Source organism: Chenopodium quinoa, unplaced genomic scaffold, assembly GCF_001683475.1.
Source record: "Chenopodium quinoa cultivar QQ74 unplaced genomic scaffold, ASM168347v1, whole genome shotgun sequence".
Lineage (NCBI taxonomy): Eukaryota > Viridiplantae > Streptophyta > Magnoliopsida > Caryophyllales > Amaranthaceae > Chenopodium > Chenopodium quinoa.
The window spans coordinates 195,577-267,665 of record NW_018743799.1 but is presented as its reverse complement, the minus strand read 5'-3'; the positions used below and the strand labels follow the sequence as shown (position 1 = coordinate 267,665).

At 35.8% G+C, this 72,089-nt stretch overlaps 3 protein-coding genes, 1 long non-coding RNA gene and 1 pseudogene across 4 annotated transcripts; 4 read left to right on the top strand and 1 right to left on the bottom strand.

The window, feature by feature from the left end:
- Positions 1-13,455: 13,455 nt before the first annotated feature.
- On the top strand, positions 13,456-14,800 carry LOC110685282 (annotated as a pseudogene).
- Positions 14,801-28,544: 13,744 nt separating this feature from the next.
- Positions 28,545-29,840, top strand: LOC110685292. The gene is made up of 2 exons (XR_002503980.1): positions 28,545-29,113; positions 29,581-29,840. It is a non-coding gene; the product is annotated as an uncharacterized LOC110685292 (long non-coding RNA).
- Positions 29,841-34,592: 4,752 nt separating this feature from the next.
- Positions 34,593-35,264, bottom strand: LOC110685288 (protein FAR1-RELATED SEQUENCE 2-like). Its single transcript, XM_021861778.1, has one exon. It carries the CDS (start codon positions 35,262-35,264, stop codon positions 34,593-34,595), a length of 672 nt encoding a protein of 223 aa, XP_021717470.1.
- Positions 35,265-39,285: 4,021 nt separating this feature from the next.
- On the top strand, positions 39,286-51,857 carry LOC110685291 (ankyrin-3-like). The gene is made up of 2 exons (XM_021861779.1): positions 39,286-40,127; positions 51,101-51,857. The coding sequence occupies exons 1-2, from the start codon at positions 39,518-39,520 to the stop codon at positions 51,823-51,825; spliced, it is 1,335 nt and encodes a 444-aa protein (XP_021717471.1). The 5' UTR covers positions 39,286-39,517; the 3' UTR covers positions 51,826-51,857.
- A 2,168-nt stretch (positions 51,858-54,025) lies between these two features.
- LOC110685281 (protein ACCELERATED CELL DEATH 6-like) lies at positions 54,026-56,603 on the top strand. Its single transcript, XM_021861773.1, has 3 exons — positions 54,026-54,545; positions 55,464-56,039; positions 56,127-56,603. The coding sequence occupies exons 1-3, from the start codon at positions 54,507-54,509 to the stop codon at positions 56,223-56,225; spliced, it is 714 nt and encodes a 237-aa protein (XP_021717465.1). The 5' UTR covers positions 54,026-54,506; the 3' UTR covers positions 56,226-56,603.
- Positions 56,604-72,089: the final 15,486 nt, after the last annotated feature.

The window sequence follows — 72,089 nt, the reverse complement described above, 5'->3', positions numbered from 1 at the left end:
GTTGGAAGTGTGATGTATGCCATGGTATGTTCAAGACCGGATATAGCTCATGCGGTGAGCATGGTGAGCCGGTATATCAAGACCGGGAAAGGTCCATTGGGAAGCCGTGAAGTGGTTGTTGAGGTACTTGAAAGGAACCTCAAACATTTGCCTTGAATTTGGAAGGGATGCAAACGGACTTGTTGGCTATTGTGATTCGGATTATGGAGGAGACTTGGATGATCGGAAATCTACATCCGGTTATGTTTTTACTTTGGGTGGTACGACCGTGAATTGGCAATATTCGCTACAAGATGTTGTAGCTCTTTCAAATACGGAAGCCGAGTTCATGGCCATTACCGAGGCATTCAAGGAAGCAAAGTGGCTTAAGGGTCTAGTAGGTGAGTTTAGTTCATATTCAAGCTTGGTGTCCGTTTTTGGTGATAGCCAAAGTGCAATTCACTTAGCCAAGAACCAAAACACATTTTATAAACGAACCAAGCACATTGATGTTAAGTACAACTTCGTTCGAGATGTGATTGCAAAGAAAGAGTTACTCTTGAAGAAGATTGGTACCGAGGAGAATCCCACGGACATGTTGACAAAATCTTTGCCTACAACTAAGTTCACTTTGTGCGTAGACTTAGTTGGTCTCTCTTTATGTTCGATGTAAGCCCTTAAAGGGCTTGTTTGGGGATGGAGCTTCATTGTTGATGATTTCTAGTGAAGAGGAAGTGTGGAGGATTGCGAGTCAAGGTGGAGAATTGTTATATGTGCCTCGAATGCTCATGTTGATATATGCTTTAGTATTATGGTGTTTGGAGCTTTAAGAAAAGAAGCATGGAAAGGGCTGACTTAAAATGAGCATATCTCAAGATCTAGAAGTTGTACTTAACATCAATGCTCATGTTGATATGATTCAAGTTGGAGATGATAGCTCTTCTCAAGAGCTTTCCAACGACTGGTCATAAGCTTGATTTGGTTATGAATCGAGGGAGTTATGACTGTTTAAAGAAGTGATGTCCGCGCAGGGGGAGTTCGACCGAACCATTTAATAGGTTCGGTCGAACCTTTTGGCAGAACTGATGCTCTTTTGATTTATAGAGTAGGTTCGGTCGAACCTATGGAGGTGTGACCGAACCACACTAAGTTCGACCGAACTCTGGGTTGGTTCGGTCGAACCTTTGAGCCCCTGTTCCAGCGCTGCGATTTCTTCTTATTTTGCTCGGGATGTAATCTTAACCGTTGATTCATCTTGCACTATATATACTCTTGTTTTTCATTGTAGAGAGTATGAGAGAGAAACATAAGTGAGACTTAGACCTTAAATTAGCTCACCATAAACACCATCTTTCTCCATTGTAATTCTTCCTCCATTGAAGAGTAATACAAGCTCCAATCTCCCCAAAAGTGGATGTAGCTCTTTTTGATTGAACCACTATAAATCTTGTGTGTTTTATTTTGTTCATTTTTAATTGCTTTCTCATTTAGCTTTGCATTGTTCCTCAATCAAATTCAAAGTCCAAAAAAGGTCCTATTTCATAACATGGATTAATTTGATAACTTAGAGTGAGTACATAAGCATTCACAAGTACTATTCCTTTTACTTTAAACTATATTGGATGAATATGAAATAAAAAATGAAGGCGTACCTCTGTAAACAATCGAGCTCGATCTGTGGGGTCTTTATTTGCTGTTGGGAGTAGCTTGGCAAGTACATTATGCAGAACGGTCCTATTTGCTGAAATTCCAATGACAGAGCACATAACAAAGATGATTATGGTTGCCCATAAGGATTTATGCGATATCATAGAGTATATACCGGTCAAAAAGCCAACATCGTGCCATAAAGGGCTTGCATGAGGATAAATACACTGCGATCAACTAATAGATATGACATGTCACGGTTTGAAACCATAGGCCATATTTGGCAAAACAGGACTAACATTGACGTGCACATGGCATACGCATCCGCTAGCAAAAACACTAAAAATGCTGGATTATTTGCTAGAACTGCACTGCCAGTCTCATTATTAAGACCACCAGGGAGCGTAAATCCAGCTGCAAATATGATTGTTGCTAATAGAGCTGCGACAACAGACAATGTGTTTCGCATTTGATCCAGATTTGTTCGGGGATGAATATATGTTGTTCTCAAAAATGGATTCACTTTGATTGTATTGCACATCCTTTCCTAAAACAATAAGGAATTAATAATGAGCTCTATTAATATAAGAAAAATTTGTCTGGAACGAACATATAAATGTTTACTATTTTGTCTGAAAGGACCTTATTTGTTTAATGTGGTCTAAAAGGACCTTGTAAGTTGATTTTGTTGTTTGAGGGAAGCTTGAGGTCGGAATCCGGTAATAATTGACTATTTTCTCCAACTTGACCTTTCACGTGACCATAAAAAAATGACCCTCAGCTACTACGTACAAAAAGCTCATTTTTTTGTAAAAAAGACTAGTAGAAACATACCTAATCTTTATCTTCTTTGACAAGTTTATCAAGCAAAGCCATAGAATTTCTACCACGATAATCCTCAATGTTTCGCTCTACATCATCATCAAGGAGTAGTACCTTAGCTAGTAGCATATCCTTCCTCAGTATTGCTCGATGCAAAGGCATTGCACCTTCATGATCAGTAGTATTCTTAAGTTCAGATATGGAAGGCTTCTTCAACAAGTTCATGTAGTCATCATAAGTTTGCAATTTAATGTGGTGCAGTGCCGCAGTGGAGTGTCATTTTGTTCGCGACAAATCTTCAAAAAGGTCATCTTGACAACGATCAATGAAGGCAAGTACAGCCCATGTCTCTTCTTTCTCACATGCTTTTACCCAATCGAAGTGCTCTTTTTTTTATATTAGATGGTTTCTTAAGCAAGTTTACAAGCCATGGGATGTTCGCTTCATTAGCTTCATCAAGGGCGGTTCTTCCCTTGTTGTCAGACACATTGGTCATCCACCAAAAATTTTTTTAGCAACTTTCTTCCAATTTTATCTATGTTCATGCAAAATCAAAACATTATTCATGAAAAAATTATCAAAAATAATATAAATATGATTTTCCGATCCTTAAGGTCAAATACCCCTAAATTATTAAAATTAGGAATCAGTTATTTAATTCAAACAAATCTTACCTGGGACATGCTTTAAGAGATGAAGCACTGTGGTTCCGTCATTGCTACGCAACATTCTAAAGAAATCATGTTGAGCTCTCAAAATTTCCTCAACAACAGTTCCACATCTTGTAAGTACACCATCATAGAGCGGGTTGTGGCCTTCATTGCTAAGAATCATACATAACTTTGAATCGAGGTTTGTGAGATGCATCGGAAGTTGTTCATTTTTATGACTTAAAGCTACGTGCAAAGGCGTATGTCCAACAAAATTCTTTATCCTCCAAGGAGGACTGTCATCAGTTGACATCCCTGAATATTTCATTTCTTGTTGGTAGTCTTTTATAAGTGCCATCGCGATGTCTCTGTTTTCAATTGTTACTGTAACATGTAACGGAGTATCACCCTGACTTCCTTCAGCGTTGTAGATTAAATCCCTGTAGAATTTGGACCTTGTAGCTGGAAAATCCTCAAAAAGCAATTCAAATGGCCAAATTTTGTTCAGTTGTACCCATTGGTGAAGCACGTTGTATTTCTTTTCATCTACTTTGTCCATTAAATCTGGATGCTTCTCTAGGAGCAATTTTAACACTTTTTCTGCATTTATAAAATATTGCGATTGTAAGATTAATGACAAACTACAAAAATTGTCTAATTAAACGAGCATCCCATGATGAGAAAGAGAATGTTGAAAAAACTTGAATATATTTGAGTATACAAGATTATATAGTACTATCCTTTTTTTTTTTATTAGTTGATCCACTTTCCTTTTACTTCTAAATTTTATTATTTGCTCTATTTTTTTATTTTTTTTTGAAAACATTAACAACAATTTTTACTATTGTTCTATCCACCGACCACTAGTGGTCCCCTCATATTGTATTTTAAATATTTTTCACATTCTCTCTCCTTCCCATTTATACTCACTTTTGATTATTAAGAATTTATTATTCTTCAACCAAATCCAGCCAATTCCATCATATTTTACACAAATTCTCCAAATAAAAAAGTGGATTTATGTTAATTTATTGCAAAACGGGTTAAAATTATCTTTAAAGTATTTAAACTTACCATTTATACTATAAAAGTTATTAATTTTCTAATAATAAATTTTATCTTACAAATATATAATGTATTAGATTAATCATATTAGTGTTTATATTATGTAATCATAAATCCATAAGAAATAACACATTAAAATAAAATTCAAATCAACGAATAATTAAAAATAACATTAGAAAAAAGTTGTATGGTTTTAAGTGCTAAGATAGCAAGCATTTTTACACAACAACAATACTTCTAGAGAGCAATTAAAGGTAAGACACTACTATTGGTAGTCAATGCAGAAACTCACTACAAGCTTCCTATGCAATAACATCTTCCTCTGTATGCACCGCTGTAGAGAGAACAGGGTCAGCCTCTGTTTGAGACTGTTGATGCATTTGCCCATCATTTTTCTTCAAACCTTGACCCCAACCACAATCACCTTTTGGAATAATAGCGGGTATTGGAGAGGGTCATAACAGCCATAATTATGGTATATACGATGCGATTTGTCTGACCTTCCTCTTACAGTGATGTATGGTCCATTTGACTCACTTGATGAAGTATCATCTGGCCAGATTGCAGCCACTTCATCTGTTGTGGGAGCATTATAAGCACGCTGGTCAAGCACAGTGTTTTTGTTTATAATAATTTGTGTCTCTTCATGAATGTCAATTTCTTTCAATGAGCATATGGATTTTGCTGAGTTACTTCCATAAGGATTGCTATTATATCAGCCCTGATTTCTGGGAAACTCTCTGTCCTAGCACTCTACTCAAAATGGCCATCATAAAAATACAGTTGTAAATAGCGAGGGCCTATATCTTTAGGAATTAAATCAGGCAAGTAATGATAAATCTGGCCATGTAATTTAAAGACATAAATCCCTTTATGTTTTTTTTGCTTTATAGTCACCACCAAATGAGCAAAATGCAAATAAGTTATTATACAAGCGAATATATCTTCTAAAGTGCAAGGCATATTCGTCATTAGATGTTAAAAGTCTATATAGTGCAGGGGGGTACTCATTAGTGGCTAATGTTATAGCCCCATTTCCACATCATAAGTGAAGTGTTTCATGCTGAAATTTTTTTGCATTGCAATGTGCACAGAAGCGAGGTGGTTTCAGTTTCAGAGGTGCTGTTGGTAATTTAAGGCCAACTGCAGCAGAAGGGGGTTCTGTTTCCCGGCAATTGAATGTTAGTCTAATTCACTTATGAATGCTACTGTATAGCTAAATCATAAAGACAGAAATATAGTGAAACTTACTGGGCTTCCTAACCGTAGGTAATTTGACTGTCTGTTTTTTCAAAACCACAACTGCTGCCTCTGCAATATGCAAAGTGCATGTCAAAATATTGTGCGATTAAATATAAATGAATGACAAAAATTGCCTAGAATGTAAACGGAGATTCTCACTTTTAGTTTGAGTTTTCCTTTTCTTCCCTGTTTGTAGTGTTACAGGTGTATCATAGCAAGGCCCAGGCACTACATGTGAAGATGACTTTTGAGCTGTAACAAACATTTTCATTGATAAGGCATACAATAGCAATGCAACTTATATAACGATAGCAATTCTCGCAGGCAACAACGGAAATAGCAATAATTGAATTACCATTTTAAAAGACTTTGTTACTTGGCATCTAACTTGCCATTAGTAAAGGGATATAATTTTTGATCTTGAGTCCTTTAAAATGCACATAATGCAAATAAACGTATTTAAAGCTACCAGAGCTGTGATTAAAAAACACTAACCTTTTTTTTTGAATGCGAGGTTTCTTTGGTTTTGAATTTCTGGCCTCACCTTGTGCACTCGTTTCGCCAATTTCCCTAAAAGTTGTGAAACAAAGTGCAACACAACAACCTTAGTGACACTATATAAAGACAGATACTAAACTGTCCCAGAAGCAAGAAAGAAAATAGGAAAACCTTATTGAAACAGGAGATTGAGACATAGCTGCAATTGTTCGTTGTCGCTTGCTAACCCGTGAGTTGTTGCTAGTTTTTTCATGCACCATGCATTCATCAGACTCTGCGGCCGAAATATCTAAGCAACGAAAGCCAGTATTAGAAGCATATATAACTTGCCAAGGCATGTAGTGCTAACATTAAATCTGCAAAGCACAATTCAATCTCTCTGTTGTATCAGCAAACCCTGTCAAGCTTAAGCACAAGAATAGCTGAAAACATCTTGGGTTTCTTTGAACTGACTCATAATCCATGCCCTTTTACTGAATTTTCCCTTTCAATTTGCTTGATTCTTCAATTCTATTTGTGATTTTCAAAAGCTTTGTAAATCAATAATTCACTTATCAAAGTATATACTCTATTTGCAGACCAGCTTATATATACAGCTAAACTTTTTAGAGAGGCGTTCCTTATTTTCTGAGTTATTTGCAAGCAGGCTAATCCACCATATTCAATCCTACCCTCAAATTTTATTTCAATCGATCGCATTGTAACCCTATTTTTTTGCTCTTGCTGTGACTTTGTAGCAAGCACATAGTTTATAGATGACCATGCTTACCATGCATTGTAGTATCTGGGTTTTCAGCACTGACATAGTTAGAATTTCCTTCGTTATTAGCAATTCTTGAGCTACTATGTAAGTAATCTGGCCCTGCATTTCTGTTTGTGCTCGGCTCACTTATTTCTCTGTCTAATGCAAGGAATCGCCAAACATTAAACATCAACAGTACAATATCAGTAAAAAAAAACATCATGCACCTTTAACAACAATAGACCAATACCTGATGGAAGGCGGTGTTTCAGCTATAGACTGAATTTCCTGTAAACATTTACTAACCCTGGTCTTTGGGAAAGTTTTTTTTAGAGAGAAGGCAGCGATCTGTAACACACATATACAAATCTTGTGAAGAAAACAATAGTGCTGAGAGCTATATTGAATACTATGTATTAGGAGTTTTGTATTTACTCATCATATATAGGCTTAAGACCTAAACCAGCAAATAAGGTTTACAGTGGCTGCTATAGATATCTAAATGTGGCTTGTTAGCTGGCAAGCACGATCAACCAGTAGCAACTCAAGGAAATAATCAGAAAAGCCAATGTGTAGTTGAGGATTATCACACCTGGAAAATACAAATATGTTACCAAAGTAAAGGGTTCTACCTTAAACCATTGCTCAACTAAAACAACGAAGCAGCAGTAGGTAATTAGCATAATGTGTATGGAAGCATGCATGATTAAAGTCAAATGTGACATTATTTGTGCAGCATCATACATAAACACATAACCATAAGCAGGCATAGAAAAAGATGACACAGAAATTAAGTATCAAAGTAAAGGGTTCTGCCTTAAACCATTTCTCATCTAAAATAATGAAGCAGCAGCTAGTAATTAGCATAATGTGTATGAAAGCATGCATGATCAGGGTCACATGTGACATTATTTGTGCAGCATCATACATAAACACATAACCGGGAAAAGGCATAGAAAAAAATGACACAGAAATTAAATTTCATTGATTAAGTGAAACAGACAAAATACATTAGATGCTGGAGAACCAGTCTAGGCTATTGTTCCCAGAATAACTGCTAAGCTAATACAAATCAGTTGAAATCTAAGCATTACAAAATGTTGCATTGCCACTATTTAACATCCTGGCAAACAAAGGGAACATAGCACCAAAAATAACAAAACAAAGCCCCCTCCCAAATACAAAGCACTGCAAACTAAGCATGTCTTCCACCATACCTAAACACCTAAAACAAACCTAGTACTATGGCACTGCAAAACAGCAAACCCACCCCCCCCCCCCATGCAAAGCACCACGGTCAATCAATCAAGCTTCCTACGTTTAAAGAAGGCATCAAGTTCAGCTGGAGCTGGTGATGGCTGCGAACCATAGCAAGCACCAAAAGATGACCTGGCTCTTGGCTTGTGAGGCGGTGGCGGAGGAAGAGCAGGAGACGGTATCTTATGCACAGCTGACTTAGGTGTGACACATCCATCCTCACCCAAAAAAGGAGCTAAATGCAAAGCACCTTGAATCCCAAGCACACGCTCTTTAGCTGCTAAATAGCTTTCCCGAGCCAAAGAGCACTTAATTCCAGCATATACTCCATTTCCATAAATCAGATCAATGATATCAAGATTGAAAGCAGTGCGCAGTAACTCAACAGCCTTCTTAGCTGCATCTTGCTTGGTAGCCCTAGAACAGGCATGGACAGTGCTGAAAGTGCACTCCATTCCAGTAGCAATTGAGGGGCATAAATTGTAACCCATGACAAGAACTTCCCTGGTTTAACTTGGAAAGTCTCAACTTCTGAAACACGTGCTTTAGTCTCCAAAGCAAGAACGCGCAAAACATCTGTGTAGTCAATACAGACATATTTCTTGCGCTTCTTGTGATTAGGAACAGATGGCCACTTCACTGGCACTTCACTTCCAGCTCTTTCCACAGATTCAAGTTCAATGCGTTTCATCTGATACAGAAATTCACAACGCTCAAGCTTGCAGATTTCCTTAGAAGTCAAGTCTTCAACCTGAACACTGTATTCTATCCGCAAGGAACGCACAGCATCTTCTGCAGCCTTTTCACGTGATTCTCCAACCGTTTCAGCTGCACCACCCTCATAAACAGATTCCACGCCTGGTATAGTCTCCAAATCAACTTTCACAGAGTTCTTGCGGACATCTACTAAATAATATGCTGGTGGTGGAAGCTTTAGGTACTCAACAACTTGCTTGAGCAGGGAAGAAAAAGATTTAGATATTTTCCGAGTTTGAGGCCCAGCAACCTGTTTGCATGATGATGGGTAAGAAAGAAATCTATGCAAACAACCCTAAGTCAAGGCCATTTAAGAACTCATTGAATACCCTTAAGAAATCCCTATGTAAGTTCTAATAGAAGTTACAGAGAACAACATAGGACAATCTATACACAATACACTGAAATCAGAAGATAGTAACTATGCCATCCCAACACATGTAATTACTTTTCAATACACTACACTCACTTCATCTCAACAAACAAAGCAAGCACCTTTTATATATTATAAACACATGATCAATTGCTGCTAATTTAAAACACACAACAGCACCTCAAACAAATCATATCGATCAACTTATAAAGCACATAACAAGCAAGATAATCACTCACAACATACATAACCATGGTTTTCAATAATGCTAATAGCTAAGTGTAACGGAAACCAAGAACAGTGAATAAACCTAAATGTGGGCATAAATCACAAAAAAGCTAATCACTTACAGGACCAGCTGTATCTCCACCCACTGCAAGATCATAACTCTGCAACAAAACCCAAAAGCATTTCAATACTTCTACCATAAACCAAGCTTTAAATGTAAAATTATTAAAACATGAATACTAAGCCAGATTGAACAATAAATCATCAGCTGCACTACTGTAATCAAAACATATGATAAGGAAGCATCATGTGCAGAGAAAAAGTCTACCAATTTATTTATAAGTGCAGGTCAGTGAATCCAAGGCCAACACAAAAAAGATGTACATACTCATGAGAACATAAACCAAGGTACCCATGGCAAGTGAAGCAACAAATGTTCTGTTTCATCCATCAGGCATGTCAAAAAATTCTTCAAGTCTACATTCATCAACCTCACAAGTGGAATGGAAGAGTGTTGCTGTGTCCATAATCTGTGGGAATGTTTGTCATAAATGTTCCATTTCCAAAGTCAGTAAAATGAAAGGATTGTGATCCATAATTGCAAGGATGCTAACTAACAGCAACCATATTTAGATCTAAATGAAACATTACCTCTAATGTAATCCCCATGAAGTTGAGCTCTGTAAATATAGATAGATGATGAAGAAAAACAAGTAAAGCCCATATATTATGCTATGTAAAAAAAAAAAAAAAAAAAAAAAAAAAAAAAAAAAAAAAAAAAAAAAAAAAAAAAAACCAATATAAAGATATGCCTATGCTATATATAAATCACAAGTAAACAATGAAATACTAAAAATAAAAAATAAAAAAAAGAAGGTCAGCAAGGTAAACCATATTATAAGCAATATATTATAAGCTAATAATAGCATCATAAACAAATGAACCCCCTTAAATAACATCAATCACTCATAATTGCATGAACACATACCTTGCTTCATCCAACTTAATTTAAAATAATGGTAGCATTAACAAATAGCAAAGCGCAGGACTAACAATAACAAATTCTCAATCCAACAAAATCAAGAAAGCGGTCAAATAGCCCAACAATGAACCTATAAATTGGCAATTAACTTATAATAAGTCAACATTAATAACGAAATAGCTCAGCAAAACTAATCTGTAACAATAACCCAACAATAAATTGGCAATTAAATCGTATAAAAGTTTGCAATTAATTAAACAACTGCCAATCAACAAAATCAAGATAAATTGGCAATTAACTTAAAATAGATCAACATTAATAACGCAAAAGCTCAGCAAACACAAATCTGTACCAATAACCCAACAATAATTTGGCAATTAGATCGTATAAAAGGCTGCAATTAATTAAACGAAATGCCAATCAACAACAAATTAACTGCACAAATTACACCAGCTAATTAGCAGCGACAACAACAAATACAATGGCGCAGCAACAGTTTGATCAAATTTATACAATAATAACGAAACAGCTAACAATAATTTAGCAATGCCTTAATATAAATCAAATCTTATAAAAGTTTGCAATTATCCTATACAATTTTGCAACTAATTCAGCTAGAGCAGATTAGTGTCCCACCACGTGCCAAAATACATGCAAACATTTAGTCAGAACTAATTTCTCCTCCACCACGTAGCAGGCACATGCAAAAACTTTGGAGGGCAATATAGTCACGCCACTGTAGATAAGGATTTTCCAGCACAAAATACAGGGGCAATTTCGCCCGTGCACTGTTCATAAGGAAATCCCTCATTTCAGCAGCAATTCTTATTTGTGTTCCCCAGATTTTATAGGGTAGGGATATAAACTAAATATTTTGCTTATAATTACGGATCTACGTCCTTGCTGAACAAGGAAGTCTATCCTTACTCAGTATTGTGTCTCTAAACTTATCTTTTTAATCTTATTGTCTACTTATTGCTTACTTATTGGTTATTTTTATTTATTGCCTTGTTATTGTTCTTGGTTGCTATATTCAATATTTACAGATTGATTGTTATTAACCCTCAAATCCTAGCAAATTCTTAGATGTCCTAACTGAGATTTGCCTAAAGAAACGAGACGACATGCGGAACATTAGGGTCTTAATTTCAACAAATTCGAATTAATTTTCTGAGTCAAATTGTTGCACTTGTGATTTCTGAGTGATTGAATTTGGAATTTTCAATTAAGTTGATGAATTCAAAGAACAAATTATTGATGAATTGCGACGATTAAAGGAACAAGGGGGGGGGGGGGAATTGTGCATGGTTTAAGGAAGAGACTGGAATTTGAAAAAGAAATTGAGTTTGTAAAAGTGAAGTGATAAAGGAGAGTGATAATGGGTGGAAATATTTAAGGGTAGTTGTAATGAAAGATTCATGATGGTAATTTAGAGAGAGATAGAAAAAGAGAAAGAGAAAGAAAGAGTAGTGTGTGTTTTCACAGAGTTGTGAAGTACTGCCATGGCGGACTGGATTTTGCAGCGAGACGCCATGAAAATGGTAATGGTGGAAGTTTTGTATTCCGTACAGTAGGAGAGAGTGTGTTTAATTGGAGGGAAAAGAGGGTGGATTTAGGAAAAGGGGTGTCATTTGAAAATTAGAAATCACGTGATACACACATGTGGAAAAACCGGTGGTCAACGCAGGAAAAACAATAGTCAACGTCGGAAATGCCCACTTGGCTATCTTGAACAAAATAATTTTTAAAACCGGTTTCTCCTGGCAAAAAAATTTGTAAAAGGTTTTTGTGAACAAAAAGGTCACTTTAAAGGTTTTACTGAACAAATTTTCCTTTTTAATTAAATATTTGGAACGGTGGTGTTAGACTCTTGCTAAGGGTGTGTTCTATTTACCTGATTTTCACTGATGTGAACTTATCTTAACTTATCTGAACTAACCTGAACTTATCTTAACTTACTAGACCTTATTAAAACTTGGTTTAGTTGTAATTTGTATTTGGGTAACCCTTACCAGAACTTATTAAACCTGATCTGAACTTTTTCGAATTAAACTGAACTTATCTGAGCTTATTACACCTAAAATAAAGTGAAAATAAGATGAACAGAACAGACCCTAGGTGAAACAACTATATGAAAAATCTGTTGGGGATTGATTTGGTAAATAAATTTTGAATTTGCTTGAATAATTCCGATTAAATTTCCTCAAATTTCCTGTTCATTTTATGTATTATCTAGTAATTGTTCTTTATATTGCTTAAATTAATCTGGTTATATTTTGGGTTTGCTTGAATTAATTCTTGATTTAGATATATTATGTTGTGTAGTTGTTGTATTGTGGTTGTATCATTGTTGAATTTTCTACTGTATGCTGGTTATATTTCATCATCACTGTTTTCTTTTTCTTTACGTTGTATCGATGTTGTGTTGTTCTTACATTGATGCTTAGCTTATATATACATCTTAATTAAGTTTAATATAATGTTGTTTTGCACTTCTACTTAAGTCCACGGGTTGTTGAAGGACTTGTTTGTGCTCAAAATTGGCTATGTTCTTCTTCAATTCCTAATATTGAAGAATATTTAGAGGAAGTTGAGGAGCTTGAAGAAGGTAATATAAAACAACATTTAGCATATGTTATCTGTTTCATTAATAATCTTGTTTATTTTTGTATTGCTAGACTGGAAGATTATGATGCTGAGATGATCGAGATTGATTGATGATGCCTTAGCTTGGAGTACTTGCTGAATTGCTGGAGTTGCTACTTTGTTCACTATGTTGTTGCTGGGATATATGTATGTTGTATGTACAATGTTGCGGTAGTGTCGCTTTTTATTCATTTTAAGACACTTAAATTTTTGTTTGTAATTTGTATTTTACTGGTTGGACAATTTATTATTATTATTATTATATTAGTATTATTATTATTATTATTATTTTACAAAAATTCAGTTTGGTTTGGATTTAATTTTAACAAAATTCAGTGTGGTTTAGATTCAATTTTCAAACCGAAATTAAAACAGATTGAGTTAGACTAGACTGAATGTAGATTCAATTTCAATTCAATTTCAAAAATCCAAAACCGAATTAATTCTATTTTGGATTCGATTATGTAAAATTCTAACCGCAAACGAACTTTCACCCTTAAACAACAAGCATTGTGAAAGACACGTATTATTATATTAACTAAAAAAATGGATGAAGTATATGGTTGAGTACTTGCGTGTGAATTTGACAAAGAAAGAGTCATAGTATAAATTATTATAACCTACTTGGGAATGTTCTTAGAGCTATCTAGTTATCCTACAAAAATGAGAAATTGGTATCATGGTATTTTTTTTATAGCATAGTTGGGGATGTTCTAACAGCTATCTATTCATCCAAACATATTATTGAATTTTTGGGTGAGAAAGAGTCCTCAAATTTTTTCTATTAATATGGTATTCTTACCCTTCCCAAAAAGCATCAACCATTAACCTTCATCATTTGCTAAAAAAAAAAAAAAAAAGAAATACGGAGTATTTCATTATGGCCTCATCCTCTACAGGAAACTCAATGCTCTTCACAGCATACATTGGAGCAATGTACAAAAACATAAAATTTTCAGACGTACCAATCAACAAAAATGTGCAATTCAACTTCCTTCTTTCATTCGCTATCGATTACACAGAATCCCCTTCTTATCCAACCCCCACCAATGGCAAATTTAACATCTTTTGGGATCATTACAAACTCACTCCTTCTGAAGTTTCCTCTATCAAAAAACAAGCACCCAAATGTTAGGGTAGGCGTAAGCATAGGTGGTGCTACTGTTTCGAACCACCCAGTTAACTTCATGCCCAGTTCAATAGATTCATGGGTCTCAAACGCTGTTTTTTCATTGAAGGATATCATCAATAAGTATCATCTTGATGGTATTGACATCAATTATGAGCACTTTGAAGGAGGAAGTGACACTCAGACATTTGTTGAGTGCATCGGACGGTTGATAAAGAATCTCAAGGAGAATAATATAGTGAAATTTGTGTCAATAGCTCCATTTGATGATGACGAAGTCCAAAAACGCTACCAGGCTCTGTGGACGAAATATGGGAAGTATATAGACTACGTTAATTTTCAGTTTTATTCATATGAGCAAATCACGAGTAAATCCGAATTCATCACTTATTTTAAGAATGAAAGGGAAAATTACAAAGATGGTAAGATATTGGCAAGTTATATTAGTGATGGAAGCAAAGGGCTAAAACCAGGAAAAAAAATCTTTAAAGCTTGTAAGAAGCTTATGGAAAAGAATTTACTACACGGGATCTTCATTTGGTGTGCTGATGATTCTAAGGAATTGAAGTTCGAGCATGAAGTTAAAGCTCAAGAATTGCTTGCAACACCTTGATTTTTCAATCTTTCTGTAATTATTTTGCTTTCTAGGAAAGTTGCATGATTTTACTTGCTTATTAGGGGTAAGGTTTTGCATGTAACAAAAAATATGTCGTTATATGTACTGTCTTTCAAAGTAAGTTATTATATATGTTGACCTCACATACTTGATTGTTTTGAATGAGGATTTCCCAGTTTTTTATGAATTTTGTTTCTCACATGATATTTTCGTAAATAAACCAGCAACTTTATTCAACTATGGAGCCTACAATGATGAAAAAGTTGTTGATTTATTCACAAAAATGTCCGCACAAGAAATAAATTTCGTTTCTCACCATGAGAAACAGGGTATTTTCCTTTTGAATATGTCACAAGTACTGTAACTAATTACCTACATATTTAATGAATTCAATTCCCACTCCCAGTTAATTACAATTCTACTAATTAAGAGTTGGGAGAATTGTTCAAACAACGGTTAAAATGCCTATAGGTGGGAGAAAAAGTTGCTTGGACCTAATTCACAATAATATTATTGTGGGCATGAGATTTATATGCTCGCAACTGACGTTATATTAAACATAGTGTTCGTAATTTTAACCTACTCCCTCCATGTTTTGATAAGTATTACACTTTGACCGGCACATAGTTTTAGGCAATATAATTGACTACTTAAATAAAAATATGAAATAACTGGGGTAGTTAAAGTATTAAAAAAAATGGTAAAAAAAATAATGGGGTTAATAGTTTATTGTTAAGTAATAAATGTGAGAAAAGAAATTATAAAAAAATAGTAGTAGGGTTTAGAAGGGACCATGAGTAGAGAGAGACTATATTTAAATGTAGCTTTATGCCAAATAAAAGAAAGTGCAACACTTATTAAAACACATAGGGATTAGGGAGTAGTAAAACATTGTAATTTTGGTGGTGGGTAGATTTTATATAGGGTAAGGGTTAGGTGGGAGTTGGCTAGTTGTTTCGGGTATATCTAGTTTCGGTGGGGGTTTTGTTGGGTGGGGATGAGGGTCGTGGTGGATGTGAATCTAGTTTGGGTTGGGGTTCTGGTGGTTGGTGAAGTGGGTTACGGGTTTTGGTGGGTGTTGAGGTGGGTTAGTGCTGATAGGGGTTAGTGTGTTTACGGGTTAGGTTTTGGTGGTCGGGTTGTGGGTGGTGTTGGGCGTGTGATGGGGTGATGGTACGGGTTAGGTGGGCTAGTAATGGTGGTGTGGGGCTAAAAAATTTAAGAATTTTTCGATGTAAATTTCGTCAGAATTTTTTGACGGATTTGTATTCCGTCGGAAATTTAAGGGCCGACATATCTCTTCCGATGCATGATTTCCATCGAAAATTCCTTCAGAGAATTGTTTTTGACGAAAGTTCCGTCGGAAAAGGTCGTTCTTCCTTCAAATGCCCTTCCGACGACAGTTTTTGAAGGAATTCCATTCTGTTGAAAACACGTTTTCCGACAGAAAACAAAGTGTTTTTGACATAAATAATCCGTCGAAAACACCTGTTTTCTAATAGTTAATTCAGGGTTATGTAATTAGCGATAGATCGAAAATTCATCTAAGGAAATTCAAAAATATAATTGTCAAAAACCTAGATTTCAATCCACTTTTAATTAAAGCCTTAATTAAAATTAATCAATTGAATTCAATACAAGACGCTCTAATACCGTTGTTGGATTTTACTCTAATTTAATTACGAGTGTAGAAACAAGCCCTATGTCCGGAGCCATGTATGATTCAAAAGGTTAAAGTGATCAACATTAGCTAGGACGGGTTTGGGAAAGCCTAAAAATGCATTTTAGTTAACAGCCTAAACCCGACCTAGCCTGAAAAGCTCGCTTTAGCCCGACAAGCCCGCTACTTTTTAGAGGGATTGAGCACGACGTATCATGTTAAGGCCTACTCCGGCCCAATTTTTTGATCACCTCTAGGTTAAACACATCTAATATACTCTAATCCTTTGAAGAGTGCTTATTTAATGAACAGGGCCAAGAACAATAAGGGCATGTGCAATTTATAGAAAGTCCACCTACACAATCAAACCCGCCTTGAGTGTACTAGATTAGAATACCATACCAAATGCTTTAAGGTAGAGTGTTTATTTGGATATAGGTTCTTACTTTAGAGGAGTAGTCATGAATAATTTTTCAATTTATTGTATGATCATTTAATAAGTTATTGTGTATTTATAATAAATAATAAACCTCCTTAAAGAATAAACCTAGTAGATAAAATATTAGTTAATTAATTAATTATGAAGTTTATATATTGATAAACCAACGAGCAAGCATTACGTGGACCCCACACGTACACACACTTGCACGCGTGGAACCTCACGCAAATGGATGGTCGGCCAATGCCTTTAAAGCTCGACCTTCCTTGTACGGCAAGGCATGGCCAAGAAGCCTTGCGTGCCAAGGCAGGCAAGGCAGCATGCCTTGCGTACTAGCCTCACACAGCAACTCGCATGCACAGGCCTTGGCATGTTGTTGCAACATTTGTTGAGCCTCTCTAATAGCGCTGTTGCTGCTTGCGTGCGTGCCCTCGGCAAGGCAGCAAGCCATGGCCCTATGTTGAGGCTATTGTTTGCGAGAGCTAGAGAGGCCTAGCCCTAGGCCTTGCGCCCGACCTAAGGTTTCCTAGCCTTAGCTTGGTTGGGCCTTGCGTCCACCCTTGTGGTGACCAAGGCTTTGTGCGAGGCCCTTTAGCTTAGCTCGCCGCTTGATCTGATCCATTCCTTCGTCTAATTATCCTTCGTATCGACTAGGGGCCTGTTCACATTTACTTAATTTCAGTTCAGTTCATTTCAGCTCCAATCAGTTCAGTCAGTTCAGTTCAGTTCAGCTCTTAATTTCCCTCTCTCATAAAATATTCATTTCAACTTAGTTCAGTTCAGTTCAGTTCAGCTCCAATCAGTTCAGTTCAGCTCCAATCAGTTCAGTTCAGTTCAGCTCAATTTAGTAAATGTGAACAGGCCCTAGATGTTTCATGCTTCGATTTAACGTAACTAAGCCCAAACACCAACATATTGATTAAAAGAATATTTATAGGTGTATATGGACCTTTTAGCCCAATCCATCTTACGGTTTGATTTTGTATTTAGCTTGTGTCCTTATAATAGGATCAGTCATGAGAAAATTGTGAGACTATGAGGTCGTTTGGTTCATTAGGAAAGTGCTAATTCCCATGAAATTTCAAGTTATGGGAAATTAATTTCATCATTAAAATCATGGGAATTCAACAAATTCGTTTGATTAAGCTTAGACCTGGCAATCCTGACCCAGACCTGTTGACCCGAACCGAATGACCCGACCCATGACCCAAAATTGACCCAAAAACATTGACCCGAAAATGACCCGAAACCTGAAATTGACCCGACCCGACCCATACCCAACCCAAAAATGGAGTTGACCCGATCTTGACCCGACACCCGAATTGACCCGACCTGAAATTGACCCAAAGTGTTTGACCCGAATAGACCCGATACCCGAAATTGACCCGAATAGACCCAATATTGATCCGATACTCGAAATGCCTCAAACTAAAATTACCTTATAATTGAACAAAAAATGTCTTGTGCCAAAAAATAACTAAAATTGTTCATTTTTAACCGTAACTAAGCTCATAAACTGAAATATATTCTATATAAAATTATTTATTTGAGCTTGACCCATAAATGAAACAACCCGAACATGACCCGACCAGATTTGACCTGACCCGAATATACTTGACCCAAAATTGACCCGACCCGGACTCGACCCGATACCTGACCTGAAGTTGACCCGAAATGATCGACCCGACCTGACCCATACCCGACCCGAATGTTAGTTGACCCGAAAGTGACCCGACCTAGATCCGACCTGAATGACCCATTTTCCAGGTCTAGGTAAGCTAATGGAATAAGTAAATTCCCATGGAATTTCAACTTACCAAGGGGGGGTGTTAAGGTAAGTGAATTCCCATTTTTTGTGGGAAGTTAAATTCCCATGAATTTTCATTGCCCCCATTTTTATTTTTTTGTGTCAACCAAACAAGAGCTTGAAAATGAAATTCATGAGAATTTGCCAATTTGGAATTTCCACAAAATATTTAGCCAATCAAACAAGGCCTAATAATATTATTCTCGCTTATTGAATAGAAAGCGGCTTGCAGCTACACATTTTAATCACTTGACTTCATTGGATAATTATCATCTTTTTTAATCTGAACCATGTATTAGTTTTAATACACTTATTTGAAGGACACTACTCTTTTAACCTTAGCTAAGGGATATTTATTACAGGATGTTGAAAATTACCTTTGACTTATGGATCGGTTAATCTATTTGTTTTTGACAAGACTGAACCTCGACTATTTGGTTCATATTTTCTCTTGGTTTAAGAAAAATGGAAGATAGGTACATTAGGGAACAACTTTTCGAGTTGTTAGATATTTGTAGATAATTCGTAGTCAAGGAATTTTTTTGCGGTGTGACATTGCTTTACAGCTAGTAGGATGGTGTGATTTCGATGCTCGCTCATTAGACGATCTTTGTGTAGTTGGTTGGTTCATCTTGGTTTTTCTCCCGTGTCGAGAAAGACCAAGAAGCAACATACGGTCTCCCAGTCTTCTACAAAAGGAATATCTTGTGAGTTAAAATAGTTAAAGTAACTTTCTAGATACTAGGAAATTCAATATCATAAAGGGTTGTATTTGTATTGTAATAGTCAATCTGCGTTATATATTGTTCAATATCTTGTGTTTACAATAGAACGAATTAAAATTGGAAAGATTGTCATTTTGTGAAAGATGCAATCACGGATGGGGTCATCACTCCTTTGTATGTGTCTACGTTTGAATTTAATTTCTTCTTTGCAAGTTGGGCATGTGAGATCAGTATGATCCAACTTGAAGCGATATTGGAGATATTCTTGTGATATAAATTGGAGATATTGTGATAAGCTATGTTTAGCTAGATTGGATATACTTTTGGAATGAAGTTATGATTTCTCTAGAAGTTTTGTAAGGGTTTCTGTTAGGAATATAGGAAAATATATTATTGTGATATATTTTCCATATAAGAAGATAGTGTTTTATATCTATATGGAAAATATATCACAATAATATGTTTTCCTATATTCCTAACAGTTTCACATCCTAGTACTAAATAATTCATTCCTGGGTTTTTATTTAGTTATCACGTTTGACAACACACTATTTTAACAACTAATATCTCTATTTCTCAACATTATAAAATTATATAAAGTGAATACTAGTAAGCATTTTTTTTTAGAAAGTAACAACACAAATTGTCACAAATTATATTATAGCACCATAAAAAAACCACAAAAATTGACTTCACCACCATTTAACTAATTCTTAGATGGAATTTGTTAGTAGGTCACAACTGACACTTGTCATTAGCTTAATGGTTAATAAAATAAATAAATCAAAAGAAAAATAAAAATTAAATTAAAATAAAACAAATACTTTCCCTAAACCATAACATAGCCAGCTTCATCACCGGCACTACCTGCTCCAACAGCCGAAAACCCTGTTTTAAACTCGCGAAACTAGCCCTACTCTCTTCACCCTTCCCGAAAACCACCCCAGCTTTTCCTAGCCTCACATCTTCAACACGAATTTGCACTGAGTAACCCTGCAACCACCTCCGCCATTACACACAACCAATTCCCAACCCTTCGAACCACCACAAATATTGATTCGCATCGAGTTGGTTGTGATCGTCGTTGGTATTTGTGGTGTATGAAGGCGCTAGGGTTCAAATTGGTTGAGGTTTCGGCGGTTCGGCGAAGGTGATGTTGTTAAGGTAGATGTTGATTTGCGGTGGCCGGGTAGGTGGTGATTTACAGTGGTTAGGCAGGTTGGGGTGGTTTTTGTGGTGAGGGAAGGGAGGGTTTCGCCGGTTTAGGTAGAGCAGAAGTGCCAACGGCTTGGGTTAGGCTATCGGTAGTGGGGGCAAGTGGTGCCGGTGGTGAGGTTGGGCTAGGTTAGGTTGTTTAGGTTTAAATTTTTTTCTTTTTTTTAATACCAATAGGTTAGTCGATTGTGTCTGTTGTGGCCCCCACTATTCCATCAAAGAATCCGTTAAGTAGTGGTGAAATTAAATTTTTGGGTTTTTTTTTTTGCGGTGTTCAAATCTATTTTATGACTTTTTTGTGGTGTTATTTTCTAAATAAATCCTATTAATAATATGTACATTGAGATGATTCAAACAAGATCCCACTTAACCATGTTTTATTGTAGTAATAAATCACAAAAGCTAGTCAAAATATAATTTGTGAATAGTGTAAGAGTCATATGGTGTCAACTAAAAAAATAGAGGAAGTTATATTGTATTGAGGCTGATTTATATGATTTAGAAATACAAAGAGAATTTATCGATACATATCTTAATACTTTTACACTCTTTCAATGTGCACAACACTAATTTCGCTCACATGTGGGTAGTGGGTTAACTCATGGCTCAACATTCTCCCTCAGATGTGAGTTATCTATAATACTGGTATAGATCACAACAAAACCCATGGGCTCTCATATAGTCATATCATGTTAGATATGAAAGATAAAACAAAAAAAAAAAGATAAAAAAAAGAAAAAAAATTAAACGTTGAATATTGTTCCCTTGATAAAATGAGATACATCCATAACATTATTAAATGGGTGTCATACAGTGTGACCACATTAATTTATGAGTAATTTCATTTTTTCATAAGACTAACCACATGTTATTCGTAAAAGTAACTCAAATTCATTATACGAGTAAAATCTAGTTATTTAATTTAGAAATAAGTACTCTCATTTGTTCAATCGAGTAACCTCTATTCCTTTGTTTTAAAAAGGAAAGAATAATCTCACTTATTTAAGAGAGTGACACCCCTTTGTCTGATTTAAGTAAGCTACATATGTTAAGGTAACCCCATTTGCTCATCACCGTGACCCCTATTTCTTAATTAATTGCCTTTAATGTGAGTATGCGTAGTAACCATACCATGTGAGTATGTAACTAGCCACATATAAGAGTTTTTTTTTTTTTTTTTTTTTTTTTTTTTTTTTTTTTTTTTTTTTTGATTCAGAAGAGGAGCAAGCCAAAGATAAGAAAAAACAAACAAGCAAAAAACAACAAGAAACTACTCGGAGGAATAAATCGTGGCAAAGCCACGCCCCTAGCAACCTCCTCTAAAATTCTACTAAGCTCTAACGAAACATCATTAAAACCACCTAATTAAGAGCCGTGAACAACTCCGCAGTTGGCCAACCAATCCGCCGCTCGATTTCCTTCACGATAAACATGAGCCACCCTTGTTTCCAAACTAGAATCGCTTAGCAAGTTCCTGCAATGCCCTATGTCGTGCACATTTTGTCCTATACGAACCTCTAGCCAATGTAAGGCTTGTACACATGCTAAATTATCCATTTCCACCTCTAGCTTTGTAATTTGCAGGTTCTTAGCCAACTCCAAGCCTCTGGTTTGTGCTAGTGCCTTTGCTTGAAAGGCAAAACAATACCCAAAGTTTCTAGCAAAAGGCGAAACACATCTACCATTGTAGTCCCTGATAATTGCTCCTCCACCAGCAGGTCCTGGGCAACCTTTTGCCGCACCATCACAATTCAAAGAATACCAACCATAATCTGAAGCATGCCAAGATATGTTTGGTTCCACTTTGCGCCTCGCGGCAGTGTTGTCCTCCCCCAATTCACATCTCAAAGCCCTCCTTGCTTCTTCATATCTCACTTGAAGAAAAGCAACAAAATCAATTGGCATTTCATCCCTTCTATAACACAAAGTTATTTCTCCAACGCCATATCCACCACACTTCCGCTCCAAAGTAAATCACCCAGCTTTCATCATCAAATGCATCCGGATCCTTTAAATTCATTGCAATCCACTCCTTGATATCCCCTTGAAAAAATTTCTTGAAGATGCTTGGAGTGAGAGTTTTACGTTAAACTACTTTGGCAGCAGGGCAGTCACGCAGAATATGGAGAGTGCTCTTTTCCCGTTCTCCACAAATATAGCATTTAGGATGATCAGTGAGGTTGCTCTTGAAGCGATTAAGGTTACCCATGATTTGATCATGGCAAGCTAGCCATAAGAACGCTCTACTTCTTAGTTGTACCAGCGCTTTCCACACCAAGTCCCAACACTCTTTACCCAACACTTAAGTGTCATGCTTCATTATTCGTACAACAGAATGAATAGTGAACTTCCCTTTGGTTCCATCTTGCCAATAAACAAGGTCTCCCACATTAGGACATTACTAAAATTAAGGTTTTTGCGACCGCCTCTAACGGTCGCAGAAAATAGCAAAAACGGTCGCAATTCATAATTGCAACCGTCAACGGTTGCAAAGGGGTGGTTGTTATTTACTTGGTCGCAAAAACAAATTATTACGACTGTGTGACGGTCGCAGATTTATTGCGACCTTTTTTGTTATTTTCAACGACCGCACGGGAAACGGTTGCAAATGTTAATAATTGCGACTGGTAAAAGAAGTGGTCGCAATTTTGGAAATTAGCGACCGCTTTTGGCCATCACTAAAAGTTAAAAAAAAAACAAAAAATAAGAAACTACGCACCCACCCCTGGTCTTTACAGCCACGCCCCCCCCCCCCCACCACTTCTCACACCCAAGCCAACTGCGCCCACTGCCCCTTCCCAGCCAACCACCTTGACCCACCACACTTCACACCTTAAAACACCACCCAATCACCACGAAAACCCCACCCAGCCACCACGAAAACCCCAGCGCTGACTAAAAAATTAGAAGAAATTATTACGCAAAAATTAGATCCAAAAAACATGTTTCACAAAAAAAACCACATAATTCACAGTAATTAGACCCTAAAAAACTCACAAAGTTCACAGAAATTCTAAGAAAATAAACGAGAACTCATAATCAAACAAAAAAATCTATAAAATTCGAACTAAAAATGAATAAATTCGAACAAAATCAACGAAAACTCAAAATAAAACCAAAATTAAATAAACTCGAACAAAATTATACAGATTCGACCATGAAAACAAAAATCGATAAAAAAAAAATCAAACAAAACTAAAATTCGAAAATTAAATGAAAAAAACCACAAAAATCGAAAATAAACAAAAAGAAACAATATTTTTAGAAAACTCAACATACGTTTCCTAATATATCTTTCTCTTTGGGTTTGTATGGTTAAATTCGACTATGAAAACTCCAGATCAGGAATATTAATGGTTGAACTTGACCATAAACACCAAATTTCGTGTACTTGCTTGAGGAGACAATGGGCTTGCTTGAACGAGCAACGATTTTCCGGCGGCTTCTAATTCTTCAATTTCGAAGTGCTTTTACTTTGTCTGAGTTTTTGGAAATGAAAGTTTGATAATTAGAAGATAAGGAATGAGAGGTGTAGGGAATAATTTCAAGCCTTAAAATCCCACTAGCTTGAACCCCACTGTGATCATACACTAAAGTACGGTGGCGTCCAAAAAGGAAGAAGATAGAGCAAAAGAGTCGCCAACAAGTTTTTAAGGAACTTGTAAACCATCACGAGGTGAAGGTTACACCCCTTAACGATCCAAGAGATCGTCAACTCCATAAGGTCATGAACCAAATAAGGGTCCGGGGATGAAAGTACAAATCCAACCTAAAAGAGATTGAACCTGCCCTAATAATAGGCCTCTACTTTATTCTGATCATATTCATGTGCGCTTTCTGACTAACATACAATCAATAGATTAACCCTAAACCTGTTTAATCTATGTTGGTTGAATTTAATGCACAAACAAACTATTATTGGCGATCACTTGAATTATAATCACAATTAACCCTAACAAGATTATTAATTATCTTATTAAGCGTGATTACAAGTACCAATTCCCTTTAAACATGCATAAAAGGCGTGATCAAGCAATAACAATAAATATAATCAAGCAACATAATAAATAATCAACATCATGAATAATAATTATAAATAAAATAATCATCATCAAAATAATAATAATAATAATAATAATAATAATAATAATAATAACAATCATCATAAATTATAACAATTATAATCATAATCATGTTCATGTTAATATTAAAGCATAATAAAAATAGCAAGATCCTAGGCATGATACTAACAAGATTAATAACAAACCCTAGCATGTCACTAAGCAATAAAAATCAAATATTTAACCTTAACATGATACTAGCAATCATAAATATTAGGAAAAGCATAGGAAGCATCACAACAATCATATTTAATATTAAAATTACCCTAGACATGATACTAGGAATATCATAATAACAACTTAACATAAACATGATGTCTACATCATAATATCAATTAAAACCATTAAAGTACTTACTTTGATGCCTCGTACCTCTTTCTAATAACAAAATACACACGTTAGTAACTTCAAGGAAAAATAATAATCAAAGCAATTAAATTAAATAATTGAAAGAGAGATTTGGGACCAAACCCTCAGAAATTAAAACCTTTCACGTCTAGGGCGAAGGCAACTTCGAATATGGCTAGGTGTTTCTAGATCTTGTGAATGCAGAATTTTGTATGAAAAAGCAAGAAATAATTGAATGAAAGAATGCCAAAGAAAACTTGTGAATGAGGAGAATTGGTGAATGATAGATGTAGATGATGAATGATGATGATTGGTGTATTGAAATAAGAATTGATGAAATCTGGTTATCGAAAACGGAGTTTTAATACGTTATTTATAGAGAAAATCAGCCAAAAAGATAAAATTAACAAAACAGAGTCTGAAGATCGCAAAACAGGATTGGCGTCAACCCTGGCTAGCTGGCGCTAGGCACCAGTGGCTAGCGCCAGGCGCCAATGGCTAGCGCTTGGCGCCAAGCCTGGTTCCAGGCGCCAAGGCCTGGGGTTGGACGCCAAACTGGATTTCAACGCGTTTTCGAAAATCTGATAAATTCGTGTACTGGAAGATAAAATAATATAATTTCTTCGAAAATACTATTTAAAGTTGATTAAAACTCTGAAAAGTCAACAAAGTCAACTTATCAATGATAATTGAATTAGGAATGAAAAGAACCTTCTAGAAGATTCTAGAAGACCAAAACCATTCCTAATTGCATTAGGAATGATAAATCATATTAGGCCCTCCCCTAGATCATTGGGCCGTACATAAAGCTCAAACCGGGCCCAGTTTAGTAAATTGGCCATAACTTCCTCAATATTCATCGGAATTGGGCTTATAATATATCGTTGGAAAGGTCTTTGCAAGCCCCATCCAACTACACCACTATTGGACCCATGTCATGGACCAACCAAACTGGATTGGCTGTTTTCTTAAAATAAAGTTTTCCAAAACAGGGAGAAGAGAAAAGAAATAAAACTTTCCGCAACACTAGACCTTTCCACACTTTCGTTTCATTTGATTATGATTCGACGTGAAAGGTACTCATCATCGGGTTTGGTTTTGGGGAGACACAAATGGGTGTCTACAAGAGGAGATAAAGAAAGATAGAGGAGAATCAAGGTGGAAGTAAAGAGAGGAGGGGCGTGAGAACGAAGAGAAGGAAGGAGAGGAGTTAAGGAAAGATGGAGGAAGAGTGGCGTGAGAAGAGGGGGAGAGAGAGAGAGAGAGAGAAAAAAGAGAGTAAGAGAAGAGAGAGAGAGGAAAAGAAGAGATAGCGGCTGAGTGAGGAAAAGTTAGGGTTAGGGTGAGTTGTGAACATCTTTCTTACCCGAATTTAATTATAAAAACAATTACGACCGCCAAACATGGTCGCAAATTACGAATCTGCGACCGCTTTTGACAGTCGAACTATTTTATTTATTTTTGAATTATTTTTCAAATTTTTTTTAAAAAATTATTCAAATACCCTTTGCGATGGGTTAATTGGTAAAAATAGTCGTAAAATTGTGACCGCTTTTAAATCGGTCGCAAAATTGCGATTGCAAAAAAAAAATGGTGGCAAATTTCATAATTTGCGACCGTTTTTGAGACGGTCATAGAAAAACGGTCGCAATTTAACCGAATTTTAGTAGTGGGATCAACCCGAAGCTCATGATTTTGAATCAATTTCAAAGTTTCAGAATTGAGAAAAGGCGAGAAAGTGCTCCATCTTCACCCAACTCCTTTCTCCCACATTTCAGCCACCAACGCACCAAGAATAACTTTTGGAATAGTGGCCACTGCTAGCTCGCTTAATGTTTTGTTTGAGCACCATTTGTGATCCCAAAACAATGTGCTTTCACCATTGCCTATAGTTGTACGAACACCCTCCCCGATGACCTTGTCATTCTCCGTAATTCCATTCCAAACATTCGAAGCCCCTGCCTTGTGTTCAAATATCTCCACATCACAACGACCTTTGCAATACTTCGCTCAAAGGACCCTAGCCCCAAGAGCATTAGGTTCGGAAAAGGACCCTCCAACCAAGCTTTGTTAAAAAGGTCGCATTGGCTTGTTTTGCAGACGTAATGCCGATTCCACCTTGACTTATTGGCGCTTGCAATTTCTCCCAAGAAAGGAGATGAACTCTACGATGCTCATCGTTCCCTCCCCAAATAAATCGCCTTGTCTTCTTATCTATTTCTTCGCAAGTAGCCTTGGGAATATTTGCCGTTTGCATAGAATAATTAGCCATTGTTGATATCGTGGACTTAGCTAATGTAATTCTTCCAGCCAAAGATAGGTATTTCACCTTCCACCCCGCAAGTCTACGGTCGATTTTCTCGCACAAGTGACTATAAGTCTCTTTGGTAACTCTGCTAGTCAACGTTGGCATACCCAAGTACATTCCCAAGTCTTATGTTTTCTCCATTTGCAGAGCAACATTGATTTCTTCTTGCGTGGACTCACTCATATTTCTTGAGAAGTATACTCTTGATTTGGCCAAACTCACTTTTTGCCCCGAAGCTTTACAAAAGCGATCCAAGCAATCTTGAATTACTTGTGCTTGATCCACACTTGCCTCTGCGAAAAGAATTATATCATAAGCAAAGAATAAGTTTGAGAGCAAAGGACCACATATAAGAGTTTGTGTTACTAAAGGGGGGTGTTAAATACCGCCATCCAAAATGATCAAAACCGCCCTCATTTCAAGCAAAATGTCGTTATTACCCTTATTAAACCCTAATTATTTTTTTAGTTTATTTTTTACCCTTTTATTTTTTACTGCCCCATCAAACACCACAACCACCACTTTCATTCTAAACAACCACCACAATCACACACTTAGTGACCACAATCAGCCAAAGGCGGCAGTAGGCGGCGGTGATCTGGTGTTTTCATGCGGAAATTCGAAAAAAGAGGTTAGTTTCTCTGTTTGTTTTTTCTGTATTTTTTTTTTAAAAAAAAAAAATTTGATCGCTGGCAACCGGCGTGTAAAACCGATTGGCCAACTGCGGTTACCGGCGATCGAAACCGATTAACGGCAGCGGCAAACCGGTTTACCACGTCGGTTAGGTACCAGCGACCACCGTGTTGGTTGTTTTTTTTTTTTTTTTTTTTAAATTCGAATTAAGGTTACTGGCGATTGTTACCGTGTGACCGTCGCCGTTAACCGGCTTGGAAAACCGGTTGACTGTCACCGGCAAATGGCAACCATAACCGGTCAACGGCGGTGGTCACAGGTTCACAGATCATCGGTAACAATGGCCAGCCACCATTTATATTCGTTTTTTTTAAAAAAAAATTATTATTATGTATTTAATTCTAATATTGTTATGATTGTTATACGATGGTCACAGTACTTATTTTTTATTTTTTTTGTTAAAATTATTATTATTTTTTAACACAAGTTAAAATTGTGATTATTATATTACATGTATATAGATGTAATTTTGTTGTAACTTTTGGTGATATATACTACATATCATAGAGAGTGGCTCTTTCAAATTCCACTACCACAAAGTAGGGAATAAGTAACGCATAATAAAGAGTTGTCAAGATAGATAGGCGATCTCTAGCATTCTATAGAACGCCTATGTATGATAAGCGCTTTATATATTGAACCTATATAGCGCCTCCCCTGATTACGCGTTCCATATGATTTATATAAAAAATATGACTATAGATATAGATTGCCTTTCTAAGTTAGGCGCTCTATATGATTTTAGAATAATTAAAAAAAAGTAAAAAAAAAAATAGAAATCTTACCCTAAAATAAAATGACCAGCCTCATATCTCGCACGCCGCCCCCTCCTCTCCTTTCTCTCTCCTCATTCTATCTTCTCAACTCCATTCCTCTTTCTTTCTCGCTCTTTCTGTCTTCTCAACTCCATTCCTCTTTCTTTCTCCTCTCCTCTCCTCTCAAACCCCAGGAGGCCAAATTTGTTTTTTGGTTTTAAAATCAAGACCAACGCATGCTTATGTGTATCATTTCCCTCAAATTTTCAAAGTTAAATGTGATTGCATTTAATCTAGATGTGAGAATTATAGATTGAAGAAATGTGGTGGGTTTGGATCTGGGTGTGTTCAAATGAGGTGTTGCTGCTATGAAACGAATTGTGAAGTCCATAATGCGATGATACATGAAGGTAATCCCATTTGTGTTCGAATTTCAATGTTTATATTCGTTTTTTTTTGTTGTTTTAAAGTGATAAATATGATTTATTTGGTTTTTTTTATTTATTTTTGTTTTCGATCTATAGTTCATGATAAAATTCTTATTTAAAATTTTGATTTCTATTTTAAAATTTTGTTTTACTTTTCAATTATTTTAGATCTGTGGGATATTGGTTTTCATGTTATAAACTCTGATTTTTCATCTTTTATTAATTGATTTTCATGTTTTATAATTTTTTATTTTCATGATTTTATCAATAGATTTTCATGTCATAATTCTGATTTTCATCTCTTATCAATTGCTTTTCATGTCATAATTCTGATTTTCATCTCTTATCAATTGCTTTTCATGTAACAATTTCTTATTTTTATCTTTTATCAATTGATTTATATGTTATAGTTTAATTTTGATTAATTTTTTATTTTTCATCTTTTGAAGGTGTTTGGGGAGGTTATCTATTTTTGTGTGCTATTAATAGAATTGGTGCGTGGTTGAGATTGGTGTAACCAAAGCCCTGTTGGTTGGATACTTGGATGATTGCGGTGGTTTCGACTTTGGAAGGCAATTGAAGTCGATGCATTTCTTTAGTTGTTTTTTTTAAGAACAGGAAAATTTTTTATCATTCACAATAAATTAGTTATGTGAGAAACCTTGCAATGTAATTTTTTTTCTCAAGGAATTTAGTTATATATTATCATTGAAATACTTGTATTTTAATTTTGTTACAAATAAATTGTTATTTTTATGGTGTTTTAGTTGTTACGTATGAATTACTATTATTATTATTATTAAATTTTTTATTAAAAAAGTGAGGAATAGAGAGCGCCTATCTTTGATAGGCGCCCTATTTTTATATAGCTAAAGAGCGCCCATGCTACGATGACCGCTCTATTTTCCTCGTTATTTATTTACTTTTTACATAAAATATGAAGCGCCTTAGATAGGCGCTCTGTATTGTGTTAGATATAGATCGCCTCTTAGAGGCGTTTTGTAGACTTTATAGGGCACCCTCCTCAGAAGAGCGCCTGTGAGTCGATCTTTATTCCCTATTTTAAGCGTTCTATATTCCTATTTTGTGGTAGTGTTCTGATTTGAAGCTTAAAAAATGAGGTTATCATTTGAAAGGACCTCAGTTCTTCCTTCAAGAAAGTCAGACTGTGTTCAAGCTGGCATCTTGTTTTTACTTTCAATTTTTCACTGGCTACGAATGTTGTCCTCTTGAGTACTAGGAATATACTACTGCTGTAAAATGTATTATTCTGACTACATCAACCAAACGTTTTTGCTAGCATTACACTTTACTGATCTTAAAAAAAAAAACATAGTGGATTGTCATGAGAGCTTTGTTTTAAACTTTTAACACACACCGGAAGCCACTTTATATGAATAATGGAATTGCATACATGCAACATACTAAAAAGGGCCACACATTTGAACAAAACTTACACAGATTGCCAAGGAAAGAAACTCAATTTAGTGCTGGAGAAAAAAAAATTCTTTGCATATACTCCGTATGAGTTTTACAGAATCAAAGAGAACTTCCCAAGTCAATACAAAGTAGAATATTAGATAGCATGACTATAAGATTCCATCATCAATACCTGGTAAATTCAGGAATCTTATTATAGTTATTTTATAAAATAATAATTTAAATTTAATATTACGATTGTTATTGTTTTTTTTACAGTTATGATTATTATAGTTATTTTATTATCATTATTATTATTATTGATTGTAAATATTTCGTTCATTTATTTATGACGACAGCTGGGTAGGCTCAAAATGACGTTTGATCGTATTGATGGCTCGAGTAAGAGACATACCAGGACTCGTGCAGTGACTGCTTCGACTAGGAGACTGAGGTCATCAGCTCCTATAGCTAATGGAGCATGTGTTCATGATGAGGTTTAGGGACGTGAGGGTGAGGACAAGGAGGAGGAGGAGGAGGAGGAGGAGGAGGAAGAGTGGGACGAGGATAAAATTAATGATTTGGTTTACGATGATGAGAGTTTGAGGTCTGTTCGACACTAGGGAGGAAGGGGAGAGCAAGGCCAGACGTCGTCTGGAGTCACTTTGAAGAGAGGTGCTAATGGTAGATTTCAGAGTACTGGAGCTGGTACTTCCCGAACTCGTAAAATTCGTGTTGTCCGAGCGTCGAATGATACTTCATGGCTTGTTCAAGCTCAAATGCCGAGTGGTCCCAAGGATGATAGTCTCATTCCCAGTTAGGCAGGTCACATCGCCACGCAAATTTGGATGGGGCCGCAAAAAGATCGTGACGTGTTAAAGTGTCAATCTAGGACGCAATGGTGCTTAAATTTACATCAGATGCACAGTGCTATGGCCGATGATGTGCGTAGACGAGTTGATAGTACTGGTTTGAGTGGGCTAATTAACATCATGCATCATCACATTGACTAGGCCCTGATTTCGGCGTTTGTAGAGCGCTGGCAGCCAGACACAAACACTTTTCACTTCCCGTTCGGCGAGATGACTATTATGCTCCATGATGTACAGTACATACTTGGGTTACCTTTGGAGGGTGATGTTGTTGTAGAGCAAAGCGGTGTTGCGTCTTTGAAGGCTGACTTTCAGAATTTTTTAGGGATAGGAGCAGACAAACTTGTTGCCAAGCCGGCAACCATTTGGAATAACGGGGGGGGGGGGGGTGTGTCAAGTCAGGCCATATATGTGAGATGCCTAGCAGAGAGAGGTGATGCTGATATCCAGGTGCAGGGTTTCTTGTTGTTAGTTCTAGGCAACACTATTTTTGTCGATAAGAGTGGGAGTCGTATTCCTCCTTCTTGCATCTTAGAGGTGAAGAAGAAGGATGTTCAGCTTTGTCATTATTCATGGGGTTCAGCTACCCTTGCTTATTTAATTTGTATCGGCAGTTAGGCGTTGCCTCACAGATAGGTTGCAAACAGATTGCTGGGTGTTTGACGTTTTTACAGTCTTGGATTTACGAGTATTTTCCTGCATTTTGACCTATTCAAGGTTGTTTAGCCATAACATCGACTGATGCTCGAGCCGCCAGGTGGGACACATAGAATTAGGAAAGTGACTACCATCATGTAGTTTCTTTTCGTAGACGCTTTGAGCAGATGACCGATCGAGAGGTATATTTTTTTGCTAAATATTTTATAAATTTAAAATTTTGGATTTACAAATTAATAATATTTTTTTTATCTTTAATTGCTTGTAGGTTATTTGGAGGCCTTATACTTTGAGTCCAGCTCATTCGGTCCCGAGAACTACTTATCTGGGTTGGATACAGTATCGAGACATTGTTGAGCCATACCACCCTAACAGAGTTGTACGCCAGCTTGGGTTCGTTCAGGGGATCCCTCCTCCATGTTTTACACCCGATTATGCGTGCCGACCGGCATATGAGACGTGGAGTTACGCGGTTAGCTCTGCAAGTGCACCACAGTTAATATATACTTATCTGCAAGTGCGCCGACCGATTTGGTTTTTTTTTCCTTGTTTTTTTGGTTGATTAGCTTTGGAGTTGATAATTGTTAGGACATTATTATATTTGGATTTTTTTTTTATTAGATTTGGATTTAATAATTGTTGGGACATCATTATATTTGGACCTTTTTTTTTGGTTTATAGATTTAGGAGTTAATAATTATTGCGACATTATTAAATGAATAAAATTATTAAATTAAGAGTTCAGTATTAACAATGCATAAAATCTCCTATCAATCACATCATTGACTATTAGCTAGAGTGTTCCAAGTAGCGCGCCTATGTTGATATCGATCCTCCCAACCTGTAACGGTATCGTCACGTATATCGAACCAAGTAGTAGCAATAGGAGGAACTGGAAAATTATCTTCAAACTCCAATCGCACAAAATGCCACCCTAAAGACAGTATGCAAAACTCCCTATACGGACCAGTTGCTGTTGACGGAGCAGTCCAAGGTAGCACAATGATGCATGGGAACACACCACAACCATCTATACCAACACCAAAACACATAACAACGGCATTATAAAAGTTAGCAATCGGAAACAAGTCATCAAAAGCAACCATCCAATGATTTGTGCCACATCTCCCTCCAGTCCATGTGATACGGTTGATTGCAACATCTAACTGTTCAACTCTGTACACTCGAGAATAAATGTCTCGATGACGACCAACCTCATTTGCAATCGATCGTCGAGCAAATATCCATTCATGCTAGTCACCCATGAAGAAATCTGCAACACATCGAAATCCACAGTTACCATCACCAAGCGGATCACTCCACCCTCGTAGAAATGGAAGCATGAAGGCTGGAACTTTATCCAAATATGCGAATTCCTCCAAGTTCAAATCATTCCCTACAAGTGTGCACAAATTAGCCATAAAATAATAATAATAATAATAATAATAATAATAATAATAATAATAATAATAATAATAATAATAATAATAATAATAATAATAATAATAATAATAATAATAATAAGAAGAAGAAGAAGAAGAAGAAGAAGAAGAAGAAGAAGAAGAACCTGAAGCTGCATAAATTGGTGCCGCACGACCACCCCGACAACCACCCCTACGACCACCTCGACGGCCACGAGAACCCAAAATATGCTCAAATCTGCTGCGATTACGCCTAGTAGACGTAGACCATTGACCAGTCGGTGGTCGACCCCTTGTTGTCTCGTTGACCTCTGGATCAGTAAAATCAGTCTGATCTCGGTGTAGCACCTCAAATAGGACCCGGTTGATACCCCGCACAAAGCTTGGATCACTATCTAAGACCTCATCCACCAAAGACCTAAACAAGGCTGCATCCTGCTCCGACTCATCAGCAAAAACGGGAATGCCAACGCCCTCACCGATCACTAATGTCTTCCAAAATGGATGGACCTAATCCAAATACAACCCTGTCCCAGCAAGAATTGTTGTCCACATGGTGCATGCACATGGGAGACCGTGCGTCGTCAGCAACGCACACCCACACCTATCCAACACATCATCAGATAACTCTCTCATCCTCTTCAACTCATCCTGTAAAATATCAAGACCTTGAAATGACATAAAGTCGTTCAGATGAAGCAAAGGCATGATGTTGTGTTGTGACCCCATTCGCCGTCTCGAGTCCTCCAAATGGTGACGAATCTCAATTAGCATACCCTCAATGTTGTTGTGCACACGACGGAAGATAGTGTCTAATGCTCCTGTAGAACTGTCGAACCATTGTTTAAGTACGGAATGTTGGCTCTCTACTCTACATGTGTTGACATTACCGAAGTGCATCACCAAATTCGTCCAAACTCGTACAAATTTCTCCTTGTGGACCAACCATTGATCCTCGACGTATTTCACCAGTGGTGGGTTCGATGCTCCCCATGTCGCTTTCATAGTTTGCAACTCTAACTCATACTCGGCAATAGTGGTCGAACACATTACTCTTCTCCATCTATCTACCATTTCGAAATCTCTCGGCCATCAACATATCTTCCCACACAAAATGTGCGCCCTTCCCAATACATCCTTGTTAATGTGCCACCCGCATAATAAATGCGCACAATTTGGAAAGACCTCTTTCAAAGCCTTCATCAACCCCAACTCACAATCAATAACAAAAACATTCGGAGCCACCTCAAATCCAATGTACAACTGCAATTTCTCCAAAACCCACTTGTATCTTGCATAAGTTTCGCTCTTCAATATGGCATATCCGATCAAAAAGTTTTGATTTGTAGGCGTGACACCAACGAGCTTGAAGAATGGCGTGTTATATATGTTGGTCTTGTACGTAGAATCCATCCCAATGACATGTGGATACGTACGTAACATATTAGCCATCTCTGGTTGGGCCAAAAAAGCATGGGTGATGGCACGGGTATCTGGATCAACATTTATCCAAGTGACATACTTGTACTCATTCTCCAAGTGAACAAACTGGTGCGCAACATCTCGACCTTCACAAGCATCTAGACGAGCACGACTTCTCACATTGTAGATATGTCTCTTGTTAGGGTTCTCATTCGAAAACTTCTCTTTCACGGCTGCCATAATGTGACGCGGCTTTGCTGCAGCAGAAGTCATGTCAATAACAAGCGTCTTTGCAGCTGGACTAAGACCACTAACCTGTTGGTGACCCTCTCGATATACCATGAGCGGATGGTTATGCATGCCTTTCAAGCCCTTTTTAGATTTAATTATCCATCCTTCCATGTCTCGCAAACATCGAGCCGAGATTTGAAACGTACATTTACAACCCTTGCTCTTTGTGTTCTTCCGTGTGGCATTTTCACGGTCCCGATTTTCCCCTCTGGTTCTCTCCCCCCGATCACATTTCATGCATGTAATTAATTGGAAGCCCATTTCTTTGTTTCTTATACGATGAATTTGTCAAAAAGAACCCCAATGGAGTGGCAATTTTTCTAGCCCAATCAACAACTACTTGATAGGTCGGGAAAACTTCTCTAGTCTGAAAATGCGGGCTATAATCAACACCATCACCGCCGTAATCTGATAATGACGCCTGATCCACACTACTAGAAATAGGCTAAATTCTGACGGAAAAATTCTGTGGGAAACACCCTGAAATCCGTCGAAAATAGGGTTTCCAACGGAATTCCGTCGGAAGAGGTTGTCAGAAAAGATGTTGTAGGAAAAATGAACTTTTTCGACGAAAATTCCGTCGGAAACACTATTCCGACGGAATTTTCGACAGAATTATCCGCCGGAAAAATATTTTCAGGTACTGCAACAATCCGTCGTAAAATTCCGTCGGATTCAATTCCGTCGAAAATTTCCGACGGAATTCCTGTCGGAAATTGCTTTTCTGAAATTTTTAAAAAAATATGCCGCGCCACCACCGGCACGGCGTATCACCACCTCCAACCACCAAAAAACCCAACATCAGCAGTCCAGAACCACCCCACCACCCACAACCACCAGATCTACCACCCACAACCACCAGATCTACCACCCACCGACAACCACTAGATCAACCACCCACCGACAACCTCCAACCACCCAAAACACCCCTGTCAACCCCAACCACACCCACTTCCTAACCCTAACCTATCCACAACACCACCCCCACCCATACCCAGATCCATAGCACCACCACCACAACCACCCTAACCTATCCACAACACCACCACCACTTTACCCTCACCCTGACCGAACTCTAACCAAAACACCCATACCCCACCCTCACCCATACCCAGATCCACCCACCTAAACACCCAAACCCTAACCTGGACCCGACCGAACCCGACCCCACCTAAGCCCTGATCTCACAGCCACCACAAACCACTGCAAATGCTAAACGCACGCACATCAGCCACACCCACCACCACCATCGAAATCCATATTTTTTTAAAAAAAAATCGGAAACTAAAATCGAAAAATTAAAACATAAAACATACCTGAAATTGAAATATGCTTCGAATTTCAACACGGAAACGGTTTAACAAGGCCAAATTCGGCCATGAAAAGTGTAGATCTAAACTTTTCATGGCCGAATTTGGCCTAAAAACCTTTAAAGTAGTTTGTTGATGTCGTTTGTGTGTTGGTCGTTGTTGACGGTGGTGTTGATGACGGTGGTTGTGTTGTTGTTGATGCCGTGGTGTGGTGGTCGAAAGAGGGGAAAGTACGGAGAACGAGAGGAGAGAGAACAGAGAGAAGAGGAAAGACAGAGATCTAGAGAGGAGGAGAGGAGATCGAGAGAAGAAGATAAGAAGGAGAAGAGAGAGGAGAACGAGAGGAGAGAGAAGCAGAGGAACATAAAGGGAGAAGAGAGAGAGTGGAGAGGAGAAGAGAAAAGAGGCGGGTTGCTTCTCAAGTTAGTTTAGGGTTTTGTAGCGGAAATGGTTTTTTTTTTTTTTTAAAAAATTATGTTCCGACGGACTATAAATCCGTCGGAAAAGGTAATTTCCGACAGAAAATTCCGTCGGAAATTTCCGACGGAATCGATGAATTCGTCGGAAATTTCCGACGAAAACAAAATCCGTCGTAAATTTCCCTTTTTCCGACAGAATATTGGGTCCGTCGGAAGCAGCCCGTCGAAATTCAGCTATTTTCTAGTAGTGACAAATAAATAATTCTTTTCATTAATAATAACGAACAATATAACATTAATAATTATAATTATAATAATAATCTTAAATAGAATAATATTTATTTATATTATTCATACTAGTATAAAAGTTAATATAATAATATTAATTTTTTTTTTAAAAAAAAGCATCGCCACTACAGTCAACCGGAGCTGCAAACCGGTTGACTGACATGGGTTATCGGAATTTACCACTGATTGACCGTGAAGAATAACCGGATTTCAGCATCGGTTGCCCACGGTAACCTGAGTGGAAAACCGGTAGACCAACACGGCCAACCGGTGTTCAAAATCAGTAAACAACTCCGGTCAACTGCCGCATAAAACCGATTCCCGGGGAGGTTGACCGGTTTCGTGCACCGGTTGACCGATTTCAAATCAAGTTTTCGTCATCATATTAGTATACAACTAGCTAATTTATAGTTTATTCCAAATTCAGCGTAATTTATAATCATATTAGTATACAACTGTAAGGAATTATAGGTACTACGGAGCGGAAATACATGAATCATATTCATACAGTACCTAATCCCAAGATCTAATGCATTACACATAAAGAACATATAATCGTACCTTTGAAGCGTGATTCCACGTGCGATCGAGCAAGAACAATGGGAGAGAAAGAACCCCAAGCGTGATTCCTCTACTTAGTCCACGAGCATGGATTAAACCTCCACTAATGTTAGTTAGTTGTGACTGAACACTTCAATCAACCTTCAACGGAGATTTGAGCCACGAACACACCACAACACCACCCACGCACCACCACACGCGCCGCCCACAAGGGAGGGCCGTACGGACAGGGAGGAGAGAGATAGGGCCGAGTAGAGAGAGAGAGTTAGGGTTTTGGGATGCTTGGTTGCTTGTGTGACAATTTACTGTATGTCAATTGTTGTGTCATGCAACCCTAGGCATGGTTTATATTTGTAGATCATATCTAGAAATAAATCCATGTCAAGTCCAAAACCCATTAGACTCTTCTAGCTATCCAAGCCCAATTATCAACATGGTATGTCATGTACTCATGAGGCCCAATAATGGGCCTCTAACTTGTTTAACCCAATACTCTTATGCGTGACCTTGTAGGATCCATTCTATAAGGCTTTGGGCCATTAAGCTAGCCCAAAGATCAATTGTCATATCTAGCACCAAACATTGACGACCCTATAGAATGAACTTATTATCTCCATAATAGTGATCCTTGATATATCTAGTAATTGCACTTATCGAAGACATAACTCCTTCAACAACTAGCTAATTAAATAAATAATCGTACTTGTTCAAAAGCCGAGGGTTGAGATTGCGGTTGGTTTTCAGACGAATCACCGTAATTATCATCCATTTCCGATAACTTTTCCGTTCGTGGTGGTGGTCCAATCTATTAGTGGTGGTGGTCCAATGTAGGTAGTGAGCGGTAATTGTAGTCGATTAATTAAAGTTAGAAAAAAAATTTAAAATAATTGGGTAAATATTTATTAAGGGCAAGGAAGTCCCTTTACTTAAAATGATGGCGGTTTGATAAAAAACATTGGCGATATTTAGCAATCCCATTACTAAATAAGCTAATGATAAAACACCAAAGCAACATATTAGGAAACCAATAGTCCACTACTAACCCACTTACCCTCTAACTAGTAACAATCAACGTAAACAATAACAAGATTTTGACTAAGTAAAACCCACTACGTAACATTGCTTCTAATGATTAAACTAAAATCCTAAAATTAAGGTAACAATAACCATCCTCAACTAGTTGACTTATCGAGAAGATTATTGTTGCTTCCCAATAATAGTAGTATGACTGATTCTACGGCTAAAGCTAGTTGACTTATCAAAATATTCCGATTTAGTTTAAGATCAACAAGTAGTTTTAATAAATCCATTACATGGGGGCTGACATGACCCAAGTTGGCCTATAGGCCAAACACCCTATTCATATTTGTCTAATTTATTATATTACACAAATTAAAGTCGTCATTCCATAATATTATTATTATTATTATTATTATTATTATTATTATTATTATCAGGGGTGACAACAAATTTTTTTTTTAACAAGAGGGGTGACAACATTGTATTTGATAAATTTGATCTTCGCATCCAAAAACACAAAAAGTCGTACAACAATTCATTACACGATACCCACACGGCCACACGTTAATCTTCATTGTCAAAAAACGATATAAACTCGTCACACTTGTTCTTGGTGTTTATTACAATTCAGAATTTTATTACATTTTTTCTATACAAAAACATAACATCTGAAATACATCAAAAAAAAAAAAAAAACTGAAATACAATGGATCTAGAGTTGAAAGAAGCCGCATGCTCGGGAAACGTAGATTTCCTGAGAAGTGTTGTTGGCTTAAAACCAATTGATGAGTACTTCCTTACTAAACTTTCACCAATGGATGAAAATATTTTCCACCTCGCGACACGGTGTGAGCAATCGGAATTTCTTGAACTAGCTACGGAAATATTACCGGAACAGGTCCAACAAAAACTCCACTCTCAGAAAGACAAGAATGGTTGTACACCTCTTCATATGGCCGCTGGGCTGAAGCAATCGAGGCAAATCAGCCTTAAAACTGTGAAGCTCATCCTTGGGTTTTACAAATCAGGGGTGCCGGTTACTAATAAACCATGGTTAGAGCATAATCAGAATGGTTATACGCCGTTACACTTGGCTATTGAGGTCGTTAATGAAGAGAGTGCAATGGAGATATTGTCGATGGATGTGGAGTCGCTCTGCATGATGGTAGACAAGAAGGAAAACGACAGCGCACTTTTCCTTGCTGTCAAAAATGGGTGCAATAAGGTTGCTGAGAAGATATTGTTGTCCTCCTACTCTTATAGTCTTCGTGGGAAAGATGGTTCCACTCCCCTTCATTTTGCACCAAATTCTTCAGGTATGTCTGAATTTCTTGGCTTTTAGTTCTCGCTTGTTTGATTGATTGTTTGACTATCTTTCATCTTTAACTAAGGTTAATGAACATTTGACAAAGAGACAGATTGACTGTAGTAAGTTTTCATAAATTAATGATTTTCTACTAATCTTCTTAAAGCTCCAATCCATATTCGGTAAAGTGAACATTTATATATGTAAATAATACCGTGGGATTAGTAAGGAAGAAAAATTTAGTACAGACATAAGCTTAGACTGGTCCAACTTGTAGAAAAAATACTTGTTGAAATCAAGAACAAACTGTTATAACTGATCAAGATCCGACCTCCTTCTGTTGTGACGTGGTTTGGAACCAACTAACTTAGAAGCGAAATACGTCGCCACCGGTACAGATCTCCTAATGACGCACGCCCCCCAAGTTTTACACAACGACCTACGTAATCCACGTACCCGAACGCGAAGGTTGGAATTGCTCAAGAACTGTTCAGATCTCAAAAGGGTAGGTTTGTGTTTGTATGGTTTTATTTTCCAATCATGAAAATAATGTACATTGATTTTTGGGGTATGAGGGTATTTATATGAGAATAGAGAAGTAAAGAATAAGCCAAGAAATTAGGTCTTTTAGTCCACGCAAGCCCACCGCCCAAAAGCAAACCGAGTGACTGAGCAACTAAGGCAGCGAGCTTTAGCTCGCTGACGAGCGAGCTACCGCTCGCCTAGCCGCAAGCAACAGAGGCAGCAAACTAGCGCGCGAGCTATCGCTCAAGCTCTTGCTCGCCCCTGTCGCAACCAAATGGCCAGTGAGTTATAGCTCTCTTGTACCCGAGCTATAGCTCGGCCTTGCTGCGACCAACAAACAGCAGCGAGCTATAGCTCTCTCTTACCTGAGTTATAGCTCGGCCTTGCCAAAGTTCTCTGTCATTGATAGAGCTATAGCTCCTTCGTTAGATGTTTAGCTTGCATATGACGACGATAGAAGGCGTACTGATTTGCATTACAAATATACTAACTCCAACAATCACCCACTAATGCTAAACGGACTTGAGATCTGAACAGTAAATGAAAGTCTTAGTACATAAATGCTAGTATCCAAAGATTTTAACTAACACATTAGTGCATAAAGTTTTCAACATTTCCCTTGTGAGTATCCTAAGATTTTAACTCCCAGGAGCGAGGAAGGGACTTTGTAAACACATACCTTGACTTTATAGCTTAAGCAACTCCGCAAATATAATCTTGGCTACACTTGCATGGGATCTCATGAGTACTTCAGAAGGATCACGCCCAATCCTCCCTAGAAGAGCGCCACTCTTCGTACCCACGTAGGTGTTCTCAACATTCCTAGCAAATCCAAGGACTATTCATACAGACATGTGAAACTTCACATGTACCTTGCAAATCCAAGGACCATTCATGCAATGTAACTAAACATTAAGAACATTTAAGTTCAACCTCCATCATTCAACAGTGTACCATCTAGCCGCAGATCAAAGAGTTTTCGGAAAAGATGCACTCACCAGTGCACCATCTAGCCGCAGCTCAACGAGCTTTTGGGCAAGGTGCACTCATCTTTGGTGTCTCTATTGGTCCCTGCTCAAGTAGTGTCTGGGCTAATAGTTCCTGATCACTTAAGATCACTATAACTCCCTACTCTTGAGCCACTAGGCCAGGCCAGGCTAGAGGCCTTAAGAGCTACGCTCAACCTGTCTCTTGAATCTACCTTGTCAATAGCCTTCAAAAAGAGTCGTTAGATTCAATTTAATGTAAGCATAAAAACAAAAATAAACCCAGCTAACTTCACCAGGGAAATTAGACAATAACCAATAGGTTAGGATTTATTCATATCATAACATGTCAAATGTTTAATAAACACTTACACAATTCACATTCGATCAAAATAAGGTTTCAAACCCATTCCTATTGACGATTCAATTACCATTCTCTTGCATAAACCCTTTGTAAAAGGGTCAGATAGGTTTTTCTCGGTTCGGACATAGTCCAAAGAAACAACTCCATTCACAATAAATTGTCTTACTGACTTCTGTCTAACATGTATGTGCCGCTTCTTGCCATTATAGACACTATTCTTAGCAACAGAGATAGCAGCCTGTGAATCACAATGCATAGAGACCGGTGGTGTTGGCTTCCCCCAGAATGGGATATCTGCCAATAACTTTCTCAACCAGTCGGCTTCTTGAGTAGCAAGATCCAACGCTATGAACTCTGCTTCCATCGTCGACCTGAAAATACATGACTGCTTTGCAGAGTTCCACGAAATAGCACTCCCACATAGGGTAAAAATAAATCCGTTGCTGGAGTTCACTTCATAATTGGAACTCACCCAATTTGCATCACAATAACCTTCAAGAACCAATGGATGACCAACAAATTCCAACCCCCAATTCATGGTTCCTCGAAGATATATGAGCACTCGCTTCAAGGCTCCCCAATGTTCGTTACTAGGACAATGAGTGTACCTGCTTAACCTGCTCACAACAAATGCAATATCTGGACGAGTGCAATTCATTAAGAACATCAGGCTACTTATTACTTTTGCATACTCTCCTTGGGAAACAACTTCTCCCTGATTTTTCATTAAACCTATGCTACTATCATACGGAGTCCTTAAAGACACAACAACAAAGCTTTCAAACTTCTTCAATATGTTTTGCACATAATGAGACTGAGTTAGGAAATAACCTTTCTTGGTCTTCTAAACTTTGACACCAAGAATGACATCTACTTCTCCCAAATCCTTCATCTCAAACTTAGAAGAAAGCATTCTCTTGGTTTCAGTTATAGCACTCATATCATCACTAAACAACAACATGTCATCCACATATAGGAATATGATCACACAATGATTACCAAAAATTTTAGAGTAAACACATGCATCACTACCATTGACAACAAAACCAAAACCAAGAATAGTATTATGAAATTTTCATACCACTGCTTTGGTGCTTACTTCAGTTCATCTAAGGACTTCTTAATTCTACAAACCTTATTCTCCATTCCAGGAACTAGGAACCCTAGAGGTTGCTCCATATAAAGTTCCTCTTCCAAATCACCATTCAAGAAAGTTGTCTTGACATCCATCTGATGCACAAACAAATTAAATGATGAGGCTAAGGCAAATAAAGTACGAATAGTAGCAATTTTAGTCATCGGAGAATAAGTGTAGAAATAATCAATGCTATATTTCTGAGTGAACCCTCTTATCACCAATTTGGCCTTTAACCTTTCTACAGTACCGTCGGTTCTCATTTTCTTCTTGAAAATCCACTTGCACCCTATAGGTCTGCTTCCCTTTGGCAAATCAACAGGTTCCCAAGTACTATTTGGATAATGGACTCAAGTTCACTGTCAACTACTTCCTTCCAAAGGCTTGTATCTACCGATCTCATTGCTTCTTCGTACATTTTTGGATCTTCATCTACAACATGAATACATACCATGACCCCATCCAGAACATCCTCATCATCTAGCTCAGTTAGGAACGATGTAAGGAAATCAGGGCCAAATGTTGCTTATGTGCTATGTCGTTTACTTCTCCTAGGATGAGATAACTCCTCAGTCTCGGGATAACTTTTAACCCGCTCTGTAGACAAAGGAGTTGAAGAAACATTGCTGGTAACATCAATTTTCTTCAAAAGAAACACTTGTTCGAAGAATTCTGCATCACGAGATTTGATAATGACGTTGTCACCCAGACTCATAAATCATTATGACGCACTATTCTCAGCATATCTAATTAGCACCGTATCAAACGTTCTCGAACCAATTGTTGATCGTTTAAAGGAAGGATATCCCACCTTTTCTAGACACCCCCACAATTTCAAATAACTCAGATTTGGGGCATAACCCTTCCATAGCTCGTACGGAGTCTTGTCTAACTTCTTGTGAGTAACTCTATTCTGAACAAAATTTGCTGACAGTACAACTTCCCCCCACATGTTGTCTTGCAACCCGGAACTCAAGAGCATTGCATTCATCATCTCCTTTAGAGTCCTATTTTTTCTCACTACATTCCCATTCTGATGTGGCGTGTATGGAGCTGAGATCTCATGAATAATCCCCTCAACTTCACACACGCCCTTAAGGAAAGTTGAGCCGTACTCTCCTCCTCTGTCAGATCGAACCCTTTTAATTTACCGACCCAATTGATTTTCAACTTCTGCCTTATACACAAGGAACCCAAACTCAGCTTCATCCTTTGACCTCTAAAGATAAACCCTGCAGTATCTAGAGTAATCAACAACAAAAGTAGCATAAAATTGTTTACCACCTCTACTCTCCAAGTTCTTAAAGTCAGCTAAGTTAGTGTGAATTAGCTCTAGCAATGCAGTTTCCCCTTTTGTGACAGACTTGTAAGGTTTCTTCACAAACTTAAACTATGCATAGACTTCACAATTTTCTAGTCTATCTCATGACATATTTGGGAGTAAATTTAAATGCTTCATACAAACGTTTCAATTTGGTCACACCAATATGACCCAATCTAGCATGCCATAAATCAAGGACTCGACAATATAAGCAGAAGAATAACTCTTATTAATCGAAGATTCAATTACAATTTCAAGAACAAAAAGACCCCCATTGAGGTACCCTTTTCCAACATATTCCCCATTCCAGGTTAATACAATTTTATTAGCATCAAAAAGTAATTTAAATCCTACTTTTCTAAGTAAAGCACCAGAAATAAGGTTCTTGCGAAAAGAAGGAACATACAAAACATTGTGCATGGCTAGAGTCTTTCTTGAAGTCAGCTTTAGCGTCACCTTTCCTTTCCCTAGCACCTCAGAACTGCTAGAGTTCCCCATGTAAACTTGTTCGCCTTCCTTGGCTTCCTCCATACTAGAAATCAGATCCTTGTTGGCATAGAAGTGTTTGGAAGCTCTTGTGTCAACAATCCATTCAGTGTTAATTCTCTACCAAGTTGACCTCAGATACTACCGTAGCGATCACATCATGATCCTCATTCTCAACTAGATGAGCTTGATTCTTGAATTTGCCTTTCTTCCCATCGTTGGTTTTCCGATCATTCTTTCCCTTCACCTTGAATTGAGAAGCAAAGTGCCCCACTTTGTCACAGTTTCAACATGTGATGTTCTTTTTATCAATCTTGCCTCTAGGCTTGAGGTTACCCTTGTTTTTCTCAGATTTCCCCTTGCTAGCTTGATTGCCACCAGATTTCCTGTCATTGTCAAAATTAAATTCTACCAAATTAGCTTTCACAGCTAGTTCATTGCCCCAGGTGGTGAAGAGCCAATATCGAGGTGCCAAACTCCCTCGGCGCGGGCCTACCGCGCTTTGCGTCTTTTCGGCTTAGAATTAGAATCCTTAAGACGATTAGCCTCTTCAATCTTCATGTGACTCACCAATTCTTCAAGAGTTAGATCTCTTTTCTATTGCTTAAGATGATTTCGATATTCACACCAAGATTCAGGTAATTTCTCAATTAACACATTAGCCTGCAAGATCTCACACATTTTCATACCCTGAGCAAGAATTTCAGCAACATAATTTTCATACACATGGACTTGCTCCATGATAGGCTTCATATCAACCAACTTAAAATTTAACTAGTTTCCAGTCACATATTTCTTTTCCCGGCATCATCAGCCCCATATTTCTTTTCCAAAGACAACCAAATCTCCTTAGAAGATTTTACTTTAATGTACAAATCAAAGATGTTATTTTTCATGTGGTTCAGAAGATGACCCTCAACAAACTTGTTATCACGTTCAAATTTCTTGATTTCATATTCATTAGCAATAAAAGTGGAAGTAGTCTGAATATGGACATATTCTTTATTCCCATCGACAAGGGTACTAGGAATATGAATCATAGCATTGGTCTGAGTAATAGGTTTTGGGGCATCATTAAACAAGACATAGTTAAATTCTACTTGTTCAAAAGCAATCAACATTCTTTGTGACCATACCTTATAATTAATTCCGTCAAGAGACTCAACCTTAGACAGATCTAGGTATAAACGAGTTTGAGAATTACTATTCATGATAGAAACAGATCTAATAATAATTATTTCGCTTCTAAATTGTTGGAAAATACCTGTTAAAATAAAAAACAAACTGTTATAACTGATCAAGATCTGACCTCCTTCTGTTGTGCCGTGGTTTGGTACCCACTGACTTAGAAGCGAAATACACCACCACCAGTACAAATCTCCTAGTAACGCACGCCCCCTGGTTTTACACAACGACCTCCGTAATCCGTGTACCCAAACTCGAAGGTTAGAATAGCTCAAGAACTGTTCAGATCTGTAAAGGGTAGGTTTGTGTTTGTATGGTTTTATTTTCCAATCATGAAACTAACGTACATTGATTTTAGGGGTAAAAGGGTATTTATATGAGAATAGTGAAATAAAGAATAAGCCAAGAAATTAGGTCTTTAGTCCACGCAAGCCCACCGCTCAAAAGCAAACCGAGCGACCGAGCTTTTGCTCGCAGTCGAGCGAGCTATCGCTCGGCCTAGTCGCGAGAAACTAAGGCAGCGAGCTCTCGCTCGCCTAGCCGCAAGCAATAGAGACAGCAAGCTAGCGCGCAAGCTATCGCTCGATCTCTTGCTCGCCCCTGTTGCAACCAAATGGCCAGCGAGCTATAGTTCTCTCGTACCCGAGCTATATCTCGGCCTTGTTGCGACAAACAAACAGCAGCGAGCTATAGCTCTCTCTTACCCGAGCTATATCTCAGCTATAGCTCGGCCTTGTCGAAGCTCTTTATCCTTGATAGAGCTATAGCTCCTTCACTAGATATTTAGTTTGCATATGACGCCGATAGACGGCTTGAGTTCTGATTTGCTTATAAATATACTAACTCCAACACAACTAAATGAGGAAACTTTTGTTTCAGGTCAAACAGAGTCCATTCGAATTGAATGGAGCCAATTTTGGTTTTGACCGTGTTTGGTAAAAAGCTGAAAGCTGAACTAATGGTGTTAGCTTATTTTGACTAGTTGAATGTATTAAAATTTATTAGATGAATGTGTAAAAGTGTTTGATAAATAATTGATTACTTAAACTTGTTTGAGTATGTGAAATGACTAATAAGCTAATTGTTGGGGTAGGTAGTTATTTAGGTAGAATTTTAAATTAAATTGAGGAATTAGTGTCATTTCACCACAATATATTGAATAAGCAATTTGAAAAAGATTCTAAAATTGAGCTTATTGAACAAGAGTTTAATTAGTGGAATAAGCTTTCCACCCAACACCATAAATTAGCTTATTTAATGATAAATAAGCTAATTAATTCTGCATAAATAAGTTATTTACCAAAATAGCCTTTAATTTATTTTAATCCTTTTTAGCTTGTTGGGATCGGTGCAACTGAAATGACCACTTTCCTTCCAAGCTTGTTTCATGTCTACCAATTCTTGGTAAACCTTAAGGGGGTGTTTGGTATGAAAATTTATAATGTAGGAAACGTAAACAAATAAGTGTTTCCATTTGCTATTAGTTTGGTGTGATCTACAAGTAACAAATACCATTTCCAAAGGGTAACAAAATCCCCCAAATTGTTACCCTTATCCAACTAGTGGAAATAAAATGTGTTTCCCTCCTTAATCATAAACTCCTCAATTTGTTACCATTCTATTAAGATACCAAACATATATCAAAGGTAACGTGTATCATTATTTTTTTCGTTACTTATATAAATCCTTTCCATTCCGTTTATGGAATTTATACCAAACGCCCCCTAACTCTAGCTATTTCAACATTTTCATCAAATTATACTCCCAAATTTCATGATTGTTACATGTGATCTTAAAACAATTCATATATTGACCACGTTTTGTGTACAACTTGCCACACCATGTGTCCTCTTATAAATAATAAAGTAACTCTTATAACACTAACCACACCTATAGACCGAGCCAGATCTTTAAAACATATTCATAAGTTCACTTATAGAAAAATAGCAAAGAATAAGAAATATTATAAGAGGTAAAACTCCTTAGCCCGATAAACGGAACTGTTAATTGAGATATAAACGGAAACAACAATATGGAGAATAAATAAAGTACTTGAAACTAGAACTGTTAATTCGGGTATTCAAGTTGAGTTCGGATGGGGTCAAATCAAGTCTCGGGTTGAATCAGGATCATGTTATGTCGAGTCAACCTAGCCTCAAATCAGGCTCAAGTTAGGGTTGGGTCAATTTCAATTTAGGTTATGATTCCGGGTAGTTCATCTTTTTTGGGTATAGGTCGGGTTCGATTCGAGTCAAATTCAAATCGGGTTCAATTTCAGGTTCGGGTTGTGTTGTATCGAGTTTGGCTGGATAAATAGATAATATATTCGGGTTTGGGTTAGTGTTTAGTCGGGTTTTGGTTCAAGTTCAATTCTAATAAATATCGATGTGGTCAAGTTGATTAAGCATTATCAAGATTTTATTAAACTTGTATACGAGTAATAGAGCACAATAAGCTTAATAGTTTACAGATTGTACCAGTACATTAGCTGAACAAAAAGTATATAAAGTTTTAGTTGGGTCGGGTACTAGCTAGTTCGGGTTCGGAATGTTGTCGGGTCGGATTAAATCGGTTGAAGGTTACAATCTGGTTGGGTGCAAGTTCGGGCTCAAGTCATAAAGTATAAGATCAAATCGATTGTCAGTCAACATCAGGTCAGTTTCAGATCGGGTTACAGGTCAGTTTTAGGTCGAGGTACAGGTCACTAGTTTCACCCCATTTTCGGGTACAAGTTGGGTTCAGATTATTGCCGGTTAATATCGGGTTCTCGGGTCGGGTCAGTTTTTGACAACTCTACTTAAAACAAACAAATTGTAGGCTATATGTTTCGATCTCTAAACCAAAACATTCAAAAGACAACAATCCAACCAAGTCACAAATAATCTTCAACGCTTTAATTATAAATTTTGTGATCATCGGGCTTGCCATGGGGTGGCCTGGACAATCCTGGATTTCCCCTTGAAATTTACACCTGTAACACAAACCGAATGACCTCTATAACACTAATTAAGTAACACTATAATGGATGTTCACACGTTGTGGTTAGTCAAATATAAAAATTGGTAATTGTTAATAAAACAAACAAGAGAATTAATTTAATGTTTTTTTTATTTTTTTAACATAAAGTTTCATATATGGCAGGTTATACCGTATGGTTGGGGTTATCCGATTGGTCATGGGTTACCCATGTTGTATTTTGATGCATGTCAACTAGCCATACTGTAAACGCGCTATTCAAATACGAGTCCATTGTATAGTAAAAACTTAAAAAAGAAGGAATAGCCATAAGAAATAATTAGTATATTGTAATCTGCATAACTTGAGACAATCTATTTAATTATTTATATTTTGTTGGTTTGTTTTTGTTTTTGGTATTTATTATATTAAATTATTTATTTTATATACTCGTAGTTGTATTAAGCTAGATAGTTCAAAAAAGGGTAATGTTATATGTGACCCTAAGGGTTATATATAAGCATTAAATTTACTCTTGAAAATTGTATAAAATTAGGAATTTATGACAAAAACACTCGCAAATCAGTGTTATTAGTGTCTATATTTTGATGATTTCTTAACTTTTTACAATTTTCAAGAGTAAATTTAATACTTATATGTAGCCCTAAGAGATATGGATAACATTTTTCTTTCAAAAAATACATCCCATTTTAATTAAAGCATATTGACATGTAACGAGAAAGTCAAAGTCAATGAATTAATATGATTGTAAATCTGTGCATTAATTGTAAATAATTAATTTTTAACCAAAAAAAACGCATTGAGATGGATTTCAAATACAATGATTCTCGTGTAAGCCGGGTGTATGTTGATGTTATTGTATATAATTAAGTCACTTTGTTAGTAACTTTAACTATTTATATACTAATTTTAACTCTTTAAAGGATAAGTTTTAATTTTTTATTGGTTTGAATTTTATTTTAATGTGTAATTTCATATAAATTCATGATGACAACTATGAAGGTTTATATGATTAATCTAATACTTCCTCCGTTTCGTTTCTTTATACTTGCAACACTTTCCTAAAATGGAAATGTCACAAAAGTTGCAACACATCATAAAGAGGAAGGATTTTATGGTGAAAATTATACTATTACCTTTAATTTAAGCACATGCCCCTTTGATTATAATCCTAACAAAATTTCAACCCTATTTTAAGTGTATTATAACATGTGAGGTCAACTTTTCTTAAATAGCCCGATAAAGTGTTTGTTACAACTATAAAAAAAATGGAGGAAGTACATAATAAGTTTATTGTAAGATAAAATTTATTATTAGAAAAATAATAACTTTTTTAATAGCTTGGGTAACTTTAAATATTTTAAAGATAAGTTTAACACGTCTTACAATAAATTATCGTATACTCGCCATTTTGAAGAATTTGTGTTCTACACAATCACAAAGTCTTATATGTGACTAGCCACTTGGTGTGACCACTTCACAAATTATTTATAAGACAAATAATTAAGTAATACGTAGTTACGGTGATGAGCAAATTAAATAGGATTACCTTAAGGTATGCATGTTAGTTAAATGAAAAAAAAAAGGTTACTATCTTAAATAAGTGGAATTATTCTTTAATTTTTTAAAACAAAATAATAGGGGTTATACGAATGAACAAATAGGGTTACTAATACCTAAATTACTTGATTTTAATCGTATAATGAATTTGAGTTACTTGTATGGACAACATGGAATTACTCTTATATAAAAAATGAGGTTACTAATACATATAAAATGAAGATTACTCTTATAAATCAATGTGGCTGCACCATGTGGCTACATACAAGATTTAGCCATTAATTACTATACTTGACAGGATTTCATTATTTTGTACTTACATGTGCCGCATAGAGATTAAGAGATACATTAGACAAATCGTTTAATTAATACAATACTTTGAATAATACTGAAGTAGTACGTATACACAAATATTATTTAATACAATCTAATTTTTGGGATACAGAAAATGTATTAAGATTGCTACTAGAGAAACATCCTGAGCTAATAGATGCCGTGGATCACAGTAATGGTTACAATATGCTTCACCAATGGGCAGAATTGAATCAAGTTTGGCCGATTGATTTCCTTTTACGGGGAGAATTTCCGGCTGCGAGGACGAAAGTCTTCACGGATTTAATCACAATGAAGGCAACGGAGGAAAATCTGTTTGATACTCCTTTACATACGGCAGCTAGAACACATAAGAATGTCGAAATTACAAAATCAATTATAAATGGTTACAAGCTAGAACAGGAAATGAAAGCAGGAAATATGGATGAGTCAACTGATTACTTTCCACCTTGGAGAATAGGGAATATATACAAACATACGCCTTTGCTTGTTGCTATATATGAGCAACAAAACGAAGAACTTGCACTGTATTACATAAACCTCGATTCGACATTATGTCATATGTTCAGCGATAGTGCAGAGAGCCCTCTATTTGCTGCTGTTGGTGACTGTTGTGAAAACGTTGTTGAAGAAATTTTGAATAATCAGGAAGTTACTTTCAACATGTTGCGTAAAACTAAGGGAAATACTATTCTTCATAGCTTATGGAAAATGCCAGGTACTTTCTTTGTTCTTTTATATTTTTATGTTTTCACGCATCATCCACACAAATTACTTATACTAAATTTTAATAATGCGATGTCAGACTTTTTTGGTTATTCACCTAATTCACTTTGACTAATAGTATTATGTAATCATATAATAATATAATTCCGTAGTCACGTAAATAAGTATGTATGGAAATATATAATCATATTAGTTTTGCTCTACCACTACAAGATTTGAACCAACTACTTATTGTAAAAATTCATCGGTAAATATACCAAAATGCCGTTAGTATCACGTTTATTGATGGCTGATGACTATCGGTATTTGGGAACGGCCAACGAAGATCAAATTGTCGGAAAATTTGAAAATATTGATGGAATGTCCATTTAACAAGGGCACAAATGATGCCCATATCCATTGTTTCAAAGACAATCAAAGTCTAATTTTATAGCTTTTATATACTATCCCTTGCTCTTATCTTTAAGATATGGACTAAGAAGTATTTCTTTCCTTTTTTTAAGTTCTTCTTTAAAAACAATAATAAATATCATCAAAAGCTCCAAAACTTTAAAGATTAAATTTAGTCCCTAAGCCTTAAAAATAATCAAAATTTTACATTAATAATTAATTTATTACCAAAAGAAAAATTTGTCTGAAAGGGACTTATATGTTCACTATTTTGTCTGGAAGAATTTTATATGTTCAAAGTGGTTTAAAAGGACCTTATAAGTTTGTTTTGTTGTCTAGAGGTACCTTGACGTCACAATCCGATGATTGACTTTTTTTTAATCTGGCGTTGACTAGTCACGTGACTCTCACGTGACTTAAAAAACTTCCCCCTCCCAATTTTTTTCACGCTCTGCCTCCATTCTTCTTTCTCTCTCTTCTAATCCCCTAAATTTCTCTCTCCTCTGGTATTCTTTGAGGAAAAAACAAGAAAGAGTGATGATTAAGTCCAGAAATTATTGCTCTCATCCACCAAATTAAATTCGAGTTAGAGAATAGAGGAGTTTGTTGGCCCTAGTACGAATATCTTCTTCTCCTCTCATCTGTCATTTTCATTTTCTCTTTGTACTTTAATTTTTTTTTTGGTCTCCAATGGCGAAAGGGAAAAAGGGGCAAAAATAAATGTGGCAAGAAATTTATCTTTTCCACCCAAAAAATCTATAAAACTAGCTAAATCAACTAAATTGAATTTAATAATATTGTAATTGGCGAACAAAAATTAGGGTTTTTGCCATATTTTGCGAACGAAAATTGATTGGCGGCATGCGTTTATGTTGAATTACTTGTTGGTAATTGGATTCATGAATTGAAAATTTGTGTATGTTGAAAAGTTGCCTCTTTTTTTATTCTTTATTCTTGGTCTATGTGGTTTTGTTTGGTTGGAATTGCTGTAAAACAGTAAGCATTGCTAGCTCTTACCTAATGCAAAAAGGACTTAATCAAAAGATTCTCGCTTGAATTTCTTTAAAAATTTAGGGAAGACAATGGATTAGATTAAGAACCATGGTTCGTGAGTTGAGAGAAACAATTTGGGGAAAAATTCTAGGCAAATAAGGGGATCGGAATTTGAGGGGAAAAGGGAAAAATATAAGAGAGAGGGTGATTTTTTAATGTCACGTGACATGTCACGTGGAGAGTCAACATCATGTCACGTGGAGAGTCAACTTCGGAGAAAAAAAGTCAAATGCCGGAATCCGGCGTCAAGGTTCTTTTGGACAACAAAACTAACTTACCAAAATAAAATTATTGTTTAAAAAAAACACTAAATGTAGGAAAAATACAAGTTAATCTTCCAGATAAACGAATTTTTGTTAATCTGATAGCATTTTTGTAAACATGTTGAAAAAGCAAGGTCATTTATTTAGTTTTTTTGATGAGCTGTTCAATTACTGTTTGCTTTTTTTCTTTGACTGTTTGGTGAGGAAATTACACATGATACCCCTCAACTAGTACATGAAAAGACGCATATATTCCTTTATTACTACTTGAAAAGACAATTATACCCCCAAATAAACAAAATTTATATGGGGAATTGACTGGGTATCCCACCTAAATCTATTGTTTATATATCAAATAAATCTATTGTTTAAAACTTATTATTTTATCCCATCCCTACAAAAATATCATATCAAATTTAAAATTTTCCTTAATTAATTGACAAGTAACTCAAGATTGATTAAAAGGAACCACTAATTGTTTGATGTACGTTGTACACTAATATTATTGTACACAAAAGTCTCAAGCCCTTATACCTTATCACACAACTCTATCTTAAAAAGCTAATGACCAATATCTTTTTCTTTACTGTATTGAATATAGAGAATACTGGAACTAAGTTATTTGAGAGATATTGGTGGATGACCAAGATGCATGATTCCGAAGGAAAGGCTGCCGGTGAAACTGCCCTTGAAGTAGCCAGAAAAAAACACCAACAGTGGCTTATAAGTTTGATACAGAATTATCGACAATAAAAAAATTTAGAACCTTTCGATTGGTTAAAAGCGTGTGAGAATGAGGAGACGTCATGGGCTGTACTAGCCTTCATTGATAGTTGTCCAAATCTTCGAAAAAATTGCCTTGAAGAAAATGACACTCCTCTACACCACATTAAATTGCAAAATTACCAAGATTGTGTGGACTTGTTGAACTTACCATTTGTTGCGGAACTTAAAAATACACGAGATTCCAATGGCGCAACGCCTTTGCATCGAGCATTAGAGAGGAATGATATTTATCTAGCTACAGCACTACTCCGTGACGAGGGGGTAGAGAGAAACATTAAGGATCCTGAAGGCAATACTGCCATGTCTTTGCTTGCCGAACTATGCCAAGATCGCGATTGGGTATGTTCCTCCAAGCATTTTGTTATTTATTCAATGATAACTACGTATAAGGTTTTTTTATAGCATTGTACTTGAATTACTCCGATCCATCCCATAATTTTGTGTTCGTGTCTCATTTTGTACGGAAATTAACGAAAGTGCTGAAAGTGGAGGGAGTATGTAATCATGTGTGAAATACATTGGGTATAATATTATAAGAGACATGATTAATTCGTACAAATGTATTTAATGTGCTTTATTGGTTTGTGCAATTGGGCACCAACATTAAAGGGCATTAAAGGAAATTCAATGTAGTAAAAGATATAAGTTGGGGTATGAAGATAAGACAGAGGAAGTGAATGTTATTTGGTTCCCATAAATTGCACTACAATAATGTTAGACTTAAGATATTCAGTTGGTTATTTGTTAATGATGATGGTTGGTTAATAACATTTTTTTTTTTTTTTTTTTTTTTTGAATATGGACATAATTTACAATGAATAGTTTACTAGTGGGCTCCACCCAAATAGATCTTTAACCAATAAAAAAGTGGCTGATTTCTTCCGGGTTCCATCACAATTAAATAAATTACAAAACTTTAATTTGATGATATGCTGGAGAGGTAAATATTGGTGGGGTATAAGTAAAAACAGAAGAGATAATGGTAAGAAAAAATATGACCAACAGAAAGTGGGTAGAAAGGGCAAATATTTTTTTGGCCTATGAGAATGCTTTTAACACATGTAGAGGTGTCAATTCAGAAGTCAGGTCAATTTTTAAAGTTGAGTCATATTAAATTATTGTGTTCATACAAGTCGAATCTAAATTAGAAATTTTTCGAGGTAATTTCAGATCGGATCTGGTAAGGTGTGATTTTGATACCTCTAGGCACATGTGCAATATCATAGAGCTAATTACAATGAATCGTTCGACATGCAGGAATATATGTGCTATGATTTAAATATAAATCCGCACTTGAGATTATTATTTATTCATTACGACATGAAGTTGGATCCAATAAGAAGTGCACTATTTATTGTAGCAGCACTCTTGGCAACAATTACATTTGCTGCTGGATTTACACTCCCTGGTGGTGTGGATGAAGAAGATAACATGGCGAATAAGGCAACCAAGGCATCATTTATTGTGTTTTTACTAGCAGACGCATATGCTCTGTGCTCATCGATGTTGGTCTTGTTTGGTTTGATATGGTCTATGGCTTCGAACCGTGCTATGGAATATTTGTTGGTTGATCGCAGTATTTTTATACTGATAACTTCCCTGTATGGTACGACGCTGGCCTTTATGACCGGTATCTACACTGTATTACCGAATAAGTCCTTGTGGGTAGCCATAATTGTCTTCATCATCTGCTCTCTCCCTGTTATTTTTGTGATAAGGACCTTACTCGATTACGTACTTTCCAAGCTTGTCCCTGCCGCTGCAAATCATTTCCAAGCTAATCGAATCAGATATCTTGATTCCCAAGCTGATCAAGTCAGAACACTTGAAGAGGTAAGCGGAGAATCTTATCACTCTTTGCTTAAACACTCGACAATTCTCATTTACTTCTTAATAGTGTATATTCAATTTTTGTTTCAGGGAAAAACTTCTCTGTCAAGAATGTATAGTACCATCCCTCCTCAATATACAACTTCACTAGCTCAACGTAAAGGATGCAATTCCTGTAAGAAAGGATAGTCAAGCACTCAAGCCGTTTTATTAAAATGCAATACTTTCACCGAAACTTTTTACATTTGAGTGGAATTAAGTGTGTTAATTTGGTAATTTAAATACTTCCTCCGTGAAGGGTTATTTGTAAATTTTGGGTATTATTTGCAAATTTTATGTATTATATGTCCCATATAAAAAATTCCAAAGTTGCAAATAACCATTAATAGAGATAGTATAATAGTAAAAGGAAAAAAAAAAAAAAGTACGTAAATATGAATGGGAACAATGGGAGAAGAGATACACTTTTCATGAACTTTTGTCTAATTATAACGTCATGTTTCAGTCTAAATGTAATTATGTCATTTTGATTGATCTCATTTTTGTGACATATAATCACATCATTATTAGTCGGAAAATAATGAATGTTATGGCTCAATAATTAACCAAAAAGTAGTAATTTATATCATTTAATTCACTTAGCAACGGTTTCCAAAAAGAGTATATATGTAATTATGTTTCAGTCTAAGGCCCTATTTGGTTTGATGTAAAAGGTTTTCATGGAAAATGATTTTTTTTAATTTTTTTTTCCCATTTTCCTTTGTTTGGTTTGTTAAGGGTGGAAAACAATTTTTCCAAGGGTGAAAAATTTCATCCTTAATAATGGAACACATTTTCCTTCCCAAAACAAGGAAAGCCACATTTTTCTCTCTCCTCCTTACCTCTTTTTTTTACTTGCCTCTCATTCATCCTTACATTTCCACTCTTATTTTTTATTTTTCTTGAACTTTTCTTGTATGCAATCAAACAAAAGAAAATTAATTTGCAATTGTGTTTTTCCTTGAAAATATGTTTTTCATGAACACTAATTTTCTATTGAAAATATTTTACATTAAACCAAATGGGGCCTAAATGAATTATGTTATTTTGTCTAATTAGGCTAATTCACTAGAATGATCGGAGGTAGTAATAGTAGTAATTATACACTTTTAACTTTTTAAGAGTATTAATTAACATATTTAAGTTTTTAAGGGTTGTAATTGACAAAGCAACCTTTTTAGAGGTAATAATTGAAAGATTTTCTATAATAAAAGAAAGAAACAATAAAAAAATACCATGTAATATAGTTATTTTTTACATTACCACCTCAAGTATTTTCTTTTATTGTATTATACCACCTAGTTTTGTCCAAAACAATAAAAACTACCACGACTTCACACCATCCTCCCTACATGACGTCATCTTGGGCTTCACTATTTAATTTTCCCTCTCTTTCTACAAAATTTCCCTAGACTCTAGTGTATGCAACTTCACCTACACCCCCCTTCTATATTACGTCAATTTCATCATCTAGTGACACCTTTTGCATGAGTTTTTTTTTCCCTTTTTTTTTATCTTTCTTTCATTACTTTTCAATCAAGAAAGTATGTAAACATTTTTACAAACCCAAATTGCTTTTTTTCTCTCTCCTCTTTTTCACCAATTTCATTTCCTCTCTCCTTATTTTCACTAATTTCATCTTCACTCTCCATTTTTTTTTCAATTTTCTCTCTCTTCTTCCATGGAGATTTCTAGCTCAACTCCATGGAGTGAGTTTTATAAATTTATTTGCTCCATTTTCTTACTCTACTCCGTATTTTTATTTTTATTTTTATCTAGTTTTAATTTACAGTTTGACTGCAATTTCTTCTATCCAATTGATTTATGTATTTGTGTTTTTTGATTTGATTGCAATTTTTTTGCTTTTATTGATTTGCATTTAGTTGTATTTCCTCTATTCAATTATATTTGTTATCATTGTCGTTATTGGCAATGTACGATGTTAATTTCGCATTATTTGTTGTTTTTGTTTTTTAAATGATTGATATTAGGTCCTATTTGGTAATAATTGATTATCATTGATTTTTGCAGCAGTCACGTATTCGTGATTTACGAAAATTGAATAGGAAAAATTATTGAAAAACTTTTATACACCGTGATTGAACATGTACTATTTTTTAAATTAAATGAACAATATTTTTTAATCATTGTAAATAAACAATTAATTATTTATAATTGAACATCTAATAATGGAGCATTAAAATTCACCTATCATAATTAACGTATCATTTGCATGTTTATTAGTGATCAATAAAAATAAACAACCTTCAAAAGTTATTATTGAACTAATAACTCTGTATCTAAAAATAAATAACACATAAGTAATAAGATATGTTATAGACTATTCATTAATATGAAAATGAACATATATAAGCATGAATATTTACTATTTTAATGTTCATTTATATATGCGTAAATGTTTACTATTACATGTTATAATAAATTTTATAAAAAAAAAGTAACTAGTTCATGACATAATAGGTGTTTTAGTATCAAAATGAACATTTAAGTATATGTATATTTTTATTTAAAATAAATGCATTTACATTTTAAAAATAAAATGATAATGAATCATAATGAAAATGTGCATCTATCAATATAAAAATGAACATTTTTTATATAATAATTTTTTGTTTGAACAGCTAGTAGCTTTATAATTACATGCATCTGATGCATGTATATTATAGGAGGGACAAATTTTATTGGTATTACTGGGTAGTTTAATTGAGTGTCTTTTAGTCTTCTTTATAAAAATAAAAAACACTTGTATTAAATTGAAAATGAACATATACAAATAAATATGTGAATAACCATGAGTATAGGTTTCAAAAAAAAAAAATCATGTGTATTAATATTGCACTTTGTAATAAATATCTATCAAAATTAAAATAGATGTTTATAAATATGAACATATAATTATTTAAAAGTAAACATACGTGTCTTACAAAATGAACAACTTTATGTATGACAATGAATAAATATTCAAAATTAATTTTACATTTTTTAGTATATAATAAAATATATTAAAACTTAAACAAACATCTTTTAATTTGAGCGTGAACAAGTATTTAAATAAATGAACATCTTATGCCATAAGAATGCAATATACATCTATCTATTAAAATGAAATTATCAGAATGAAAATGGATATATATTAATATGAAAGTAAATATTAAAATATACAATACAAGTTATACAACTCCACACATATTATCAAATACAATAAACTTTTCGATCTGAATTCGAAAAATCCAAGTTCATGTTATTGGTTCATGTTGCTTAACGAATCCATGCCTTTATGATCTCCTTATTTTTTATTTCTTTCATATTATTAAGATGAACATACATGAATGTATATATATATATATATATATATATTATATATATATATATATATATATTAGTATGGAAATGACAATTTATCGATACAAAAATGAACAACTATTAATACATAAATGAACATATTTACGTAATTCAATAAAACGAACAACTAAGTCTTTATAAATGAGCATATATATTAGTTTGATAATGATCATGCATGAAAGATAACAATTGATGAACATGAAATGTATACGTGAATAAACTCTTGAAGCTATAAATATGTGATTGCTAAGAAAAAGCATATATTGAAACAATTTAAAATTAAAATGTATAAGAAACATTTGAAGTAGATAAAAAAAGAATATGAACATTTATCAAAATTCTAATAATCGTGTGTTAATATGTGAAATTGTGAATGACCATGTACTATTATGTGATTGAACATATGCCAAAATAAAAATGAACATTTACCAAAATAAAAATGAACATTCGTCAAAATAATTTTTTACTTTAGATTATGAAAAAAATGAACATTATTACACGAATGACTATGAATTATAAATAAATGAGCATTTTTATTAATTATCTATATATTAATATGTAAATGATAGTTTTTATATAAAAAAAAAACAAAAAAAACATGTAAATAATAGTATACTAATGTATAAATGAGCATTTATCAAAATGAAAATGAATATTCATCAAAAGAAAAAATTCACTACTAATTAATCTTATTCATACTCAAATGTTTATAGAATATTTGTTTTTCTTCTCTGAAACTGTTTTCTTTGTTGTACCAAACAAAAAAAAACAAAAAAAAAAAAAAAAAACCTTATTTGATTTACTAGTTTTTGAACAAAAATTACTAAAACCAAAGTAAATACTTACGTTGATGGATTTTCCATTGTTGGTGTTTCGATTATTGCTCTAAAATACAATAACAAAAAAAATAAATAAATAAAATAAAACCTAGGGTTCATACTTAACCAAATATGAACAAAATCACTTTATCTTTCGAATTTCGAACTTATTTTGTTAAATTCTTTTGTCACTTATTCGTAGAAATTTTTTATTAGAAAAAGTTAATCAATGGGTTTAGAGAGAAAAAATGTAGGAAATAGGTGTAGAGAGAGAAAATGGAGAAAAAAATTAAAGAGAAAGAAAATGAAATGAAATGCATTTATGATTATTTTTAAAAAAAAATGTAAAAGGAGGTAAAAAGTGTGGTTACTGTGCGGTTACTACACAATTGTAGAAAGTGGTGTTATTGGGGTTGTTTAGGAAGGAGGTGTAGGAATAGATAGCTACACTAGAGTCTAGGAGTATATAATTACTCTCTTTCCCTCTTTTTTTCTCGATTTTCCCTTTGTATTCTCTCTCCGCGGTAAAACCCATTATTGTACTCTCACCCACCCAAACTCAATGCGAAACTCTACATTCAGCACTTCTCTTTCCATAGCTCTCATTTCATTTTAACAACTAGGGTTTGTGCAGTACTTTCATTTTCTAAGTAAAAGCGCAGTGGGGGAGACCAATTGATATGTCAAATTAGCTACATTGTAGAGAAGGGGACCTAAAATTACCCTCTTTTTTTTTTTTTTTTTTTTTTTTTTTTTTTTTGCATATGAACATGATCATCATAATGAGTAATCCCCACTACCATGTTAGTGTTTTCGCCCAAATTTCATGTTTTAATTGTGTGAAAAATTTCTTATCTTATTGTCCGATTACCGGTTAATCAATTCGTAAAATCCTAGTTTGAATTGAGAAAAATCTCAATTTGATTTCACTAACACTAATTACACATGATTTTCCCCTTTTTGAATTGTCAATTCGTTGAAGTTGTAATTGCAGAAATTGAAACCCTAAACAATGAAAATGCGATAAGTGAATTAAAATGTGCAAAAACAAGAAACAGAAAAAGGGAAGAACGGGTGAAATCAAGAGAAGAGAGAGGGAAAGTGTAGGCGTCGTTCGAAGTACGCCTACGTTAAAGCATGCGGTGAATATGCTTGGCACTCATAGGAAGTGGGAATTGACATACGATTAGGGACAAGGAAAGTAGGGAGCCGCCAACAAGTTTTTAAGGAACTTCTAAACCGTTCACGGATTATAAAAGGTAACCACGATAAAGGGACAACGATAGGCAACAACGATTGACCCGTGAAGGTTACACCCCATCCATAATCCATGATATTATTAACTCCATATGGTTCGAAACCACGAAAGGAGGATCAGGGATGAAGGTACGAAGTGAGTCATGGAGTCACATTCGCCCGTATTGACCTCTACTCGATTCTTATAGTGAAAAGTGATTCCTGCCATCTCAAAGGCATACAAACAAAATATTCAATTTGCTCCAAACTATTATTAAACTAAATTGGTTGACTATAAATGCAACATATAATTTTAAAATATCGTGATCACATGAATTAATAACAAGATAAAAAAGGATCATAAACCAGTTGTCCAAATTATCTAATAAGGCGTGATTTTCAATTACATATTCCCTTTAAACATGCAATATGGTGATCATAAATAATAATAGAATAAACATTAATATTGGAAGCAATTCAACAATAATATCGTTATTCAAATAAAATAATAATAATAATAGCCCTAATCATGATACTAGCAATATAAAAATAAGAGTAATTAAGTGAATCAATTACTCACTTTCCGCGTTTCCTTGAATTGCTACATCATGAATAAACTGTTAGTAACTTCAATAAAAATATAAATCAAATTGAAACAACTAAATTAAATAAAAAGGTTTGATTTGGTCCAAACCCTCAGTTAATTATACCTTTCACGCCTTGATTTAAGGGCGGAACCTTAGGTTAAGTACGGACTCCTTGGAGTGCTTAGGGGAAGAATGATGTAATTAGGAATATAGGTTTAAGACTTAGAATATGAGAGAGAGAATAGAATGATTTTTGGTGTAAAAGAGAGGAAGAGAGAAGGATTTAATGATCAAGCTTGTTGATGATTGAAAAAGGGAAGATATGACCTCTATTTATAAGGAAAAAAGAGGGGTTGAAGAATCAAGAAAATATAAGAATTCGAATCGGATAAAACTCTTGTGATAAACAACAGTTTTTGCGGTTTTTGTTTTTATCATATCTTTTGATACAAAAATCGGAATAAAATAAATAAGACATAGTTGGTAATATCTTGAAGTCTACTTTCTAACTCAATTAGAATCAGATTAAAATATTTTGTAGAATAAAATATATGGCCGAAATAGTGAGACGGTGTCAGTTTTGGATAGAGTTTGACATTTTATTCATATCTTTTCCGTTATAGCTCGGAATTGACATTATAATATATCATTGGAAAGATAATTTCAAGGGATATCCAACCATATAAAATTTAAATAAAAAATATAAGTCATGAAAATCATATCTGACTATCTTTGAACGTCTTTCAATTCGGATAGAAATAGGATTTTCAAAAAGAAAAGTTTTATTCAATTTCAAACTCTATAATCTTATCTTTTCAAAAAGAATAATTAAGATCTTTTAGAAACTTATAGAAGTTTCTAATTAATCCTAATTTGTTTAGGAATGGGATTAAATAATTTGGACCCTCCACATGATCATTGGGTCGTAGGTAAGGTTGGCTTAGGTTCGGTTTGGGCTCGGCTTAATATTTTGGCCATAACTTATTCGTTATAACTCGAATTTGGGCTTATAATATATCGTTGGAAAGCTCTTTTCAAACCTCATTCAAATATTAAATCATTGGACCCAGATTATAGACAAAAATAAACTGGATTAAACGTTTTTATAAAAAGGACACGAAATGAATTATTTTGGGTTTAAAGGAACGAAAAGAGGAAAATAAGTTATGGTTTGGGGAAATGGGCTGGAAGTTGGGTTGGTTTATGAAATGGAAATATGGATTTAAGCACTCCAAGATTAAATACTCAACCCGACCAATAATGGCCGTGAAAGGTTGTTCATCATTGGGTTTGGTTTTGGGGAGACATTTTTAGGTGTTTACAGAAGCTCCCACTTTGACTGAGTTTTTAGAAACGTTAGTTTCGAAAACGATAGTGAAAGTAGTCGATAGGGACGAAGATTGATTTAAGACGTTCTGCGATCCTAAATCACTCTATATACGCCGATACCTGCAAAAACTGTTAATTCCGCAGATAAAAGAGTAAAGGGATAGAACGCTTATCTGACACCAGTGTATCGGTGACAAATGAGTTTGGTAGTTTTCCTATGCTTGAAGGAATCCACCGGATGACGTTTGTTGAAATGCTTTCCATGCCTGAGGAAAGCAGACTGACGAGTTTGGTAGCTTTCTATGCTTGAAGAAATCTACCGGATGATACTTTCCATGCTTGAGGAAAGTCTACATATGAATTTGGTGATTTTCTATGCTTGAAGGAATCCACCGGATAATACTTTCCAAGCTTGAGGAAAGTCGACAAATGAGATTGAAAGCTTTCTATGCTTGAAGAAATCCACCGGATAATACTGTCAATGCTTGAGGAAAGTCGACAGATGAGTTTGGTAGCTTTCTATGCCTGAAGAAATCTACCGAATGATACTTTCCATGCTTGAGGAAAGCTGACTGTAAGGAATAAATTTCAAGCCTTTAAAATCCCACTAGCTTGAACCCCACTTTGATCATACACTAAAGTACGGTGGCGTCCAAAAGGGAAGAAGATAGAGCAAAAGAGTCGCCAACAAGTATTTTAGGAACTTGTAAACCGTTCACGAGGTGAAGGTTACACCCCTTAACGATCCAAGAGATCGTCCACTCCATAAGGTCTAGAACCAAATAAGGGTTCGGGGATGAAGGTACAAATCCAACCTAAAAGAGATTGAACCTGCCCTAATAATAGGCCTCTACTTTATTTTGATCGTATTCATGTGCGCTTTCTGATTAACATGCAATCAATAGGATTAACCCTAAACTTGTTTATCTATGTTGGTTGAATATTAATGCACAAACAAATCTATTATTGGAGATCACTTGAAATTATAATCACAATTAACCCTAAACAAGATTATTAAATATCTTATTAAGCGTGATTACAAATACAAATTCCCTTTAAACATGCAATAAAGGTAATCAAGCAATAACAATATAAATTAAGCAACATAATAATCAAAGTATAAAATATAATCATGATCATAAAATTATAACAATGAAATAATCATCATAATAACAATCATATTAACCATAATAATAATCATGTTAATATTAAAGCATAATAATAGCAAGATCCTAGGCATGATACTAACAGGATTAATAACAAACCCTAGCATGTTACTAAACAATAAAAATCAAATCTTTAGCCCTAACATGATACTAACAATCACAAATATTAGAAAGAACGTAGGAAGCATCATAACAATCATATTTAATATTAAAATTACCCTAAACATGATACTAGGAATATCATAATAACAATATAAACATGATTTCTACATTATAACATCAATTAAAATCATAAAGTACTTACTTTGATTCCTCGTACCTCTTTCTAATTACAAAATACACACGTTAGTAACTTCAAGGAAAATAATAATCAACAATTAAATTAAATAATTGAAAGAGAGATTTGGGACCAAACCCTCAGAAATTAAAACCTTTCACGTCTAGGGCAAAGGCAACTTCGAATATGGCTAGGTGTTTCTAGATCTTGTGAATGCGGAATTTTGTATGAAAAGCAAAGAAGAAAGAATTGAATGTTGAAGAGAGATGAATGATTTAGAGAATAGGTGAGAATTGGTAGATGATAGTTGTAGATGATTAATGGTGAATGAATGTAGATGATGATAATTGGTTCGTGAAAATGGATTTTTTAATACGAAATTTATAGAGAAAATAAGCCAAAAAGATAATTTAAACAAAAACAGAGTCTGACACTCAGGAAACAGGGCTGGCACCAACCCTGGTTAGCTGGCGCCAGGCACCAGCCTTAGCGCCAGGCGCCAGGCCTGGTTCCAGGCGCCAAGGCCTAGGGTTTAGGCGCCAAGCCTGATACCAACGCGTTTGCGCAAGCTAGGGAATGCCACCTTGCTGCTTTGACGTTCTGAACAAAGAGCTTCTTTTTCCTGTTGTGATAGTCTTCGAAAAGATCACTGCTTTTTAATATTTGCTATGCCACTACGTCGGCGCTTTGCTGCTTGTGAACCAGTATGTCGGTGCTTTTGCTGTGATGACAATCCTCTTTTCTTTGGGAATAGTTGCCAACACAACTCTTGTATGATGTATGGCAATCCGATTTAGGGAAAGTTGTCATTGCTTCGTAACAATCCATCCTTGGAAATATTGCCATGATGAAGCGACAATCCGTATCTCGGAAAATCTGCCAAAAATCCAATTTTTGGGAAATGTTGCCAATGCTTCGTAACAATATTTCATAAGAACTTTTCTACGATCGACAATCCACATCTTGGAATATAACTCTTGAAAGCAATCCATCTTGGAAATTTGTCAAACGCTATGCGACAATCCTTTTGGGGAAATATTGCCACTATTGACAATCCGCGTCTTGGAACATTTGCAAAAAAAAGAATCGACTGACAATCCTCTTCGGGAAAATTTGCCATTTATTGAAATGAATGACAATCCACGTTGAGGAACCTTTTCCGAAATTTATGATGAATAGAGACCTACGACAATCCTTTGGGAAATTTTTCCATAGGGAATTAGGTGTATGACAATCCAATCTCGGAAAACTTGCTAGCGATCTATGAATGTATGACAATCCGAACTTGGAAAAACTTGCCAAACAAAGAAGGAGCACGACAATCCACACTTGGAAACTTTGACAGAGATGACAATCCAATCTTGGAAAAATTGTCGTTGAAGAAGATGCACGACAATCCATTTTTGGAAATATTATCAGTTGGGGATGACAATCCAATTTTTGGAAAACTTTGTCGTTTAATAAGAATGCGCGACAATCCATATTTGGAAATATTGTCGTTTAAGTGCTTGCTTTTGAACCGATGCTTTGGTGCTTGTAATGAACCAATACTTAGGCGCTTAAGCTAAGTGAGACGATCTTTCATCAGGTCAATCACTTATTGCGATTGTAATCAAACTGACTACTTAATCATGTCAAATTGCTTATAGGGGCTAACTGGCGTACCAAGGAACCTGAAATCGCTGTATGAGGTCGAAATCACCTTTCTGAGAGGCTTCGAGCTCTGTCGCTGCTGAGATATCTCTGGCGCCAAGAATTGACTCTGTCGCCGAATGCTGTGATAGGGTCTTCCCTGTTCTGCTGCACCTGTGTTTATTTTTCACTATAGAACTTTTCCAATCTCTTTAGCCATCTTGGGGTTGACCTAAGGCTTAACGTTGCTTGACTCATTGACTTGACACGACTCAAGGTATAAACTTGACTCGATGTGATCAACTTGAGGTTGACTCAACTCAAAGTAAAATGACACGTGTGACTCATGACCCGTGTGTGCATAGTGTTGACTCAACGTGACTCAAAAATGAAAAAAGCAAAAATTTTCCGTCATTTTTGTGGAGGGTACCGACTTTCTCCCGAAAAAGAAAGACGCGAAAAAGAATCGAAGTTTGAAGATGCATGTTGAATGAGCTTAGTCAAAAGTTGTTTGATACTATCTTTCAAGGTGCAAGGATTAATCCATCCTAGGCTATCTCAATGGGTGACTCAATGATGAAAGTATTTGAGTAACTTCGGCATGAAGGCTAAGTACTTCATACTTCGATGCAATGATGATTATGATTGATGAGTGATGTTGACAAGGCGTGCTTTCACCGTTGTGTTTAGATTTCATGATAAAGGGTTCCTAAGGGAAGTATATTTGATCGTGTATGTGTGATGTGTATGATAGTGACACTAAAGCTAGGCCGCAAAGGCTAAGTGTGTGGAAAAATATATTGAAAAGAGTCAAATGGTGGTGACTCTTAGGCTAGGTAAGCTAATAATGTAGGGATCAAGCCCCCAAGTCTAGCTCTAAATGAATAGGGATGAGCATTGGAGATCCCTTGATATGATCATGGTGCAAGTGTGTGAATGTGAATATGAATGCATGTTTATTACGGCCTCACCTCAATGTGAGGTTGTCTACGTATCCGTTAGGAATCAGGCCGAACGTATCTCTAGCCGAACCTCGCACAAGTGTGTATACCTCAAAAAGGTCTTTTTTAAGGATTGTATCGTGGTTAGGCTAAAGGTTTGAAGAAGAAGGTGATAAAGGCTCAAGACCCTAGATAAGCCCCCAAAGTGTGCAACCTCGCTTTTGAATCTTTGTATTTTGTGCTTAAGTTCTTACTCTTTCTTAGCTCTTTTTTTGCATTAGCATTTATCTTTATTTTCATAAGTGTGGGCGATCCCGATCATGCGGTCTATCACTCACTTGGCATTCATGTTTCTCAGGCACGGTACCGAGCACTCGATAAGAGACGCGATCTAAGACGTGTTCATATCAAAGATATTTTCATATCAAAGACATTGGAACACTTGCCCTTTTGTAAACTTTTATTTATTTTTTGCTATTTGTGCTATTTTAATCTGTTGAAATACTCAAGATCTTTTTTAGAATTGCATAAGTTACACACCATCCCATCCCAAGGTTAGGTAAATGTAGGTTGAAAAAAGAAAGGTCTATCGTTAGACGAGGCTCAAAGTGGTTTACCAAAAAAGGATGTATAATTGAAGGGTGAAAGGTAATATGATGTGGCTACAAGGGTGCCTCAAATCATTGGTATACCTTGTGCTTAATTCGACATGGATTATATATATATATATATTATATATATATATATATATATATATATATATATATATATATATTTGATGCAATATAATGAAATGATCATATATAAGGAAATAAATGCTCATTTTATTAAAAAGGGAAAAAGGAAAAAAAACTAACAAAATTAATATAAAGGAAAAGAAAAGGTGCCTATGCTAGACTTATTGGGAAAGGAAAAAATGAAAAATAAATAGAAAAAGAGGTCATGAAATCCTGTCGTCGCAGCTCGGCTCTTGTCTTGTGTCATTCGCTTCATCATCACCCAGTCTTCTCGCTGGCTAGAGGCAATGGGATTTTATTTGCCTCTGCGAGATCTTGAATGAGGTTTTGAAACCTGTAGCATTCATCAGTAGTATGACCGCGCCCTTGATGGTAATTTCAATAGGAGTTTGGATTCCATCTCGAAGATCGATTTTTTGGTGTTGGATCCTCGGTAGGGCCAATAGGTTTGATTAATCCTCGATCATAGAGACGATCGAAAGCAGCATCGTAGGTCATTCCAATTGGGCGTAAACTCTCGCCTGGGTTTCCTTTTAGATCCTTGATTGTCCATGGCTAAGACATCATTGTGGTAGAAGGTACTAACATTATTACTAGAGTTGGCGTTTTCGGAAGAAGAAGGATTGTCGTTCTTCTTTCCTTTCCAGCCACCGTGGTTGCTATTGTTAGTAGCTTTTTGCTTTGCGAGGTCGTCTTCGATCTCGATACCTATGTCATAGACGACCTTGAAAGTATTCAAGTTGTGTTGATATTTTAAGTGCTTTGAATACTTTTCTTGGAGGTTCTTGACAAACATTCTCACAGACTCCTTTTCGGTGGGGACCTCAATCATCTTGGTGGAAGTTTCCCTCCATTTATTAAAGAAAGAAGTAAAGCCTTCATTCTCTTTTTTGTCTTAGCATCTCAAGTTGTCTATGATCGGTTTCAACTTGGATATTGCACTTGTACCTATCAATGAAAGCGTTTACCATCGATTCCCAGGTAGAGGTTTTCTCTTTGTCAAGGGATAAGAACCATTGTTGGCAAACGGTTTCGAGAGATAGTGGGAATGAGAGGGGAAAACCTTCTTATCGATACCCTTAATACTCATTATGGTTTTGAATGCTCTTCAATGAAAATAAGGGTTATCAGTTGCTCTGAATTTTGGGATGTCGTTGGCGTTGAACTTATGCGGAGGAAGTTCCTTATCCCGCGAGACCCCTTGTGAACTCATGCCCTGAAATTTATAGTCATTAGATAGCTTGCTTAGACTCTCTTGCATGAGGTTCATATGTTGTTGCTTCACGGGATCACCTTGAGTGCGAGAAGCTTCAGTGTTTCAGTCACGGTAGCCAGTTGGTTCTTAAGATCATTGACTTCTTCTTGAGTTGTCATTATCTTCGTAGCCTTCCTCTTTTGACGAATAGGTTTATCAAAAAGCGATACCTGAATAAAGAGGTTGTCCTTGATTAATCACCCTTCTCTCCTCGACCAAGTACTGTGGGAAAGGAATTTGGGGATACTTATTGTTAATTATTTGACTCAAACTTTATTCAACATGCAATGGATGGAGGAAGTGAAAAAATATTGGAATAGAATGTGAAGAAGATTTAGATGGAGGGATATGAAGGATTAGGAATAGAATGTACCCCCAACTCAAATGACGGAAAGACCGACTCATGCATGAACCTAAGACATGGTCAAGGTGACATATACTCAAAGTGTGTGCTAAGACTAGTGAGTGTAGGTGACATGTTGAGACTTGTGTCATGACCATGTGGCTAGACTATGCGACTAGACTCAATTAACGACTCGACAAGGTGTTATTGACAGCGAAAATTAACCGAATTAATTAGCAAATTAGTTAATTAGACCCTAGGTGATGACTCGACCAATAATCCGAACTGTCAGCCAAGCGACAGGACTGGCGTCACACTGTGGAGCTTGGCGCCAAGCAACATAGCTGTCGTCAGGCGCTACACTCCATAGTGTGGCGCTACAGCTCAGATCTTGGCGCCAATATTGGAGCTTCGGTCTAAGACTGTTTTCGGTGTTATTAGTCAACTGGGGTATGCCTAGAGTCGTACTAGGTCAATTCCGATTAGACTTTATTGACTAAAATTAATTAATTAATTAATTAGGAAAAGTTCTTTAAGTCATTAATCTATTTAGTCTCAACACAAGTCAACAAACGGTTAAGAGAAACATAGAATATATATGCACAACAAATAATGCAGAATTAGTCAAGTAGGCAGAATATGATGCAATGAATTCGCAACCTAACCATGGCTCTAGTTCTCTAAAGTTCGGGATATGGTTTAGTCAATAGAGGGTCCATGGTTAATTGTCCGGATGCACCGCGCGGAAGCCTAACCGTGAAGGGTTGGCGCGAGTGGATGGGACACCGCGAGTTTTTAGAAAAAACTCGCTTCCATGGTTTGGTGAATTCAACATCTCGGATGTACCCTTTGTTGCACGGAGCGTTCAATAGGGTAGATGGAGCATGCCCCCAGAGGGTTATGTCCATATGTAGAACACATATGGGTTTCAGAAAAGTAAGAAAAAATTCAATCAGGAAGTAGGATCGAGCAAACAATACGAAAAACCGGTCGAAATTAGAACGCATATTTCTGGCTCGGTATTGGGGGAAATTGGCGCCAGCAATCAGAGATTGGCGCCAGTTTTTAACTGTAGCGCCTGGCGCCAATACTGGCGTCTGGCGCTACGGCTAAAAGCCTGGCGCCAAGCTCTGGCCCCTGACGCTACTTCCCACATGCCTCAGCAGCTTTCTGTGCTCGATAAAATTTTCCAAATTCGCGCGGTGTTATTTCAGTCCTAGTTGTGAAAGACGTTTCTCAAATTTCCTACGTGTAAAATCCTATGTTTTTAACTCATTACGGATGGTCTTACCAATGAGATCTTTTTTATGCATATGACAATAATGTTAATCAAAATTACGCACATGAAATACTTAGAACTTTTCGAGTCTCATCCACTCATTCTAAATCATTGCCGAGACAAATTCAGGAATTAAAATAGAAATCCTCCCCAGTGGATTCGCCAAAAACTGTAGGGAATAAATTTCAAGCCTTTAAAATCCCACTAGCTTGAACCCCACTGTGATCATACACTAAAGTACAGTGGCGTCCAAAAGGGAAGAAGATAGAGCAACAGAGTCGCCAACAAGTTTTTTAGGAACTTGTAAACCGTTCACGGGGTGAAGGTTACACCCCTTAACGATCCAAGAGATCGTGAACTCCATAAGGTTTAGAAACAAATAAGGGTTCGGGGATGAAGGTAAAAATCCAACCTAAAAGAGATTGAACCTGCCCTAATAATAGGCCTCTACCTTATTCTGATCGTATTCATGTGCGCTTTCTGATTAACATGCAATCAATAGGATTAACCCTAAACATGTTTATCTATGTTGGTTGAATATTAATGCACAAACAAATCTATTATTGGCGATCACTTGAAATTATAATCACAATTAACCCTAAACAAGATTATTAAATATCTTATTAAGCGTGATTACAAGTACAAATTCCCTTTAAACATGCAATAAAGGTGATCAAGCAATAACAATATAAATTAAGCAACATAATAATCAAAGTATAAAATATAATCATGATCATAAAATTATAACAATGAAATAATCATCATAATAACAATCATATTAACCATTAAAATAATCATGTTAATATTAAAGCATAATAATAGCAAGATCCTAGGCATGATACTAACAGGATTAATAACAAACCCTAGCATGTCACTAAACAATAAAAATCAAATCTTTAGCCCTAACATGATACTAACAATCACAAATATTAGAAAGAACGTAGGAAGCATCATAACAATCATATTTAATATTAAAATTACCCTAGACATGATACTAGGAATATCATAATAACAATATAAACATGATTTCTACATCATAACATCAATTAAA

Excerpts from the sequence above, each read along its gene's own strand:
- LOC110685288 (XM_021861778.1), bottom strand. The coding sequence starts at position 35,264 with ATGGTATATCGAGAGGGTCACCAACAGGTTAGTGGTCTTAGTCCAGCT.
- LOC110685281 (XM_021861773.1), top strand. The coding sequence starts at position 54,507 with ATGTCTTTGCTTGCCGAACTATGCCAAGATCGCGATTGG. Across the intron at positions 54,546-55,463 it reads TATGCCAAGATCGCGATTGG|GAATATATGTGCTATGATTT; the intron begins GTATGTTCCTCC and ends TTCGACATGCAG. Across the intron at positions 56,040-56,126 it reads AAGTCAGAACACTTGAAGAG|GGAAAAACTTCTCTGTCAAG; the intron begins GTAAGCGGAGAA and ends TTTTTGTTTCAG.
- LOC110685291 (XM_021861779.1), top strand. The coding sequence starts at position 39,518 with ATGGATCTAGAGTTGAAAGAAGCCGCATGCTCGGGAAACGTAGATTTC. Across the intron at positions 40,128-51,100 it reads TTTTGCACCAAATTCTTCAG|AAAATGTATTAAGATTGCTA; the intron begins GTATGTCTGAAT and ends TTTGGGATACAG.